Source organism: Miscanthus floridulus, chromosome 6, assembly GCF_019320115.1.
Source record: "Miscanthus floridulus cultivar M001 chromosome 6, ASM1932011v1, whole genome shotgun sequence".
NCBI lineage: Eukaryota > Viridiplantae > Streptophyta > Magnoliopsida > Poales > Poaceae > Miscanthus > Miscanthus floridulus.
In genome coordinates this window covers 122,440,983-122,512,682 of record NC_089585.1, presented here as the reverse complement: position 1 = coordinate 122,512,682, position 71,700 = coordinate 122,440,983, and the positions used below count along the sequence as shown (strand labels likewise).

General features: G+C 46.6%; 3 protein-coding genes and 2 pseudogenes across 6 annotated transcripts; 1 reads left to right on the top strand and 4 right to left on the bottom strand.

The window, feature by feature from the left end:
- The first annotated feature begins 23,910 nt into the window (after positions 1-23,910).
- LOC136456808 (probable protein S-acyltransferase 16) lies at positions 23,911-37,042 on the top strand. 4 transcript variants are annotated; one of them, XR_010759530.1, is made up of 9 exons: positions 23,915-25,058; positions 27,976-28,068; positions 28,151-28,252; positions 28,332-28,406; positions 28,511-28,609; positions 28,692-28,787; positions 29,177-29,350; positions 35,831-35,904; positions 36,912-37,042. XR_010759530.1 is itself a non-coding variant. In XM_066456793.1 (7 exons), exons 1-7 carry the CDS (start codon positions 24,786-24,788, stop codon positions 29,285-29,287), a joined length of 849 nt encoding a protein of 282 aa, XP_066312890.1. In that variant the 5' UTR covers positions 23,915-24,785; the 3' UTR covers positions 29,288-29,834. The 4 variants fall into 4 exon arrangements, 1 of the variants encoding a protein (XP_066312890.1); XR_010759531.1 differs by lacking the exon at positions 35,831-35,904 and having other exon boundaries at positions 36,912-36,983; XM_066456793.1 differs by lacking the exons at positions 35,831-35,904; positions 36,912-37,042 and having other exon boundaries at positions 29,177-29,834.
- Positions 37,043-47,240: 10,198 nt separating this feature from the next.
- Positions 47,241-47,862, bottom strand: LOC136459405 (small polypeptide DEVIL 4-like). The gene has a single exon (XM_066459266.1). The coding sequence runs from the start codon at positions 47,780-47,782 to the stop codon at positions 47,558-47,560; it is 225 nt and encodes a 74-aa protein (XP_066315363.1). The 5' UTR covers positions 47,783-47,862; the 3' UTR covers positions 47,241-47,557.
- Positions 47,863-54,684: 6,822 nt separating this feature from the next.
- Positions 54,685-55,995, bottom strand: LOC136461147 (uncharacterized; annotated as a pseudogene).
- Positions 55,996-60,023: 4,028 nt separating this feature from the next.
- Positions 60,024-62,809, bottom strand: LOC136459404 (putative laccase-5; annotated as a pseudogene).
- A 7,594-nt stretch (positions 62,810-70,403) lies between these two features.
- On the bottom strand, positions 70,404-71,048 carry LOC136461146 (predicted GPI-anchored protein 23). The gene has a single exon (XM_066460571.1). The coding sequence runs from the start codon at positions 71,046-71,048 to the stop codon at positions 70,404-70,406; it is 645 nt and encodes a 214-aa protein (XP_066316668.1).
- Positions 71,049-71,700: the final 652 nt, after the last annotated feature.

Here is a 71,700-nt window from a genome sequence, read left to right as displayed (position 1 = left end):
AAGGAATCAAGAGGAGCTTGAGGAAATGGCAAATGCAAGAGTTCCCGATGAGGAAATATTCTACAGGGATCCTAATATACGCCGTGTAGAGTCAACTAGGACCTGTTATCAGCCGGTTTGGAAAACCAAGTTTCCTTGATGGTGCCCGGAGGGTCTGACAAAGACGCAGAGAAGGAGGATGCAACGTGAGCGTCAGGAGGATTTATACCAAGAGGAAAATTCCTCCAATGAGAGGTCCGGTCATCAGCAGTGGCAGGTAAAACACAAAAATAAGGGTCCATCAGCAGATGTTAATATGGTATTCATGTTGCCAATGGAGTTTTTGGCACTATCTGATAATAAGGAAGAAGTTGTTCTCTCTGATCAAGTAGCTCAGTTGACACTAGATCCAATGATGGCTGTTTTTGAAAAACCTACCGATGACGAGAGACAGCATCTTAAGGCTTTGTTTGTGAAAGGCAGAGTTGATGGGCAGCCTGTATCCAAGATACTTATCGATGAAGGGGCTGCGATTAATATTATGCCTTATGTGATGTATCGGAAACTTGGTAAGGGAGATCAAGACTTGACCAAAACCGATATGATGCTGAAGGATTTTGAAGGCAATGTGTCATCGGCTAAAGGGGCAGTATGCGTTGAATTGACCATCGGCAGTAAAACCTTGCCGACGACGTTCTTTGTCATTAATGGCAAGGGCGCATATAATTTGCTTCTAGGGAGGGATTGGATTCATGCTAATTGTTGTGTTCCTTCTACAATGCATCAATGCCTCGTATAGTGGATTGGGGATAAGATTGAGGTTGTCCTTAGTGATTCTTCTTATATCATCGCATCGGCAGAATCAGATACTTATGAGCGAACTAGATGCATATCAGGAGAAGTTTGGGAAAAAGAGTTCCTTAGAGTTGCTGATTATGAAATTCCACCGATCCAAGCAGTCGGTTCTGAAGAAGAGTTTTAATGGATAGGTTTGCTGATGATGGAAAATTAGGTCAAGGGTTTACGTCGGTAGATGATTTAGTAGAAGTAGATATTGGTGATGGCGATAGGCCAAGACCTACTTTTATTAGTGCTAAGTTAGATTCCAAGTGTAAGCAGCAAATAATTGATTTGTTAAAAGAGTATAAAGATTGTTTTGCTTGGGATTATACTAAGATGCCTGGATTAGACCGATCGGTAGTTGAACATCGGTTACCTATCAAATCTAGATTTCGGCCACATCAGCAGCCAGCGCGCCGATGCAACCCTAATATACTTCCTGATATTAAGGCCGAAATAACTAAATTAATTGAGGCAAAGTTTATTCGGCAGTGTCGATATGCAGAGTGGATCTCTAATGTGGTTCCTATTTATAAGAAAAATGGAAAACTTCGTGTCTGTATTGATTTCAGGAATCTCAACAAAGCCACACCGATGGATGGCTATCCAATGCCGATTGCTGATTTGTTGATTGATGCTGCAGCCGGACATCAAATTATCAGCTTCATGGATGGTAATGCAGGTTACAATCAAATATTCATGGCTGAAGAAGATATTCCCAAGACTGCTTTCAGATGTCCAGGTCATGTGGGGTTGTTTGAGTGGATAGTCATGACGTTTGGTTTGAAAAATGCCGGTGCTACTTATCAAAGAGCTATGAACTTTATTTTTCATGAATACATCGGCACATTAGTGGAGATCTACATTGATGATGTAGTGATTAAGTCTGGAGATGTCACAAAACATTTAGCCGATCTACGAAAGATACTGGAGTGCACAAGGAAGCATGGATTGAAGATGAATCCTAATAAATGTGCATTTGGTGTATCGACAGGTCAATTCTTGGGTTTTATGGTGCATCAGCGGGGCATCGAAATCAGTAGGAAGTCTATTGATGCAATTAACAAGGTGGTTGCTCCTGCCAATAAGACTGAATTGCAATCTTTGATCGGTAAGATTAATTTCATTAGAAGATTCATATCTAATCTGTCGGGTAAGATCAAGGCTTTTAGTCCATTACTTAAATTGAAAGCCGATCAGGAATTTGTATGGGGAGCTGAGCAGCAGTTAGCCTTCGATGAAATTAAGAAATATTTAACAAATCCTCCAGTACTAGTTCTACCTCAATACGGGAAGCCTTTTAGGTTGTATTTGTCAACTGATGATATCGTTATTGGTTCAGCTCTTATTCAAGAATTTGAGGGGAAAGAACGTGTTATTTATTATTTGAGCAGAAGATTGGTGGATGCTGAGACAAGGTATTCGGCCATCGAAAAATTATGTCTGTGCTTATACTTTTCTTGTGTCAAATTAAGACATTATTTGTTATCTGCCAAATGTACGGTCATATGCAAAGACGACGTAGTCAAGTATATGCTGTCGATGCCGATATTAAGTGGTAGAATCGGCAAGTGGATTTTAGCATTATCAGAATTTGAACTACGTTATGAATCGACTAAGGCAGTTAAGGGGGAAGTTATGGCTGATTTTGTCACTCAGCATTGTAATACAGTGGACTCTCTGGAGGTTGCTCCTTGGACACTTTTTTTCGATGGGTCCACATGTGGTGAAGGAGCAGGGATCGGCATTGTGTTGATTTCACCTCAAGGAAGGAAGTATGAGTTTTCATTGCCGATTGTTGCTACATCAACAAACAATCAGGCTGAATACCAAGCCTTGATAAAAGGGTTAGAATTGCTGAAGGAGATACGTGCCGATGCTGTTGAAATCTTTGGTGATTCTATGCTAGTTATAAATCAATTGGCTGGGATTTATGAATGCCGAAGTGAAGTTTTAATTTCGTATTACAAAAGATGTTTGCAATTGTTGAAAGGGTTTAGAGATTTTTGTCTTGAACATATTTCTCGACTGCATAATGAGGAGGCTAATCGACTAGCTCAGCATGCTTCAGGGTATCAGCCTATTCAGGAAGTGCTAACATCGGCAGTCGATACCGATGACTGGAGAAAGGAGATTGTCGATTATTTAAAGGATCCATATAAAAAGGTTGAAAGACGTATAAGGTTCCAAGCTACCAAGTATGTGCTCCTCGATGATGAATTATATTATCGAACTATAGATGGAGTTTTACTCAGATGTGTTAGCAGTGATGAATCGAAAAGTTTGATGGGTGAAATTCATGAAGGGGTGTGTGGAGCGCATCAATCGGCTTTCAAGATGAAGTGGATGATCAGAAGGAATGGATACTATTGGCCGACTATTCTTGAAGATTGTTTTAGATATTTTAAAGGATGTCAGGGGTGTCAAAAGTTTGGTAATATTCAAAGAGTGCCTGCATCGGCTATGAACCCTATAATTAAACCTTGGCCGTTTTGGGGATGGGCTATCGATCTCATCGGTCAGATTTATCCGCCATCGAGCAAAGGACATAAATTTATTCTGGTTGCTACCGATTATTTCACAAAATGGGTTGAGGCAATTCCTTTAAAAAAGGTGACATCGGCTAATATGATCGATTTTGTGAAAGAGCATATTGTTTACCGATTTGGTATTCCTCAAACTATCACTACCGATCATGGTACTATGTTTACATCGGGAGAATTTGATGAGTTTGCTGTAGGTATGGGAATTAAAGTTTTAAATTCTTTTCCATATTATGCTCAAGCTAATGGTCAGGCTGAGGCTTCTAACAAAGGGATCATCAAACTCATTAAGCGCAAAATTAGAGAAAATCCTAAGAGGTGGCATACAGTATTAACTGAAGCCTTGTGGTCATATCGGATGTCATGTCATGGCGCAACCAAAGTAACGCCTTATCAGTTAGTATATGGACACGACGCAGTATTGCCTTGGGAGATTAAAACTGGCTCTAGGCGAATACGTTCTCAAAATCAGCTAACAGCCGATGATTATGATACTCTTATGAAGGATGAGTTGGAAGATGTGGCGGGTCATCGGTTAAGGGCTTTAGTTAGCATCGAAGAAAATAAGAAAAGAGTAGCCAGATGGTATGACAAGAAGGTGAAGGTAAAGGAGTTTGCCGATGGAGATCTGGTCTGGAAATTGATTTTACCGATTGGGACTAAAAGTTAAAAGTTTGGAAAGTGGTCTCCTAATTGGGAAGGTCCATATCGGATAAATCAGTCTGTTCCTGGTAACGCATATATTCTAGAAACCCTCGAAGGGGTTGCGTTTCCTAGAGCATTAAATGGAAAATATTTAAAGAAATATTACCCTAGTATCTGGATGGATGCATAAAAGTATAAGTGCCGATAACAGTCCTATCGGCTAGAATTATGCAAGGATGTCAATGTCTCATAAAGTGCCGATATTATAAGTTTAACAAGGATTGGATAGCTAATATCGCACGCAGGCGAATCTGGTCGGCTTCCTCCATTTCTTTGATGTCGTCATCGGCAGCACCCTCCACAGGCTTGAGTTTTTTCTTCATGGCCAAAGCTTTGCGAGCCTGGATGTCTCTTTCTTGTTGAAGGGCCTTGATGGCATTGGGTAGCTGGCTTTCTTCTTGTTGAGCATGGGTTAAGGCTGCATCGACTTCTTTCAATTCAGCCAATAGAGACATCTTCTTTGCCGATAAATCTAAGATTTTCTGCTTAAGTTCAGCGCCCGAAGTCTGCAAGTTGCCGATGCCCTTGTGCTTCTCATCGGCAATTTGTTTCAGTTGTAGCATCTCTTCTTTGAGTTGAGCTTGAGCTGCTCTATCGGCAATACGTTGAGCAGCCCGTTGATATTGCAGTTGGCGGCTTTCTAAATGGGCTGCTGGGAAGAGTACTTCTTCAACATCGGCAGGGACCTAGCCACGGATTGTTTTGAAAATTGCCTTTGTGGGGTCCGAGTCATCTACCAGTTGGGCGGTATCCTGCTGTAGCAAGTTCAGGAGAGCTTCCAACTTGGACTTAATTTCTGCCGATATTGTTCCCAGTGCAAGGGAAGAACTTGTTTCCTCTCCATCGTCGTCAGAAACGTCAATGGCAAAGGAAAATAGGCTGTTTGGGGAGTCTTGTTCCTAAGGAAAAGAAAAAGAGGTCAGTTAAGGATAAGTATGAATATTATAAATCGACTAGGTCAATTGGCTTACCTGTTTCAAAGCAATTTCCTGTGCTTGGCTGGAGGAAGCAGCCTGGAGTATGCCGTGTGGAGGATCGGCTGAGCTTGCCGATGGGATATCCTCTGTGGCCTCATCAGTGGTTGGCTCTTGGGGTATGATGACCGATGGTATGTTCTGTATAGGAGGATTAACTGCTTGCTCAGTTGCATCGACTGATTCTGGCCGATTTGCAGTCATTGGGGCAGATGTGGGGATCAGCATGGACTTCTGTCGTTTTGGCTGTGCCTCGACATCTGTTAAAGCTTTGCGCTTTGCTTGGGCCTCAGCAACGTTTGGCTGGGGGGCATCGGCACTTGTTGGTTGTGGAGCTTGGACATCTGGTACGCTTGCCGATGTACCCGTTTGTTGCTGCAAAACAAGTGTAAGGTATGATATTTAACAGATAAAATGTAAAATCGAAGGAATACCTCTGATGGTTTGTTAGAAGTAGTGGTGCTTGATGTCGGAGGAATTGCCGATGACGATCCAGCAGCGGCTCTTACACCCTGATGATTAATGTTAATACAGTTTGTGATCGGCATGAGTAGAAATAAGCGGGGTTGTTACCTTGAATGCCTTGATCAGGGTTGTAGCAGCAGCCGATGGAGTGGCCCTAGCTATAGCCAATTTGGACTTTGAGGTGATGGTCTTGGCACGGGTCTTCTGGTGAGTCAAAGCAGCTAAGGTGGGGGCGTTGTAGCCGATCGGTGATATCGGGGAAACAGGCTGAAGATTGAAAGGTTTCCCACTTTTGCTCATAGGTGGTGCTGGGATGTTAACCTGTCACGAGAAAGTTAGTTACCGATATATGAAAGGAAAAAGCAGAAGGGAGTTAAAAGAAACTTACTGCATCATCAGGAATGGCGTATTCAGGGTCGATCATGTGCCGATATGAGTGAGCAGATGATGCAAACAATTGTTCCTTCCACTCTCGCCACCATTGCTTATATGATTCGGTGATGAAAGATACTGGTGTCCAGTTGGATATATCGACATCTGTAGTATCGGCATCGGGAGAAAGTCGCACTACCCTACTCCAATCTGTTCCGCAGGTGATTGTTTCTCTGGGTTTGATCACATCGGCAAAACAAAGTTTGATTGGCAGTTGCCCAAAAGCCAATTGACGGGATACTGCCGATGGATTGTAAAATTCATACGTGATATTGGTGTTTTTCCCGCTGCCGAATGTGTTTACAGGGATTGCCCTAGGAGTAATGATAGCCATCATGAGTTCATTATCCTGATTCAGAGTGTCATCGGCAAAGCTAAAAAGAAGGGGGAATCTGTTTTCTTTGTCGATATAAGGTACCCAGGCCCTATGGTCACGAGAAAGACCATTGTAGAAGCTTTGGAAGAATCTGCCGATCTGGTCTTCATTGGCCTCTGTTCCAGGGAGGACAATTATGGCTTCACCAAAATTGAGGGGTGAGCGTGTTGCCGATTCCTCATCCCCAAGCACGTGGTCTTCAGCAATTTCTCATGGGAATTGTTGGGCAAAGAAGTCCCATTGCAAACGTTTGTGCATATGGGCATTCAGCCACATGTTGATAAACCACCACGGGCCTCCTAAGTTGCCGATGGGTTCGCCAAGCAAAAGTTTCTGAGACACTTGATGAAGAAGATGATAAGTGGAGCTCAAAAGGTATCGGCCAAGTGGGAACCTTACACCATTAGCCAAGAGTTCAGCTGCGGGGAGGAAGGCATTGGTTGGTCCTACTGATCGACCACAGAAGATAAATTTTTCTAACCACATATTCAAGAATGTGGCATGTTCCCTCTGGTTAACTGTCCCGGTCTTCTGGCATTCTTGAATGTATCCCATCCAACCGCCGATGTTGCGGGTATTCACCCTATGTTCAGATTTTCTACCATAGATGGAGCCTTCATCGGCAGTTGAAATATCCAAGCCAGTGAGCATGTGGACATCGGCAAGTGTGGGAGTAGCTGGGCCATGTCCAAACATAAAAGTGTTTGTTGTGTCTGACCAGAAGTAAGCAGCTGCAATCATCATTGACTCATTCTTTTGCATATCGGCAATAGATAGCCTAATGCATTGGTCTATCTTCCGTTCTGCCCAGTATACTTGCATCGACCTATTGACCCTTAAGTACCAATCTTTCCACCCTTTGGTGGTTTTGGGCCAAGATCGGAATGTATCTTTCCATAAATTCAGAGAGAAATTTTGGGCTCTAAAGGGGATTCTATTGACTTCTGCATTAATCAGATCGGTTGGATCTGGGTTACCCATTGGTCCTAGGCATTGGACATGTGGCTGATCGGTTGGAATAACTAATTTGTTGCGTAGTTCCTAAGTTTAAAGAATCCAAAGAACAAAAAAAAGAAAAATTACCGACTGTATGAACTCGCAAAGACCAGAGGAATCGAGGTAAAAGGTAACAGAAGAGGAACGAACCGCAGGGACGTCGAAGTTGATTGCCATTATCTTGAGGTAGGTGGGGGCACGAGCCAGAGACTCGAGGTTGACACTGGAGAAAAGTTCTTGTTGGTTAAGGTCGCGCAGTTGTTCGTCGAAGCCGCCGCCGGAAAGAGAGAATGTCAAAGATTAGGGTCTGAGGGTAGAAGACGAGCGTTCCGGAGAAATCTATTTATAAGCCGCTTGGAGTAGGGGTATTTTGGACTTATCTCTATACCGCGCGCATGTAGGTCGAGGTGGTTTAGATGGATATGGTAACTGTTCGCACGATAATCAAGGGATTGTACAGATGACTTGATGGCAAGTAATCATGACTTGGAAGAGATATCGGTACAGGATATTTTAATTCTGAAAGTGGCGGCATTGTTATGTTAGGATCTTGCCGATGGATTATTGTTTCGGTATCTTAACCCTAATCAAGGCAAGAGTGGTTGGCAATTGTGTGATATTTACTGAGGTGCGTGAATCAGGATTAGATTTGATTAGATTTGATAACAGATCAAGTTTTGGCTTGAAGGATGAGTTATGGTAATTGGGCGAAGGCAAACGTTATCTGGAGTAAATTTCGGAGCATTAATGGTTTTATACTCCGAAATTGGGGGGCATGTGTTGACACCGTTTTTTGCATGTGTCAAAATGATCAGAGTGAGCTAATCGGCAGAGGAAAGTTACTGTGTATGCTGATAGCCGATGAAAATCAGCTTGTAAAGATGGTTGCCGATGAATGGTGGTGGTCGATGGAAAGGTTGATTTAGACTCGGGCGTTGCCGATAAGGTTGGAGATGTTATTGTCGATGCCGATGAAGGAAGGCTTGAAGACCACTGCCGATGAAACAGGGAGTATGCCGATGGAAAGGAGGACGGTGAGATTTCCATCGTAATTGAGGCGGACAGGGAAATAGATAGGAGTTGATTTCCTTTTCTATAGTTGTTAGAGTATGATTCATGTAAGAGTCACGTGTTTCCCTAGATATGGGCTTGGTGTCCTAGTTGTGTTTGGTTGTGTCTCTTTAGATCAGGGTATAAATATGGAGTGAGGGGCAATGTAATAAAGATATATCAATCAATATCAAAACCAATTTTTACTCCTATTTGCATCTACTTACTTTTCGGCGACTTCGTCAATTTGCATATTTTTTCTTTTTACGAGTTCTCATTGATTCGGCGAGTTGCATTGCTTCAGTGCGACCTTCGGCGATTCTCGAGTTCCGCGTGAGTACCTCTTGGCCATGACTTCTGAGCGTATCGCTGTTGTCAGGACCAAAGTGCTCGTATCTTCATCCTTGTCGATTAACAGGTCAAATCGACTGGCACGCTTTGGATATCGATTCGGGTATTAGCCCTTTGTGTTTGCAGATCCACTTTTACATCAACAGATAGGTAAGAGTGAATATGCTCTCCAGCTACTGCTACAATGGACTCAATGTTGCACACCCTCTGTGATCTGAATGTAGCTGCACTGTTAAGATATGCATGATAAAAATCCTCCTACAGTGGTGTGTAGAATCCCTCTGATACACGCTCATCCCGCCTCAGCGGAAACCACTCCTCGAACTTAATGAACCTGAGCTGTGGCACCTGCTTGGTCGTGGCGGCCCTCAAGTCCAGATGAGTCACTAGAGGTGGACCCTATGGTCTCAGAGGTGGACGAGAACCCCTTCGCTCTGTCTCTGCCCTCGATGTCACCTGGGTATGGGTATGACTAGAGCGGCGAAGTTATGGTGTTGGCACTGTCTCCTCTACCTGCTCTGCTAGCTGTGGCTCCTGCTGTGACTCCCCATGAGGCTAACTCTCATCAATAGCGACATGGCGTCCTCCAACCATGGTTGTCCTAGCTAGACCACCATGATGACGCTCAACCTCCTAGACAGCGGCCCTCTGAGCTAGAGAAAGCTAATCTATAATCTGTACTCCACTCCTAGCACCTACTACCTCCGCACGCTCTATGGCGGCTGCAACTGCGGCTGCTCTCGCTGTGTTAGCATCTGGATACTTGCACTTCTTCATTGCAAGCTTCTTCATCGCCTTGCCTTTTATCTCAGAAGGCAAGCGAGGTGGGGGCCTTAGATCCTCATCACCAGGACCACCTCCGACATTCTTAACACGAGCCATCTGATGGAGCTAAAAAGAACAACTACACTAACAAGAATCAACTGCCAACTGTCACTTTCGAGGCTTGGCCTCGATCCGTACTCGCTAGCTTGGCCCCGAGTTAACTGACAACTACCAATGAGACCTCAGAAACACCAAATTGCTGCACGTTAGAATAGATCGGATATGAATAATTTCAATATACATCTAGAGATACGAAACCCTAAGAAGCAAGCATTAGATAAAAAATTGGAAACGAGGGCTTGCTACCTAACGAACTAGCGAACCGAAGAACAGAGGAACGAGTCACGGGGAACCATCGGGTCAGCTAGGGTTGGGATTCCAGCGAGGCAATGTAGCACTAGATTGGTCGTGGAGAGGCCATATGGGCACTGGCGCGTGAAGCAAAGTGGCAGGGGAGGCACTAGCACGAGCTAGGGCAAGAGCGTGGCGGTGCTATTGCTATAGGTGAGGCGTAGGTGCAGGGCACGGGCACGGCGGCGGCGTGGAGAAGGCACGGGCATGGATGGCACGGGCATGGCAATGTAGCATGGCGGTGCGGGATGACGCGCAGCGGGCGGTTCTGGCGTAGCTAGGGCACGAGCACACGGTGGATGTGCGGCGGAGCAGAGCCATGGGCAGAGATGGTGGCGATGATGTCGGTGGGATAGGTCAAAATGTGCGTGGGCACGGGCGCAGCGCTGCAGTTATATGGTGGCCCCTGGCCGAGTTGGATAAGGAAAGAAGAAAAGAGTCCGTGATCCAAATGTTTTCTAATGACTAGACGCTCCGGTGGCAATGACCAGACGCTGCCACCCAGAGTCTGGTCAATTCCAGAGAGGTCCAAAACCCCTAGAATCATGACCAGACATGTCCGGTCACCACTGACCAGATGTAGCCAGAGTCCGGTCCAACTTGTCTCTTTCGTCTTCGCTCGACCGGACGCAGGAACGCCTTCTGACCGGACGCTAGACAGCAGAGTCCGATCACTCCTTCACAGCAAGGTTCAGCTCCTGTGAACTGACCGGACGCTGGACTTTAGAGTCTGGTGCAGCGTCCGGTCACTCTTTTCCACCAAATCTTCAAAATTCCTTCACGCTGCCTGTTCCCAATCAAATCCCAAATAAACACAAATTAGGACTGATGTGAGTGACCTCTCTCAAACCCTAAAAAATTTCAAAATATTTTGCCTTAGGCTATAATTCTTTTTAAGAAAATAGGCAATAAAAGGGTGATTGAAGAGAAACGACAAAACAACATTCATGCATATGCACTGTAATACTTGAAAGTAAATCTAGTTGCTTGTCAAGTTTGATCCAAGGTTAAGCTTCTTCACATGCTTTTGGGCAGTTATCTTAACCATGTTAGACAAGTCCTAAGTGCATTACCATAAAGTAAACATGTTGTATTTTACAATGCAATGCAAGAGACAACACAAGCTCATTTTCTAGTAAAGTTACTAAAATCAAGCACATTGAACTCATTCCGCAATCGACAAAAAGTCACCTCATCTAATGGTTTAGTAAAGATATCCACCAATTGATCCTCGGTCCTTACACCTTCTAATGAAATATCATTCTTTGCAACATGATCTCTAAGAAAGTGATGGCGGATATCTATGTGCTTGGTGCGAGAGTGTTGAACCAGATTATTTGCAAGTTTTACTGCACTTTCATTGTCGCACAAAAGTGATACTTTTTCTAAAACTACACCATAGTCTAGCAAAGTTTGTTTCATATAAAGAATTTGTGCACAACAAGCACCCGCGGCAATGTATTCCGCTTCGGCGGTGGACAAAGCCACACTATTTTTTTTCTTGGAAGACCAAGACACAAGTGACCTACCAAGCAAATGGCATCCTCCGGATGTGTTTTTTCTATCAACTTTGCAACCGGCAGAATCTGAATTGGAATAGCCCACTAATTCAAATAAAGCTCCTTTGGGTTACCAAAGGCCAATGCTTGGTGTGTGCTTAAGATACCTAAGGATTCTTTTAACGGCAAGCAAATGAGTTTCCTTAGGATTAGCTTAAATCTAGCACACATACACACACAAAACATGATGTTGGGCCTAGATGTGGTTAAATATAACAAGCTACCAATCATAGAGCGGTAGAGAGTTTGATCAACCGTGTTACCTCCCTCATCTAGGTCGAGATGTCCATTAGTTGGCATTGGTGTCTTGATTGGCTTACATTCATCCATCTTGAATCTCTTGAGAAGATCATTTGTATATATTCTCTTGAGAGATGAATATCCCTTATCTAATTTGCTTGACTTGAAAACCAAGAAAGAATATAAGCTCTCCAATCATTGACATCTCGAACTCCTTCGACATCAATTCACCAAACTCTTTGTAAGAATCTTCATTTGATGATCTAAAGATGATATCATCAACATATACTTGACAAATGAAGATATGTCCATCAAGCTTCTTGGTGAATAGTGTGGTGTTGACCTTCCTAATAGTGAAGCCCTTCTCAATGAGAAAGTCCCGAAGGCGCTCATACCAAGCTCTTGGGGCTTGCTTAAGCCCATATAACGCCTTAGACAACCTATAAACATGATTAGGATATCTAGGGTCTTCAAACCCGGGAGATTGATCAACATAGACTAGTTCATTAATAAAGCTATTTAAAAATACACTTTTCATATCCATTTGATATAGTTTCATTTCATGATGTGATGCATATGCAAGGAGGATATAGATGGCTTCTAGTCTTGCAACCGGTGCAAAGGTCTCTCCAAAATCCAAATGTTCAACTTGAGAGAACCCCTTTGCAACTAGTCTTGCCTTGCTCCTCACAACAACGCCTTGATCATCTTGCTTGTTATGGAACACCCACTTTGTTCTAATAACTCTTGCACCTTGTGGTCGTTCTTCAAGAGTTCACACATCATTGCAGGTGAAGTTGTTCAACTCTTCATGCATGGTGTTTATCCAATCCAGATCTTGAAGAGCTTCTTCTACCTTAGTAGGCTCAAAGCAAGAGACAAAAGAGTGATGTTCAATAAACAAAGCAAGCTTTTGAGAGCGAGTCATTACTCCCTTTGATGGACTCCCTATGATGAGATCTTGTGGATGAGCTTGTAGTAGAGGTGAATTTCTTCTATCAACCACTTGAGGGGGAGGTTGTGGAGCATCAACATCATGTGCTTATGTCACCATTTGCTCATGGGAGACATGAGTGTCTTCATTTTTTACTCTCTTATCTTTTTCACCATCTTGTGGCACACTTAATGAAGAAGAAGGATTGATCACTTGTACATCATCTTCATCATCATTAGGCTTGATGTCTCTAACCGGAATGTTCTTCATAGCCTCCTACAATACCCTGGTGTTACGAGCTCGTTTAGCACCATGATTTAGGCCTAAGTCAAATTTTCAAAACGAGTTTCTCAGAGTTTTTAATCTAAACGTACTTGAGATGATAAGCGAATCCTGTGTGACTTAGTTTCGTGGATTAAATAAATGGTCAAGTTAATTTACGCAGTGCATAGAAATATTTTAGGAGTGACCGATAATGATTCTAGCAAGTAAATGGTGAAACACATGCACACCACGCTACGTACTGCGCTGGCCACGTTTTGCATTGCTCCGTCTGTCGTCTTGCTGCTGCTGTGATTGACGTGTTGTCCACTGTACAAAAGCACAGTGGCTCATGTGAAGTTTTCAGTGCATGCATGCAGTGCTTACCACTCATCAGGCTTAGCTGTATGGACATCCAACCTTTAGCTACTATAATGCCCAGTCTCTATCTAGGCACATGATCGAGTTGAACCACGTTATGAGGCTGGTGGTGAACTGCACAGCTCCTCGTGCTTGCTTGGTACTGTCTTTGTCCGCTCTAGTCCTTCCGGTCGTGGCCGCAAGTGTTGTTGCCCCTTGCCTCTGCTGTCTCTGTGGCCGGTGAGCAAAGCTCCAACTTATGAATTTCCATGACTCTGCCTCGGCCTACCTTGCGTGTCCCTGATCTGATCTTGCTTGTCTTCTACCGCTGCTTGTCCTTGCTCCATTGTTTTCTCTACCAGACAAGCCGGCCGGTCACCTCCGTGCCGCTACTACTGCCTACCTTGCTTATCTCCGTTGTTGTCTATCTCTGTGTCGAGGTTAGCTGCTGCTGCTGCCCTCATGCGCCTAAAGACAAAAGCCATGCTGCCACTGCCATTTTGCCTCCTCCCCACACGTGAGCCCCTGGTCCACTCTGGGCCGCTGCCCCGCATCACACGTCGTCTCCGCAGCGTCGCCCCAACGCGAACACCAGCGCCCCTCCTCGCTTCTATCTCGAGCTGCTCGCGCACGCTCCATTACCGTACCGCCCCTTCCCTTCCCCGCTACCAACCGTGCATGCGCGCCTGCCGTCACGCCAAGCTCCGCGACCGCCTACGCCTATGGCCGTGACGGCACAGCACCACCATCGCCGCCCCACCGTCTTCCACATCGGCCCGCCTATCGCCGGAGCCGGTGATGCACCCACTGCATCCTTTTTCCATGCCTTGTCCGCATTAGGCCACCGTGCTCGCCGTAGCCACGTCATCGGAAGCTGCCGCGGTTCTTGCTCGGGCCACCGCCACGCTGCGCGCCTACGGTTAGGCCACTATGTCCTGCCTCGGCACGTGAGGGGCCTAGCTAGGGGTGCGCCTTGCCCGCCCAGTGCTAGGAGCCGCTAATTGCGCCATTGTCGTTGTGCAGTCACCCGCCGCTGCCACCGCGCGTGTGGCCGAACCACTACCACCTGCGTCTGGCCAAACCACCACCACGGACTGCCTCCAGTCGAGTCACGCCTTGCCTGGGGCGCGTGCGAGGCTGCTGTAGCCCCACATCTTCACCGTCATCGGCGTGCCGCCGCCATCGGCCGATGCTCTGTTTTCCTGGACCATGCTCTGCTCTAAGGATGAGGAAAAGGTAGAAAGGACTTGAACGCAAATATAGATGTTTACTATGTCCATTTTGCATAAAGCGCTAGGCTCGTAGATTCGCAAAAAGGGGCTTACTTGATTTGAGGATAACTCAGGGGTCGCTTCATAAATATGACATTGCCGGACCGCGTGGCCCGGTTTGATGGGCTGTGGTCTGCCTGGAGTTGGGCTGTCCGTGCCATTGTTGCTGGCCGCCTGGGTCGCCGGTCGTGCGCGCCTGTGGGATCGCCCGAGCTGGGCCGGCCTACCTATTGCCTGGGCCGCCGTGCCCCGCCCCCGCTTGGGCCAGCCTGGTGCCACACCGTCTGGGCTACGTGTCCATGTTGGGTCAGCTAGGCCGATTAGCCGCCGTCGACCTTTTTGTTCTAAGAAAAACATTTAGCTCATTTGGTTTCGGAAATAAACTTGTAAAATCAATATAAAATTGTGTAGGTGTCCAAAAATGGTGAAACTAGTTTTGTTGAGTCTCTAAAATCATGATCTACCTGTTAGTATATTTTATTCACATAGTTTAATAATATTATTGGGAGCTATATAATTAATTTAAGGTACTTAATATTGTGAAAAGATAAACTAGTAGGAATTGTTATGGTAAATTGGTAGTATTGTTGAATCTAAAATTTGTACGGTAGGCTCCTAGCAATATTAGGTACTCACTGTAATTTTTATAGCTCTAGAATAATTAGTTTGCTAAATAGATAATGAGGCCATATAACGAATAAAGATTAAATGGATAGAATGAAATAAAGAAATAACTTGGGTTTATATAACTAAAATAATTGTTGGAAAGTAACGCCTGATTCGACAACATGGATACGTAGACTAGCGCGTTAGAATTATCTCGTTAGCTTGTGAGACGTAATCAGATTTCTAAGCGTTTCGGCTGTCGTTGATTATTTACATCTATGCAATTGCATCAATGCATATCATATAGGTATGATGATGGATCAACGAATCAATTGAAGGATGATTGTGAATCCGAAGATGGTGTAATGGTATTCTCCCTAGGAGATGATGCAATAGGCTTTCTATCCAGTTGATGGTGGATGATCTGAAGATGCAGATACTAACTTTTAATATATATCTTACCCAAGCAAGCCCCAGTGCATAACCCCTACTTTTCTACAGTTTAAATTATATTTGTGAATTAAGTTTTAAGGAGTTGAATGAAACCCACTTGCATATATATCTTTATCCTATGAGTCTTACTAGTATGAGAGGATCATGTAGAATGCTATGCTACAGGACTCCGGTAGAAGTCGAGTGATGGCTGTCACTCGCGAGAGATAGGAAATATATTATTGGATTATTATCACTTGGAATATATAAATGGTGGAAAGGAAAATAGTGACCGGGCAGGGATATGATTTGGGTATTGGTGGGTGTAAGAGGTTGTGTCGTCGTGGACGCGGGGCATAGCTTGATTATACTGCTTTCCCTGTCTGTGTCGGTTAAGGACCAATCGTTGCATAAGCCATCGAGGCAAGTCACAGACTTATTATCCCGAGCACATACTTGGGTATGGGTGCTTGGAAGACTTGTTACTCTCTTATCGTGGGTTCTGGCTCTTTCCAGACCGACTGTCAGGATTTTATTTTGGTGGAGAAGGTCCTTGTACCGCACTGAGTCCGGGACTCAGGGGTGGGAGCTTGGAGTCCCAGTTTGGACGGGGACCTAGGACCCCAGGATAGAAGGGTGATGGGTTGGTCCTGCTTGTGCCTTGGGCACAAGCTGGACATGTGTTTTCGGGGTACCCAGCTGGGGGCATTGATTCGTGAATCACTGGGAAATCTGGTATGACTTGTTTTGTGTCTAGCACCGTAGTAAGAACTGAAAGATGAAAGATGGAAAGAAAGGGAAATCTGATTGCTTACCACCTGCTTAAAAGTAGTACATGTGCTTACATAGAATGGTTAGTTAATGAACCAATATAGCTATTAATAAAAAGCGAATATAAGGACGCACGCTTAGTAATGCTTCCTGCAAATGCAATAAACCCACAAGCCAGATAGCCTTGCACATCCTTGGAGTCTTTTCTTTCCTCCTGTCGGGTAAGTCTTGCTGAGTATAATTGAGTACTCAGGGTTTTATGCTCCCTATTGTAGGTGACAGGGTGGATGAAGTGGCGGCAAGCGTCTGGTGTCCTATGTGACAAAAGGGTACCACAGAAGCTAAAAGGCAAGTTTTATAGGACGGCGATTAGACCTGCTATGTTGTATGGTGCAGAATGTTGGCCTATGAAAAGACGACATATTCAACAGCTAAGTGTCGCGGAAATGCGTATGTTGCGTTGGATTTGCGGTCATACAAGAAGGGATCGAGTTCGGAACGATGATATACGTGAGAGATTAGGGGTAGCGCCAATTGAAGAAAAGCTTGTCCAACACCGGTTGAGATGGTTTGGACATGTGCAACGGAGACCTCCAGATGCACCGGTGCGTAGTGGAATCCTAAGTCAGGATAGTAACGTGAAGAGAGGCAGAGGAAGACCGAAGTTGACTTGGGTAGAGGCAATAAAAGGAGACTTGAAAGGATGGAATATATCCAAAGACTTAGCCTTAGATAGGAGTGCTTGGAAGACAGCTATTCACGTGCCTGAACCTTGATTGCTTCTGTTGGGTTTCAACTCTAGCCTACCCCAACTTGTTTGGGACTTAAAGGCTTTGTTGTTGTTGTTGTTGTTGTTGATTGTAGGTGACAGGTGGAGGCTAAAGCTGACCTTTGTGTGTGGATTCCTCCTGGTGGGCTCAGCGAGAATTTCTTTACGTTGTGATCGTAGTTGTTATTTATATCTCTCACCAAATGCTTTTATAAATGAAAGTTTCATAATCTATTGTCTTAGTTTATATATCAATACTTCATCATGTCCTGATTAGATATTTATTTTCACTGTAATTCTGATATGTTTATATTCTGCTGTTCAATTAAATTGTTCATAACTCTGATAATATGATTTCATTCCGCTGTTATATTAATAAATATTATACTCTGATGTTGTATTAAAAGTGATGTAAGAAATGGTTCAGAATGATGTAAGCTTTATTCTCTCATTTGTGATCCTAATGGCAAAAATGTGGATCTTCGGGTTCTCCCCTAGGGTGTGCCCGACGGAACCGAGTAATTTAGTGTTCTCCTTTGGGTGCTTAGGGTCTAATGGAAGACAAGCACTCTTGGGAGGCATTAGATTAGGCGGTTCTACCACACCTCCCTCAATGGTTCATCACCTACATCATCAAGATTCTCTTGTGCTCCTTGGGAGCTGTTAGATTCATCAAACTCCACATCATATGTTTCTTCAACCAAGCCGATGGCATAATTAAATACTCTATATGATTTGGACTTCGATGAGTAACCAACAAGAAAACCAATATCACGTCTTTGAAACTTCCCTAGGTGTTGCCACTTCTTGTAGATATAGTATTTGCAACCAAACACCCTAAAGAAGGAGACGTCCGACTTCTTCCCATTGAGCAACTCATAAGGTGTCTTGCCAAGAAAGTTTTGAAGGAATAGGCGGTTGGACGCATAGCAAGCGGTGTTGATAGCTTCCGCCCATAGAGCTTCAGGAGTATTGTACTCATCAAGCATTGTTCTTGCTAATGTGATCAATGTTCGATTCTTTCTCTCAACTACACCATTTTGTTGAGGAGTATATGTTGCGGAGACCTCATACTTGATTCCAACTTCATCACAATAGACTTCTATGTTTGTGTTGTCAAATTCTTTATCATTGTCACTTCTAATCTTCTTGAGCTTCACTTCAAACTCATTTTGTGCTCTCTTGGCAAACTTCTTGAAGCATGATGCAACTTCGGATTTATCATGAAGGAAGAGCACCCATGTGTATCTTGAGTGGTCATCAACAATCATAAGGCAATAAAGATTTCCTCCCAAACTCTTGTATGTTGTTGGTCCAAATAAGTCCATGTGAAGGAGCTCTAGCACTCTTGTGGTTGACATGAAAGCTTTTGTAGGATGAGTATTTGCAACTTGCTTTTCGGCTTGACATGCACTACAAAGCTTGTCCTTCTCAAACTTCACATCCTTCAACCCTCTCACCAAATCATTCTTCATTAGCTTCTTGAGTGAGCTCATCCCAACATGAGCAAGTCTTCTATGCCATAGCCACCTAAGTGTTGTTTTTATGAATAGGCAAGTCTTCAAATTAGCATCTTCGGAGGTGAAGTCCACTAAATATAGGTTGTTGTATCTAAATCCTTTGAATATCACTTGATCATCATCCTTCTTAGATACAACAATTTTCTTCTCGGTAAACAAATATTGAAAGCCAAGATCACATAATTGTCCAACGGATAGCAAGTTGAAGCTCAATGAAGCAACATATAGCACATTCGAGATTGAATGATCATTTAATATTGCCACTTTGTCCAATCCTTTGACTTTTCCCTTTGAATTATCTCCAAATGTGACTCTTTCTTGTTCATCTACTTCTTCATCTAGTGAGGTGAACATACGAGGATCACCGGTCATATGTTGTGTGCAACCACTATCAATTACCCAATGACTTCCACCGGTCTTGTAGTTCACCTACACACAAGAGATCAAGCTTTAGGAACCCAAACTTGTTGAGGGCCCTTCACCTTCTCAACAAGTGACTTTGCTACCTAAATTTTCTTAAGCCTATTCTTGTTGGGAGGTCCTAAGAACATGACTTTCATTTTTTCACTAGAATCATTTCTAAGCATGTAATGAGCATTGAAAGCAAAAGGTGTAGCATGCTTGGGCAAGGGTTGTGGTGGTGGAGTTTGGCACTCATGGGCAAAGTGGTCTTCTAGTCCACACTCAAAACACTTCTTTGGCTTTGGCTTTTGTTGTTGTTGTTGAGCTTAAGCCTTCTTCTCTTTATTTGCCATGTACCCAATACCACTTCTATCCATCTTCATGACGGTGTTCATTAGTATCTCACTTTGAAGATGCTTGCCTCTTGTGAACTTGCTCAATCCAATCTTGAGATGCTCTTTCTCCAACTTGAGCTTCTTATTCTCTTCCTTGAGTGCATCATTATTTTTCTCTTCCTTGAGCTTCTTGTTATCTTCTTTGAGCTTCTCATTCTTTAGAATCAAATCACCATCATGATTAAGAGTTTTTAGCACTATAGTATTGGTGGTTTTGAGCTCTTTAAAATCTTTCTTGAGCTTTTCATTGTCATTCTTGAGCTTAACAAACTCATCATAATTATCGGTCTCAACCACTTGCTTGCCCTTGCTACTAGAACTTTGCTCAATGCTTTCAATGATCAAATCATCACATGATGTAGCTACATCAATCTTAACAACATCGTTAGTAGCATCATGTGGCTCATTGGATAAAAATTCTCGAGCAATGACAAGATTATCATGATTAATCTTAAGAGTGGTATATTCTTCTTTTAGCATATTATGGCTAGTGATGAGCTCATTGTGTATCCTCTCAAGTTTATCATGTTTATCTTTAAGCTCTTTCTTAGAAGATTTGAGCTCCTAGAGTTTGGATGACATAGCATCATTTGCATCTCTAAGCTCAACACTAGCCTTTTTGGCTATATCACATTTAGTTAAAAGAGAATCATTCTTAGCTTCTAGCTTATCATTCTTAGCTCTAGTCTTTCTAATGATCTTAGCATATTGATTTAGCAATTTACCAAGATCATCGTAGGAAGGTGTTTCATATTCATCATCATCACTATCATTATCATCATTATTAGCATGACCATCATCACTACTATCATCATCATTTGATACCTTGCATTCACCTTTGGCCATAAGGCATAGGTGTGTAGAGGATGATGGGCATGGTGTCGGTGAAGATGATGAAGAGTCCATCACAATGATGGCCACCTTCTCATTATCACTATCATCATCGGATGAGCAATTTGATGAATCAATGTCCGTGAGCCAATCACCGACGATGTATGCCTTCCCATTCTTCTTCTTGTGGAAGTCCTTCTTCTTACCATCTTTCTTCTTATATGGCTTATTCTTCTTCTTCTCATCTTCATCTTCATTGCTTGAGTCATCTTTCTTGCCCTTGTACTTGTTCTTGTACTTGTCTTTCTTGGGCTTAGTGCATTGATGTGCTAGATGACCAAGTTCTCCACAATTGTAGCAATCCATCTCCAAGATTGGCTTCCTTCTTGTGCTAGTGAAGAACTTCTTTTTCTTGCCATCAAACTTGATGCCACTCTTGTTAAGCTTCTTTAGCATCTTGGCTGTTCTTCTCACCATGAGAGCAAGACTTGCATCATCAATTTCATCATCACTTGAGCTCTCATACTAAGCCTTGCTTTGCCCTTCTCTTGGCTAGCTTTGAATGCTAAGTCCTTGTCTTTCTTCTTAGTAGAGGATGAGCCATCTTGTGGTGTGATATGCATGTACATCTCATGAGCATTGATCTTTCCTAAGATTTATGTTGGTGTAGCGGTGGAAAGATCACCTTGATGAAGCACGGTCACAATATGTCCATATTTATCAATGGGGAGAACACTCAGGATTTTTCTTACAACGTCGGATGGTTGCATCTGAGTAAGTCTAAGCCCATTGACTTCCTCTACAAGAATATTTAAGAGTGAGTACATTTCATTAGCACTCTATAGGTTGATTCTTTGACACTCCGTCGCGGTGAATCACCCACAACCGCTCACAACTTGAGTTGGGTCATCCACAAGCTCCATCGGATGATCACTAAGCTCCCAATCACCACCAAGTCATCTAGGTGATGGCGATCACCAAGAGTAACAAGCACGAACTCTCACTTGACCACGACAAGCCTAATAAGAAGGGTGGATGCACACTTTGCTACTCTTGCTTTCACTAATGTGGTCTCTCTTCTGGATTCTCAAATCTCAATCACATCACTAGGACCTTGCTCTTCTTGGCACTCTCAAGGGTGTTTCTTAGCTGTTGGAATGAGCAAAAGTACCCCCTCACACAAATGGAGAAAGTATTTATACACCCATGTTCAAAACGAACCGTTATGTGCCTCTATGGGGTGACCGGACGCTTCGGTCTGTTCACCCCAAAACCCAGTGTTTAAGTTGTGACTGAATGATGGACAGCGTCCGGTCAACACTGACCGGACGCGTCTGGTCATGATTTTCCCTCTCTGGAACCTTACTGGAGTCGACCGGACGCTGGCACCCAACGTTCGGTCGCTCACCTCTCAGCGTCCGATCACGTCAGACGATTTCACCTTGATCAAATGAACTGACCGGACTCTGCGCCAGCGTTCGGTCACACCGAAACCAGCGTTCGGTCAGCATTTGACCCTCCATTTATTTTCATCTTGCAATCATATGAGAATGAAGTTTGCTCCAATTGATCTAAGGGTTTTTAGGAGCTACCTCGTGTTAGATTTTACAAGTGTGCACCACACCTAACCCACTAGACTCACCTAGGTCAAGCTACCCGTCTATACCCCCCCTTAATAGTACGGCCAAAGGAAAAACAAAGTCCTAAACTACTATAAGTGTCTTTTCAACTCCAAACGACACTTAGAACTAGTCCATCCTTAACCTTGTCGTCCATCCTTTGAAAACCAAAATGATTTTCATCGTAGGAGCATGACAACCATGATTGCCCAATTAATTGTCATTACCATGACCTAACTTAATTGCATTTGCAAAACACACGTTAGTCATAATAATCACATATTATCATTAATCACCAAAACCCAACTAGGGGCCTAGATGCTTTCACACGGATCTTAAAGCGTAAAAATTAACTGATTAGAGCTTGGTTGAGATTAAAACAAAAGCTCAAGACTCTAGTAGACCCTAAGGGCTTCGTATCCAGGCAACAAGCACGGCCAGAGGGTGACCAGCGGGGGAGATAGAGAGGTGCCAACGTGGGTTCGTCACGCTAAGCGCTGGCCCATAAACAGAGCGCTAACAGCATGGACACAACACGTCCTAAGAAAGTTCGAGCCAATTTAAAACGAGCAAAGTGACAATCATCACCACTTCGACCTACACCCTGATCAAGTGCTCACTTAGAGGCAACTAACAACACCAAATCATGAAACTAGTGTTTAAGTATTTTAGTTAGAACTCAAATACCAAAATAGCATTGTCCAACACTCTTTTTCGACTTAGAAAAGACAAGGGTTCAATTGGACTTAACATCCATGAACACTTGTTGCCACAATTTTTAAGAAGTCTATACCTTATTAACTTCAACCAAGAATTACTACATGCGATAGCCCATGCTTTACACTAAACCATAGGAGCAAAATACTTAAGCACTATTTAACTATTTTGCTCAATATAATTCACCAAAAATAACATTTTAAACATAAGTTCAAATTCTTGCCGATTCAACGAAAATACTGATTTTTAGTTTCAGATTCGATTTTTGAGCTCTCAAGAACGCTAGTTAACAACATTTGTTTTCAAAAATTAAAATTGCATTTGCTCATCATCTTTACTTAAGTACTACACACAAGTTATATTTTATTTTTGTTTATATAAATTGTTTTTCGTGCTAAACAATTAAAACGACTTATCCTATTTTTCCCGTTAGGATTTTCATTAGCACTTTTACGCACCAAGTAAGTTAACTTGGATATTTAGTTGAGTCTACAAAAGTGTGTCACATATGATTCGCTTATCATTTCATGTGCGTTTTAAAATATTTAAAACCCGAAAACTTGTTTGGCTAATCTCTCTCGGACATCAATCTCGGTGCTAAATAAGCTCGTAACACCAAGGGTGTTACAACCTAGTGTCGACTCCATCGTGGTCCACATGAGGCCACAATTCTAAATCCCCATCGTGAACCACAGCCAACAGGATTGCAAGTAATCCGTATGTTTCTTATCCAATCTCCCACAAACTTCTTTTTCCCCAATCTGAGATTGGATACTACGGGCCTCTTTGGCATGGATTCGACCGACTCCAGTTTTCACATGCAAATCCACTGTTGAGCACTGTTTACTAGAGCCAGATTTCTCTCTCCTTCCTCTCCCTCTCACAGAGCCAGTAGGAGCTGGTGAAGCAAAAAATTTTAGCTTCACCGGCTCCTACTGGCTCTGTGAGAGGGAGAGGGAGGAGAAAAATCTGGCTTCAGTGAACAGTGCCCAACATTATATTTGCATGTGAGAGCCGGAGCCGGAGCCGGTAGGATCCATGCCAAAGAGGTCCTATATTTTAAAGAGGTCCTATATTTTACTTTGGGCAGATTCGTGCTGCCCTCCGTCAACCACGGCTATATTGCAGTTGAGGTTTCCTGCTAAATGACTTCTCTCAAGCGTGTTGTTGGTCTCACGTGGCGGTGCCTTTCATCTGTGTAGCGATGGGCTTCACACGATCTCTGGCAGAGCGATGAGCACGTGGACGAAATAGTTATGAATGTTTTAGTTGTAGAGATAAGTAATTTTGCCTCAATTATTCTTATAACACCGAGCATTTGGATCTGAAATCTATTTCTGCAACTATTTTTCTACAGACTCCCTTCCCCTCCCCAGCGCAGCTTCCTGGCCTGACCTCGACGCCCTTCCCCTGCCCCGCGGACCTTTCTGGAAGCGCGGGCTGGAGACCCGGCGGCACTGCGCGGCGGTGAGCCAGGCGCAAGCCAAGGTCCGGGGGCCGCGACTAGGATGGCGAGGAGGCGGTGGCGCAGGCGAGGCCTGGAACCCGAGCGGCGGTGCTCCAGTGGCATCGGTGCCGGCGGCTCGGATAGTCTGTGGCACAACTCTGGACCGCAAAACAGTGAGCATGGGATTGCTGCTGAGCCTAGCGGTTTAGTTCAAATTGAGAGCAACAAGTGCTGTACGAATTCCTTTGTTTTCCTGAGGTGTTCCAAAGGGCTTCCGAGTCATATTCCTATTCAATTCCTGTAGGATTGGAGAAGCGGTGTAGTTGAATTCCTCTGTTTTTCCTGTTCCAATCCTTTTCCTACCTGTGTTTCAAAGGGTCCTATGTGGATAATGAATAGTGCCTGATGGGGAAAACTAGATTTCATATGATTATATCCCATAAAAATAAATAATTATATCCAAATATTACTCCTTAGGTTTATACTGCAATAGTCCAATCATCATCATGTATATGACGATATATCATCTCCCATTCTCCTCTCTCGCTGCCCGCAAGGCCGCAGCCGTCGCGTCGACGCAAGTTCAGACGTCCCTGCCGCAACCGCATCAACGACGCACGGACGAGCTCCTGTGGCTGTGCCGCTGCGTACCGTCGCGCGAGACGGACGAGCTCCTCTCCCGGCCGACGCCGCCGGGATTCCTTTTCCCCGGAATGATCTACCGCCCCGTCCGGGCGGAAGAGGAGCACTAGGCGGCGGCTCGGATGGGGCGCCCGGGGTACATCACGGTGCCGATACTCTCCGTGCTCGCCGCGATCGGCTATGTCTACTACACCACGGTGTTCCTGGCGATCCCCGCGTGGCTGGGGCTCTCCACGGCGGCTGGGCTCGCCAACGCCGCGGTCTTCACCGCGCTCGCCGCTGCCTGCGTCGCAACCTACGCCGTCGCCCTATCGCGCGACCCGGGCCGCGTGCCGGCGTCCTTCGTGCCCGACGTCGAGGACGCCGGGAGCCCCGTCCACGAGATCAAGCGCAAGGTACTCTACTCGCGGCCCATGCCTCCCTCCGTCTGGTCCAAGGACCACACCAGATCTCGCGGGCGCCCCCGCCGAGTGCTGCGAAGTTTAGATCTACGTAGTGCGATGGTAGTCACATGTGTAGAATCAGAAACTTCGTTACGAGTTCAGATCTTGGGATTAGATTTCGAGCAGGCATTGCCTTCAAGCAAGGTCCGGCGAGTTCTTAGTTCCGCGCGTGAGATTTGGATTCTTAGTCGGGATCACGGGAATGGTCCTATACCTATTGGAGCGCCGAGCGCCTCGGTGTTGCTATCTTTTGGTGAGCGAGGAACTGTGTATAGGTGTGCGTTAACATATTTGCTCTGAATCCTTGCACTATCCGCCGAGATTTTGTTCTCTTCTTTCCATATTATTAAGTCCCCTTGGCGCTGCCACCTTGCTAAGCAACATTGATCAAACTGATGCTACAGCTTTCTGGCTGCACAAGCTTGCTCACTGGGCCTCCATCTCCGCTGCATCATATTCGTCAACCATCACCGCTAAGGCCTTCGCCAGCTCCTTGTTGTCCAGGCGTGTTGCTGCCCTGATTGCCTTGATGGCCTGCTCTGGAAGATCAGCACCATACAAGTCAATGTATCCAGGCGCAAGCTCGAGCGCGTCGCTTGCAATGTCTTCTTCTTCCTCGGCTTGCGTGTGCGGGGGAGGGTCGCTCGGGGTGGAGGAGAATCTGGTGTCGGCAGCGAGGGTGCCAGGAGCTCCTTGAACAATCTGTTGCAAAACTCAACATTAGTCTGGACATCATCATCAGCAGGCAGTCCACCATCCGGTTGTGCGCTTCCCTCCTCATAGAGGTCCTGCCCCAGCCGTAGATCCTCAAAACTTGCTTGGGGGGCAGGAGCATGCCCCATACGGGCCTCCTCCGATGTTTTGGTCAATCCCTCCTGGGACTCCCTTGACGACTGAGTCTGGACACCTGGCCCAAGGAGACGGGATCGTCACCGCCGGAGTCTAGGGAGTAGCGAGGACCGACCGCTGGCTCCGCGAGGAGGGAGGCCTCCAGGAACATCGGGTCGTACCTGAGAGGAGGGCTCCTTGGGGATGAAGCCCAGAAGCCGTGGTCTATCAGCGGGTCTGGACTTACCGGGAAATGAGGGGTGCTGTCACCCGTGCCCGTCTTATCGCGACGCAATGGTGACCGCGAACGGCGTCGTTCGTTGCGTCGTCGCGGTCCCTCGAAGTCGTCATCCTGGCCACGCTCGCAATGCAGCCAGGGTGCCGCTGGCGCCTGTCAATGGCTGCACCACGGAACGATGGCGACACGGCCCAGCGTTGGGCGGTTGGCAGTCTGGCCAGACACGTCCTCCATCTCCCCGGCCTTTGGTAGTGGGTGTATTGAGTTGTTTGGAGTGTTCTGAGATGGTGGCGTTTTGGGATGGCTGGCAGAGCAGAGTGGTGGAAAGCTAGGTGGCTGTGGATGCTACTGGTCGGGAAGGTGAGCTGGGTGCGGAGCTTGGCTGAGCTGGGTTGTCGCCGACCGGAGCTGCAGTGGCGTGAGATGTGGCCGAAGCCCTTGCACCTTAGGCAGCGAACAGGGTCCCTGCACTGTGCAACTTGGTGGTCGACGCCGAGACACCGGAAGCAGCGCCCGACAAGGCGCCTTTTAAAAAACTCCCGGCCGTCTATGGTGTGTCCCGGGGCGGCGTCCTGCACTGCTCACCTAGTCTTGCCAGAGCCATTCTCCTGTAGAGTTTCGCCCTTGCACCACCAGTACTTCTTCCTTCCCGTTTGCCTCGGCGAAGGCGGAAGCTCTAGCCGAGCATTAGCTCCCGAAGACTCCCCGAGCTCCCAGCAGCTGGTAGGCTGAGAGCTGGCAAGCTGGTTGAAACCTTGAGCCTTCTGCTCTGGTAGCCACACAGTGGAATCTTCCCACCTTCAGCCTCCACACCATCTTGTGACGGCCAGCGGCCGCGGCAGAGGGCGTCGGCACGCTTGTTGGCCTGAACGGGCTCAGCCATGGCAGCGGCTTCAGCACGGATGGTACGGCCGACACCCTTGAGCTGCTCGCCCCAGCCGCGTCAGGACTCAGGACCAATGACAGGATGAAGCTGTTGCGGGGGAGGCGATGGCTGCACCAGCACCCGACTTCAGTCTGGCCGGCGTCTTGGATCCAACTGTTACCGGGTCGACTGAATCGACACCGGAAGGCAGGACGCTGACGGCGTTGGTGGCCGGGCCTGCAGCTATAGGCACACCGAGAACAGGGCGGCTGCAGATCTTGGCCGCTGAAGCTTCAGAGCTGGTTTCTTCAGCTGGGTCCTCCTCACTATCAGAGTTGCCCCAATCGAGGAGCTCCACTTCCTCAGTGGCGCCTTCACTGCTTGCAAGTGCGGCGGGGGTGGCAGGGGTTGTGGTGGTGGCCGCCACTGCCACCCCGGCAGGGGCGCTGGAGGTGGCCGCCGGAGCTGGGCTGGCTGGCGGCGTGGGGAGGGCTTGGGACACCAAACCTGCGCTTAGTGCGGCGGGGGTGTCAGCGGTTGTGGTGGTGGTCGCCGCTGCCGTAGTGGCAGGGGCGCTGGAGGTGTCTGCCGGCGCTGGGCTGGCTGGCGGTGCGGGAAGGGATTGGGGCGGCGCCGAACCTGTGCTTCTGGGCTCCGATGCTTCCTCAAACTGCTGCAGGATACCCGGAACCTTCACATGTCGCGATAGATCTGGCTCCGGGGATTTTGGATCTGAGGTCAGATGGGTAGGGTGGGGGCTGGGTGGCTGGATCAGCTCCGGCGACGGGGGAGCGCCGTTGCCGTCGCCAGGGGTAGCGGACGGGTTAGGAGCCATCGTGTAATGGTACTTGCACCAGCGGACGGGTCAGGAGCCATCTTTGTTACTAAATCAGACTAGTACAGGGGACTGTTTGCTAACTTACTCCAGAACATTGCAGGGTGGTGATTTGAGATACTGCCAGAAATGTTCCCATTATAAACCTCCTCGAGCGCACCATTGTCGTGTCTGCAAAAGATGTGTTATAAGAATGGTACTGACTAGTGCTATGCGCAACACCTCTTTTTTTTTGTATTCTTAATTCTAATCTTCATCTAACAACTTTTCCTGTGCAGGACCACCACTGTATATGGATTAATAATTGTGTTGGGCATGAGAACTACAAGATATTCCTAGTTTTTGTTCTGTATGCTGTAATTGCAAGCTTCTATTCTATGGTACTGTGTTATCCTTGATATTCTTGAGCAACCAAAGCTTCTCAAAGATTGAGCATAAAGTTATTGATGTTTACATCAGGTTCTCATTATAGGGGGTGCTGTGCATTTACCTAAAGATGAACAACCAGGCAGTGATTCTTCTAGAACATCTATTGTAAGTACCCCTGGAAGGATGTTTCAGCTATGAACAAATCAATCACCATCTGAATTTTCGTCTGAAGTTATGTTTGAATAACACAGATGTTATATATTGCACAGATTGTTTGTGGGATCCTTCTGTGCCCTCTAGCGTTGGCACTGACGGTCCTATTGGGTTGGCATGTTTACCTCATCTTACATAATAAGACTACTATTGAGGTTTGAGAAATATGATCTCTGTCTTCGATGATATCATTGTTTGTAGATTTTCTGTGTTGGTAGTTACATCGGTGGTTTGCAGTATCATGAAGGAGTTAGGGCTACGTGGTTAGCTGAAAAGGCTGGAAATATTTATCATCATCCTTATAACCTTGGAGTCTATGAGAACCTAGTTTCGGTGAGAACACTTCTTTACTTCTATTATTAAGATTTTTGCCCCAAAAATCAAAATCAGAGAGATTAGCCTAAGTGCATTGGTATGTAAATAACTAAACATAAATATCCTTTCCCATATTGAAATAACACTAGCGTGTCTTCTCCATTCCCATGGACTGGGCTTTATATTTGACTATTCAAAGGACTAACTGAAATCCAGGTCTTATCTAGTTATCTGGTGTGGTTTATGTTGTTTTTCACATATCCATTTCTTTACTGGGATTTCCATATTAAGTTTATGTTACAGATATATTCTCTTGAAATTGTTGTTTCTTGGTTCATTGCTTAAATACAGGAGGTGAACAATTATTACCACAAACCTTCCAACATTTTGTTATTTTTCTTATACAGGTGCTAGGTCCTAACATGTTGTGCTGGCTCTGCCCAATATCAAGGAACATAGGAAATGGTGTTCGTTTCCGGACATCATATGACATTCCGCTATCAACTTCACCAATGTGATGCACACCATATAAGGGTACACTCATGTTGGATAGTATCTGCTAATTTGCAAAAGAAACTCAGGTGCCCACACAAGTGTTAGATGTGCTATTCTTCACAGTTTTGATTTTTAGCATTTAACCAGAGTGTTTGTCTATCCTTAAAAGGAGAGTGTTTCCCAATGCTTGAACTTTTGTGGTAAGGGTGTGCTACATCAAATCCAGTGTGTTTAGGATACTGCTAGATACATGAAGAGGAGCTTTAGGATTATTTCCTAAAGCCTCATAGGATCTGTCATTAGGATTTTTAGAGATGCTGACATACTTAGGATTTCCTCCCTTTTTTTTTTTTTGGACATTCTTGATCGAAGAAGGAATTATTGTTTGTGTTGTAGGCTAGAGACTTGAAAGGATAGAATATATCCAAAGACTTAGTCTTAGATAGGAGTGCTTGGAAAACAGCTATTTACGTGCCTGAACATTGATTGCTTCTGTTGGGTTTCAACTCTAGCATGCCCCAACTTGTTTGGGACGGACTTTGTTGTTGTTGTTGTTGTTGTAGGCTAGAGTGGGCTGTATTAAAACACACCCAAAAAAACAAGAAAAAAAGAAAAGGAAAGGAAAACTAACTGTACTTAAGGTTGTTCTGTTGTAGAGTGTCGGTGTTTTTGGACTACCTACGAGCAAATTTGTATTTGCGCGTCTGGCTCGGATGGTGTGCTCGTAGGACACAAGGATCTATACTGGTTCGGGCGGAACGTCCCTACGTCCAGTCCGCTGTTGCTCGTGTTACTGCACTTGGTTTGCAGTAGGGGTTACAAACAGGAGAGAGAGAGGATCCTAAGTCTCTGGTGGAAGGAGTGAACGGGTGCTAAGAGCTCGCTTGCCGCTCAGCCGTGTGCTCGTGTCGTGCGCTTGTGTTCAAATCCCGGTAGGGGCGTCCTGCTTCTCCTTTTATAGACGAAGGGAAAGCGCGGGTTACAGAGGAGGAAAAGAAGAACGAGAGAGAAGAAGGCTTTCAGGATTGTCGGTTCCTTCTTCTCCTTCATGCGGGTCACAAACTGTTTTTTTTTTGTCCTGATGAAGAATGTGTTCGTTGGTTGGTTTCTGGGATGGTTTAGGCTGGCCAGTGCTGGTTTGTTGTGAGAGAAAAACATTGTTGGCTGGTTAAATAAGCCTGGCTGAAACCAACAAGCGAACAAGGGGGAAAGCTCATGTATTGCTTTGTCAGATAGTACATAATGTTAAGGACCAATCAACTAAGATTGTTTGTATACAGTTGTTGAGAAATGCACGTCCATATAGCTGTTTGCGCATATAGGTGTACCATATACCGTGCACCTATTTGTTTCCAACAAGTGTTGAATTTCTATTTTTCGCCTGAAGCTGTTATCTTAGCAGAATAGCAGTACAAGCACGCGTTACTTGTTAGCTGTGCCGCCTTGCATGGAATCTGGATTCCTGCATGTGCCTGGTTACACAGGTCCACGGGTCGTCGTGCTAGGAGCCTTGGGAATGACCCTGCAGAGTAATAGTCTGGCACAGTATTAGGGCGTCCGCAATGGCTAGCTATTTGGCTAGCTAGATGTGACGTGTCAAGGAAAAAGTAGGAGAGAGAGTTGTCACTAGCGACGAGCAAATAGTCTATCTATTTCACGTAGCCCAAGAATATATGAGAGGAGCATGTGGGTCCACTAGAATAAAAAGGTATAAAATAGTTATTTCTCTTGTCTCTCACCTCCACGTCAGCTAGCTACGTAGCTAACACCATTGCGGACGCCCTTATAGCCAAAGCCAATGCAAGACTGGACTAGCCAACACTTCCTGCATTGGCTGAACCCTGAGCGAGAGCCAGAATAGTCTGCAGACTCGGTGGGCTCGGCGCAGACCGTAAAGCAGTAGTACCTCTGTTGACCAGAGTTGCATATATGCCGTTCAGTATTTCGAAATTCGAACAGATAAAAATGCTAGAGAAAACAGGTATAAGCTGATAAGCAGAGTAGTTTTGAAAGATTCGTCTACTGCGTGTTCTTGTTCTGCTCTTTGCGTTACATTCGAAGACTTCAGTCCATACTCGCATTGGTCAGGGACAAACAGCAGGCGGCTACTCCACCCTTTTCCCCCTTGCCCTTCTTTGCCTCTAACCTTGCTTGCACGCGGGCACCCGCGGCTGTTTTTGCCTCCTCCCTGGTAACAACCCAACCCAGATTTTTCATTAACCAAAAATCTAAACTTAAAATTTTTTTCTAAAAAAACCCATGCATGGTGAGTGTGCATACTAGGAAACCACCCTTATAGTTGCACAAGTAGATCTTAAGTTAGTATGGTTGAGCATTTGCATAATAAACAACATGTGAGTTGCATCTTCTTGATTTTATACGACGTAATAAAATCAACTAAACCTTTTTAATAAACATGTTGCATGTGCGTTGCCAACCCTTGCTTGGACCCTAATACCCTAGTTGACCTCTAGTGGACCCCATAGGGATGTGTACATGCTTGGCAACACATGTATACATGCATAGGTGCCCAAGGTGTAAATAGAAATAGAAAAGGGATTAAAAAAGGGAGAAAAAGGAAAGGCCAAAGCAGCCCAAGTCGCCCGAGCCAGCCCAGCTCGTGGCCCAGCCACCCGCGCCCGTAGCTCGCCGCTGCCGGCCCAGCTCCGTGCTCACCCGCACCCGCGCCTGTAACACCCTAAAATTTGCTTCTTTTTGAAATAAAGATGAAATGATTTAATTATGTATTTTGTGCTCATGAAAACATGGGGAAATAATAAATTTTCATTAAATTAAAATTTATCATAAGGTAGCAACATGTTTGAGCATACATCCCATTGCATTTGATTTATTGAGTTGAGTGGATGTGTTCAAAATTTAAAATGTTTCAAACTGAGTTTGAAAATGGTTTTGAAAACTGTGAAAAATTGTTTTAAAAAAAGGAAAGATTCCCTCTCTCCCTCCTTCTCTTCCTTTCGGCCCGTTGGCCAAGCCCGCAGCAGGTCGGCCCGCTCCCGCTTTCCCCTGTCCCCATCAAAGCCGCAACCTAGCTTCCTCTCCTTTCCCCACCGCGAGGCCCATTCCAGGCTGGCCCAGTTGCCATGCCGCGTAGCCCTTGCCCCTCTCTCCCTCTCTCTCGCGCGCAAGCCCACCACCGTAGTAGGCCAGCCCAGCATGCGCACCGACCCGCTCCGCCCCCTCTCTCTGTCCGACTGACCAGCCGCCCCTGCACCTTGAGTCACCGACACAACCTGGACCCACGCGTCAGCGCCATCCTCTTCCTCAGGCCGACCAGAGCCAGACTCTGTCCGGGGAGTCCCGCCACCGCATGCCCCGTCCCGGGATTTGGCGTGCTCTCCACGCCCATCCGCCCCATAAGAAGCGCGAGGACCCCCTGCCATGGCCCTGCTCTCATCTATGAGCCGCTACCCGCGCCCCAGTCTAGCCGCCCTAGTTTTGGATCTTGCCGACGCGAGGTCGAAGCCACCGTCGTCGCACCCGCCGATGGAAGCCATTGCGCCGTCCCCAAGCTCTTGTTGCCCTTCGTTACAAGGTGACGAAGCTTTCTAGCCTAGCCTCTTGCTCTCTCTTGCTCTCTATGCCCTGTTAACCGCCGCCGAACCTTGCAGGACGTCGTTCTCCGCCTCATCGAGCCGCTCGCCCTCTCCGTCTTGTCTCCGGTGAAAGCTCTAGTTTGTTTTTGGTTAATTGACGAAACCCTAAGTGCTAACCTAGTTTATCAAGATGATTATGAGATAGGTAGCACTACTCCAAGTGATGAAGCAATGGCGAAGATCATGACAATGGTGATGGTCAAATGCTTAAACTTGGAAAAGAAGAAAGAGAAAAACAAAAGGCTCAAGGCAAAGGTATAAAATGTAGTAGCCATTTTATTTTAGTGATCAAGACACTTAGTGAGTGTGATCACATTTAGGATAGATAGCCGTACTATTAAGAGGAGTGAAACTCGTATCGAAATGCGGTTATCAAAGTGCCACTAGATGCTCTAATTCATTACATATGCATTTAGGATCTAGTGGAGTGCTAACACCCTTGAAAATGTTTGTGAAAATATGCTAACACATGTGTACAAGGTGATACACTTGGTGGTTGGCACATTTGAGCAATGGTGAAGGTGATAGAGTCGAAAAGAAGTTAGTCGCGCTGGTTACAGAGTGACCGGACGCGTCCGGTATGTGACCGGACACGTCCGGTATTTTGGCGGTAGACTCAGCGACCGGACACGTCCGGTCGCCACACCGGACGCGTCCGGTGTGAATCAGAAAAGGCAGCAAACGGCAGAGCAGCCGATCGGACACTGGCAGCATCCGGTCTAGTACCACCGGACATGTTCGGTCGGGCGTGGTTGCTTACTGTACTCCATCGGACGCTGCGGCTCAGCGTCCGGTCATTTGTGACTCTGCGTCCGGTGTGAGCGTCCGGTTGTCAGCAGAAGGGGCAGCAACGGCTAAGTTTGATTTGAATTGGACACGTGGCAGTCTGGGGCTATCGGACACGTCCGGTATGCCGACCGGACGCGTTCGGTATTCACGACCGGAGCGTCCGGTGCTGCGTCCGGTGCAGTGTGACCGGAGCGTCCAGTCGACGCGCAGTCAGCCCGTTTTTTGAGCCAACGGCTCTATTTGATGGGGGCTTCTATTTAAAGCCCCTTGGCCGGCTCAAGCCACAACTTTTGCACATTTTCATTGACATAGCAACCTTGTGAGCTTAGCCAAAGCCCTCCCACTCATCTCCATCATTGATCAATCATCATTGTGAGATTGGGAGAGAATCCAAGTGCATTGCTTGAGTGATTGCATCTAGAGGCACTTGGTATTCGTGTTGCGCTGTGGATTTCGCTTGTTACTCTTGGTGGTTGCCACCACCTAGACGGTTGGAGCAGCGGTGGAGGATTGGCACGAGTTGGTGATTGTTCGTGGCCATCGTCGGTGATTGTGAGGAGACTTGTACCTTCCCCGGCAGAGTGCCGAAAGGTAACTCTAGTAAATTGCTCGTGTCATTGAGTTACCTCACTTGTGGGTAGGTTCTTGCGGTGTCCAATTGTGTGGACGAGGTTTGTGAAACACCTCTTAGCCGCCAAACCACCAAGTGTTAGTCGACACAACGGGGACTAGCGTGTTGGCAAGCACGTGAACCTCGGGAGAAAAATCGGTTGTCTCTTGTCATTTGCATTCTCCCGGTGATTGGCTTAATCTTCATCTTGTGATTGGTTCATCCCCTACACGACGGTATAATCACCCCACTCACCTATTTACATTCTTGCAAACTAGTTGATACAAGCTCTTTAGTGTAATTAGAATTGAGCTTGCTTTATTATTTACATTCATCTAGTTGAGCTCTTTAGAGTAGCAAGTTTGAGAGCTCTTAGTGAGGAGTTACATAGCAAGTTTGGGTGCCTTAGTAATCATTGCAACTAGAATTGTTGGATAGGTGGCTTGCAACCCTTATAGAGCTAGAGCAAGTTTGCATTACGCTATTTATCATACTAATCAAATTGCTCTAGTTGATTTATAGATTTTTAAATAGGCTATTCACCCCCCCTCTAGCCATATTAGGACCTTTCATCCGGCCGCGATAAGACCATAGGTGAGCTCGCCTTGATCCCTAATTCTACCCCATGTTTTCCCCGCGTTGAATCGTGGACTCTAGGGCCCTCTCCGCGCTCGCCAACGAGCTCCTTGCCACCGGCAATGGTGAACCACCGCTCAGTCACTGTTCCGGCGGTCGGTCTCTCTCTCTCTCTCCCCAGCTTCTAATCTGAGCTGCCCATCGCAAGATCAACAGCTCAGATCGGCCAATACCCTTTCAACGACCATCTTGCTAAAGAACCCCGGTCTTTTCCAAATTATGAACCCGCCGTCCCTGCAATTTTTCTAAAGAGCCCCTGTACTTCTTTATCATGCCCGCAGTCCCTGGCCTGAATTCAAAATATGATTTTATTTATTTGAAATCAAAATTGAGTTCCGTTTATTTACAAAATTGCCACTATCTTCATTAGGCCTTATCTTCTCTGTTTCAATTCCGATTTGACCCGTTCAAGTTGCGTTAGATTCGTAACGACATAATCTACGCATTGGTATCAATGTTTTCCATGTCAAGAGCTCTAGAATTTCATGGTTTAAATCCTAATTTGAATAATGATTATGCAATTAGATTTTTATAATTAAAAGTAACTTAGGGTTTTTCACCTCTGTCTTTTGTAAATAAAATAAGGTTAATCTTATATTGGTTTTCTAATACAAATATAATTTGGCTTAAAACAATTTAGATATTTCTCTGAACTATCTTATATATGTTTTATAATTAAAATAAATAAAGCCTATAGTTTCTTTTCGAAGCAAATCTATCGGTAGATGTATCTTTTTCACCGTAGCTCCGATTAGAGTGTTTTTCGTATCTGTGTGTTCGTAGTAACGTGTAGAACATCTTTAAACCCTTTTTACTTACTATTTCATATGTTTGGTGTACTGTTCTAATTTAGTTCTATTGTTTGCTTCGTGTATAATTGCATGGATGCTTGTGTGGTGTTCTATGATCATGTCCAGTCGGTGAGCTATACGTGGTGAATCAAGAAGCAGATCTTTGAAGGTTTGGACTAGAAGAAGGATCTAAGTTTAAGGCAAGTATAGCATGGGATCATCCTTGTTGTCCTATTCACCTTAATATCATTTTAATCATATGCATGTGTTTACCTTGACAACCGTAGTAATTTTCTAGCTATTTGATATCCTGGATTCCTTGACATCTTGGGGTTATTGCATTGGGTAGTATAATGCTAGTGCTCAATTAAAGATCATGATCTTGTAACTTGACTAATGGTATATGCAATAAACATTAAAATATGACTTCTTAGCAACTTGGAAACAGGGGGTTGGAGTGTTTAGCTACTTTTTAAATGCTTCAGATTCCTCTCCCTAATGACTTATCTGTAAGTGATCAATCGGGACTTACAGTACAGCTATGAGGGCTACATGGCTCTGGCTTTAGCTCAGTATGAGGACATTTTCGAGCTTGTTAGTGGTTACCTTTATTGGCATAAGAATGGCTTAATGAATCGGGTATAGTGGGGCCTCTGTCCCCTTGAGTATAGGCTGCGCGTCATTATGCCATCGGGAACGGGTTCTATATCTGTTTGCCGAGTGAATCTAATGGCCCTAACTTGTTAGACAAACCTTTAAAAGGCTTCATAGTGAACCCTGCCGACCTTCCTTGGTAGTAGGTTAAGAGGCCCGCGACCTCAGGCAAAAGGATAAATCACGACTCATAGTGAAAGTGTACAACTTCTACAGAGTGTAAAACTGTTATAACAGCCGTGCTCACGGTCATGAGCGGCCTTGGAACATTTACGGAAAAGATGATGGACACTGATGATACGGATGATAAAGATGCTCATTAATGGTTAATTGTTTATGCTATTCATTATTCATGTTTACCTGATCATGTGTTTACATGGGCTTGTGAATAAACTTGTTGCCACCCAATTGCTAAAAGATGACTCATTAAAAGCTAATCACAGTTAAACCAGTGTCAGCATTTTGAGCCTCATGAACTCCATGTTATATTTGTTGAGTACGACATATACTTACGATTGCTTTATTTTTTCAATTATTTGGATAAAAATCCCAGATAGGTACCAGATTGCTACAGTGGAAGGAGTTAGACTTGTGATCAACCAGTCAGTTGTCCCTGTGGAATTGGAGTCTTCACCCGAAGATCGGAGTTGTCTTTTCCATTATTTGTTGTCTAAGGTTATACCTTTCATACTAAGTACGTTATATATTGAGCATTCGTCTTTTGATATTACCCTTATTTGTAGCTATATGTGAGATTTGACTTCCTGGGCTCACATATGGTGTGTATCTGGTTTTGTTCTTAAAACTAGGTGCTACAGCGCCCACGCCAGCCCCGCTTGTCATCCCCTTCCCCTTGCCTCTACTTTGGCGCCGAGCAAAGCACGACATCGGAGGGAGGGAATCTCCCCTACCTAGCCACGCCAGCCGTCCGTGCCTCTGGCCGTTGGGCACCGACGCACGGATGGGCACCACAACCATAATTTGCAGCGTCCGAGCCTTCCCCAGCCGTGTGTGCGCGCCGTGCTGACATCGCCGCCATGGCCCCACACTGCTGACGCTGCCCCGCTCACTTTTTGACCGTCGAGGATTCGAATTGGAGGCACCTGCGCCCGCGCAACCACCTCGCGCTTCCAAAACCCTAAGCCAGAGCCCTTGATCACCCTCCACGTACCCCATTCCCCTCCATCCACTGTTCACCGGTCGCCCTATAAAAGGGCACACCCGGTGCCCTAACCCTCTCCCGTCCACCCCGCCACCACTGGTGGCTTCACCAACCGCACGCCAAGCCAGAGAAGAGAAGGAGAAGGGAGTAGGAGGAAGGAGAGGGAGGGAGGAAGGAGCCCGAGCTCGCTGAAGTCGCCCGAGCTTGCCAGAAAAGAAGACGGCACCTCGATCGTCTTCCTCATCGTAGCGGTTCGGCACTGCATTGCTACCTCTCGCCATGGCCTCAACTCACCATCACACCACCATCCTACCTACCCCACCACCACGGTGAGCCCCCGACGCCACTCTCTGGTGCTCGCCGTCGTGGACACGCCATGACGTGTCGCCGAGTTCTCCCCCATGGGAGGGCCAAAGGCCAGTCTTTCACTGTTGAGATGCACTACACACACGCACACACGCACAAGAGCCAAGGCTTGGCCTTGTAGAGCCACTGGTGCTCAGGAACGCCAGCGCCTACATGTCGCACCCGCCGCGGTCGCCATGGTCGGCGTCCACTGCGTCGCCACCCTATTCTGGCCACCTCAGACCGATAGAAGTAGAACAAGCGCCTCTGCAAGCTTTGCCTTACCGAGGGACACGTCATGCGCTAGATGGGAGGAGAACATAAGCCCCGAGGGTTGCTGGTCGCGACCGCCTCATCGAACCATGGCGCCCATGTCGTCGTCGTGCCGGGGACGATCCGGCCAACCCTGGCCACCTCACGTGACGAGATTTGGCCGTCGAGCTTCGCCATGACCCCGCGCATCTCGCTGTGTAGCTAGTTGAACGAAAAGCCCCCGCCTTGCCTTGTTTCGCCGTAGCCACAAGCTCGCTGAAGCTCTGCCACGCACCTCGCCACGGTGCGGACTCCGCCGCGCCTTTCGATCACCGTCGTAGACCGATTAGCCTCCCCACGACCCTAATTGAAGGAAAAGAGCCACTTTTGGCTCCGATCATGGCCATAGCCACCTCGCCATAGCCCGTCATCATCGCCGAGCCGCTGCCACCTTGGCCAACCTCATCGGAGCCCCTAGAGCTTCACCCGGTACCCTAGCCACGCTCGCTGGAGCGCTAGGAAGCTAAAGGACCCCCGTCAGAGCCCTGCCAAGGCCCCGAGCGCCTTCGCTGCTGATCCTGCACCGCCGTTCACTGCCACTGCATCCTTGTCGGTCACTTAGGACCCCAAGCCACCGCCTTTAGCCCCTTGGCAAGTTCGTAGTGAGCCCGCGAAGCTATAGAGCCTTCTAGTAGCCCCACGCGAGTCACCCTAGCGCGAGAACGCATGAGCTCACAGCCGGCGAGGAGCACCGCCGTGAGACAGAGAGAGGGAGCCGATGCGCCGTTGCCGCCCCATGCACCCGGTGCACCATGAGCCAGAGAGAGGAGAGGGAGAGATGGATGCGGTCCACCGCGGACCGTGCCTACGGTCCAAGGACTCGCACCGCGCTGTCCACCGTGAGCCACGCCCGTGGACCCGAGCCTGTTTGGAGCCTAGCCAGGCCACATGGCCAGTCCCACGTCTAACACGTGTCCATGCCTAGGCCAGCCTAGACCGGCCCAACCGGGCCCGTTATCTAGCCCGTTAAGCCCAGTCTGAGCACAGTCAACGTTGGTCGTTGACCCGGTGAAAGGTCCTAATATGGCTAGAGGGGGGTGAATAGCCTATTTAAAAATCTACAAACGAACTAGAGCAATTTGATTAATATGACAAATAGCGAAATGCAAACTTGCTCTAGCTCTACAAGGGTAGCAAGCCACCTATCCAACAATTCTAGTTGGAATGATAGCTAGACACACAACTTGCTATGATACTACTCACTAAGAGCCCTCAAACTTTCTACTCTAAAAAGCTCCACTAAGCAAACTTAAATAGCAAAGCAAGCTCTCAAATCTAATTACACTAAAGAGCTTGCTACAACTAGTTTGCAAGAATATAAATGAGTGAGTAGGATGGTTATACTGCCGTGTAGAGAAATGAACCAATCACAAGATGAATATGAAACCAATCACCGGGAGAAGATCAAATGGCAAGAGACAACCGATTTTTCTCCCGAGGTTCACGTGCTTGCCAACACGCTAGTCCCCGTTGTGTCGACCAACACTTGGTGGTTCGGCGGCTAAGAGGTGTTTCACAAACCTCGTCCACACGAGTGGACACCGCAAGAACCTACCCACAAGTGAGGTAACTCAATGACACGAGCAATTTACTAGAGTTACCTTTCGGCACTCCGCCGAGGAAGGTACAACTCCCCTCACAATCACCGAAGGCGGCCACGAACAATCACCAACTCGTGCCAATCCTCCACCGCTGCACCAAGCCGTCTAGGTGGTGGCAACCACCAAGAGTAACAAGCGAAATTCATAGCGCAACACGAATACCAAGTGCCTCTAGATGCAATCACTCAAGCAATGCACTTGGATTCTCTCTCAATCTCACAAAGATGATGGATCAATGATGGAGATGAGTGGGAGGGCTTTGGCTAAGCTCACAAGGTTGTTATGTTAATGAAAATGTGCAAGAGAGTGAGCTTGAGCCGGCCATGGGGCTTAAATAGAAGCCCCCATGAAATAGAACCGTTGGCTCAAATATTTGGCTGACTGCGCATCGATCGGACGCTTCGGTCACAATGCACCGGACGCAGCACCGGACGCTCCGGTCGTGAATACCGGACGTGTCCGGTCAGCCTACCGGACGTGTCCGGTAGCTCCCAGACTGCCACGTGTCCAGTTCAAACCAACCTAACCGTTGCTGCCCATTTTGCCGACGACCGGACGCTCATACTGGACGCACAAACTCAATTGACCGAACGCTGAGCCGCCGAGTCCGGTCGAGTCCAGTAAGCCACCAGGGCCGACCGGACGCGTCTGTTAGAAACTGACCGGACGCTGAGCCTCAGCGTCCGGTGGAGTACAGTAAGCATTCACGCTCGACCGGACGCGTCCGGTCACACCGGACCGGACGCTGCCAGCGTCCGATCGACTGCTCTACCGAACACTACTTTTTCTGATTCGCACCGGACGTGTCCGGTGTAGCGACCGGACGCGTCCGGTCGCTAAGTTTGTCGTCAAATACCGGACGTGTCCGGTCATCATACCGGATGTGTCCGGTCACTCTGTAAACAGCGCGACTAACTCTTTTTTAACTCTATCTTCTTCACCCTTGCTTAAATGTGCCAACCACCAAGTGTATCACCTTGTGCACATGTGTTAGCATATTTTCACAAATGTTGTCAAGGGTGTTAGCACTCCACTAGATCCTAAATGCATATGCAATGAGTTAGAGCATCTAGTGGCACTTTGATAACCGCATTTCGATACGAGTTCCACCCCTCTTAATAGTACGTCTATCGATCCTAAATGTGATCACACTCGCTAAGTGTCTTGATCACCAAAACAAAATGGCTCTTACAATTTTACCTTTGCCTTGAGCCTTTTGTTTTTCTCTTTCTTCTTTTCTAAGTTTAAGCATTTGATCATCACCATGCCATCACCATCGTCATGATCTTTGCTATTGCTTTATCACTTGGAGTAGTGCTACCTATCTTATAATCACTTTGATAAACTAGGTTAGCACTTAGGGTTTCATCAATTAACCAAAACCAAACTAGATCTTTCAATCTTCCCCTTTTTGGTAATTGATGATAACCCTTTCACAAAGATATGAATTGAGATTTAATTGAATTCATATTGCTTACCCAAGCATATCTACCATGTGTAAAAGAGTATGGACAAGTTTCATGAATTCCAAATGGTAGTAATTGCTCCCCCTACATATGTGCTAAGAGTTTGGATTGTAGCTTGTATATATGCTTAGATAGGAAATATAGGAGTCAATTTCTACCAAATGATGCTAAGGTATAAGAGATGGACCTTTGAAGCGTGATACCAATCGGAGTGCACCAATATACCATCCTTAGTATCATTAGTAAATAGACATACACAAAAACTAGAGTACCCCGTGAGATCAATATTACATGCAAGGGTCTAGTTTCTATAGAATGAACATAAGTCTAGTTACTTTAGCCTATGCATGCTAGTTTTTCATTTCATCATTCAAACCTATAACTAGCATACACCACACAAGTATGGATATTGAAATTTAGAACTTGTACCATGCAAGCAAATGTATGAAATGTTCATTCAAATGCATCATACAAGTTTATGAGCTTGCTCCCCCTACTTGTGTGATCAAAATTTTAATGGATCCCTTTCCTTTATCATATCTCTCCTCTTATGTCAAATACTCTCCTATCACTCATATCTTTATTTCTCTCTCCCTTTGTCACCAATTAGCACAAAATGTGAGCTCAAATTATAGATAGGTTGGAGTGAAACCATGTGAAATGAGGATCATTTTCCCAATTTGGTTCAATCCAGATTACTTGCAAAAGATATTTAACTCGATTTGATCCAAGGACAAGCTTCTTCACACCTCCAAATAAGTGTTATCTTGTACCATGTTGAGTTAAACACTTATAGCTCATTTTCTAAATCAAACACTAGGTTTACAAGCCCAGAAACATGTCATATGCTACCACTAGATCATTTCAAACATACAAGCAATAGTGGTACCATACAAGCATCAAATTCATTTGATTTTCATGAATGAGCCTAGGACATGATAGGAATGACTAGATGCACTAATCAAGTCCTTAGCAATGGATGGATGACATGTCAATCAACTTTACCTTGCTTTGCTCGAAGGAGAGGCATGTCATATAGTGGGGGTGCATCAACACATATTGGAGAAGTCAAGTATGTTCAATTCATTCCTTAGCTTGTAAAACCTCTTCTCATCAAGTGGCTTGGTGAATATGTCGGCAAGTTGATCTTCGGTGCCCACACTCTCTATGCAAATGTCCCCTTTTTGTTGGTGATCTCTTATGAAGTGATGACGGACATCTATATGCTTTGTTTTTTAGTGTTGAACCGGGTTGTTGGTGAGCTTTACGACACTTTCATTGTCACATAGCAATGGCACTTGCTTGAACTTGATTCTAAAGTCACTCAAGGTAGCCTTTATCCAAAGTAATTGAGCACAACAACTACCGGTCGAAATATACTCCGCTTCGGCGGTTGAAAGTGCTACACTATTTTGCTTCTTTGATGACCAAGACACAAGTGATCTTCTCAATAGTTGACATGTGCCCGATGTGCTCTTTCTCTCAACTTTGCATCCCGCATAATCGGAATCCGAATATCCAATCAACTCAAATCTTGCTCCTTTGGGATACCATAATCCAACATGTTGTGTATGCTTCAAGTACCACAATATTCTCTTAGTTGCCTTCAAATGACTTTCTCTTGGTGAGGCTTGAAATCTAGCACACATGTACACACTAAACATCACATCCGGTCTTGATGCGGTCACATAGAGTAGGCTTCCAATCATAGACCGATATATCTTTTGATCCATCATGTTGCCACTAGCATCACTATCTAGGCTTCCACTTGTCTCCATTGGTGTACTAATAGCTTTACTCTCATCCATTTTAAAACTTGACCATTGCAATATCCCATTGGTGTACTAGGCTTCCACTATTTGTGAATTTTACTCCGGTGCAATTCAGAACTTGACCATATCATGAAAAGGAAAAAGATGTTTAGAATTTCCTCAGCATGGATGCCACTATCTCCATCTCAAGAATGTGAGTTGCACTGCAGGAAATATGATGTTACTATTGCCTTTGGACTAGCAATTTCAGAACGGCAACGGCACTGCTAGCGTCCGGTCGCTCGGACGCCCGCGGCTGCAATCCGTTTTTCTGCGTCCACGCATGGGCCCGTGCCGGATGCACGTTGCTCGCCCGCGCCTGCGTCTCCCGGCCACGCGGGGCCACGGCACCGAACATCGCCCGCGTTGCGCGCCCGCAAGGACCGTTCACGCCCTCCAACTTCACACGCGTATCCCATGTGCAACACCCGTTCTAGTTTTAAAACATTCGGATGCAACACTTACAGCATACAAAAAAAAGACAGATGAAATATTTGAAACATACGTCTGAAACACTTGCAAAAAATACTTGAAAACCATTGCAAACATGCACAACATCCAGATAAAACACTTGCAACGTATGTGTAAAAACATGTCACATCCAAATAAACACGCTTGCAACATACGTCTGAAAAATAAATAAACATTGGAGACAAACTCTTGCAACATACGTGTACAACTATTGCAACATATGTAACATCCCGATCTACTTTTGCAATATCCGTATGAAACGCTTGCAACATACCTCTAAAACATCTGAAACATTTGAAATGTGAGTTTGCCACACGCATCATATCCAGGTGTGGCCTCCTACACTGTCTGCATCGGGGCGCCGCAACCGTAGCAGCAGACGAGGCCGGAGGGCTTCTGCGCCCTGACGCTTCTCCTTGCGCTGGCGGCTGTCGGCGTCCTCGGGCCGGGCGGGTGGCAAAGCAGGAACAGCTGGCGCGGGCGGCGGACCAGGGCAGGAGCAGTGAGACGGACACGCGGAGCAGGAACAGGAGCAGCGCCAAGAGCAGCGGGCCGGGGTGCGTGGAGTAGCGGCAGTAGCAGCAGGGCAGGCGGCGGAGGAGCAGGAGCAGCGCGTGGCGAGCGGCAAGGGGGCTGGCGACGGAGGAGAAGCAGGAGCAGTGGGGCAGGAGCAACCGGAGGGGACGGACGCGAGCTTTATTGCCCCAGACGCTTTCCGAAACTGTGATTCTAATGCCTGTGAAGTTAAAACGAAAAGCACTGTAAGGTGGTGTCCCTGGAAGTGACCCCGCAGCTCCATATACACACTGTGGCTTATGCATCTGACGTCTCCAATCTTCAACAAATCGGTGCAATAATGTATTTAACAGAACGAGAGATGGCCATGCTTTATTAGGAACGAGAGATCAGAACATGCACTCACTTTCGTAGTTCTGACAGCTATATCGCATGCCATGATGGCAGCCCCCCTCTGTGATTTCAAATGCGAAAAACAGAGTTGTCATCTTGAGGCCTTGTTTGGATAATCTCGTAGCTACCTTAATCCATGTGTTGAAATATATTAGGTGAAGATGAATACGAGTATCCAAACCATAGTTACGAATCGATGGTCTGACCGGTAAAAGATCGAATGAGACTGAAGCGGTTCATTTCATTTTAAAGACCGTTGTGCAATTGGACCGATAAAAACCGGCAGAACAGGCTGGTTTTTGTGAACCGATAAACCGGCAGGTTTCATGTGAACCGTCCCAGTCGGAACTGGTAGCACGCTTGCTCCCGTGCCGTTCCAGGTCTGAGTAGTGTCGAAAACCTCACCATTCTCAGAAAGCGTACCTTCATAATGAACTGCACACAAGGTACAAGTATAAATTGCTAGTCTTGTGCAGTGCAGCTAACGATAAACCTATACAAAGGAACTGCTGATTTGACTGTAATTCAGTATTATGTATTCATTCATGGCTGATTGACTATCGTTTATCTGTGTGTTTTTAATCAAAAGGCAACAGTCCTTTGGAACTGCGTAAATCTATGATCGCTAAGCATTTCAGTCTGGCATCAGGGAACAGCGCTTGGCCGCACAGGTTACTGCTGGCTGCAGCAGGATGCAGAGAGATACCCTCGACAAGGGGAAGGATGTCTGAACTCTGAAGGCGCAACAGCGTCCGCCTTTGCTTTCCTGATCACCGTCTTAACAGCACATCCATCCACGGTTAAGGCCCTGTTTGGCATGGCTCCAACTCTAGGTGGAGCTGCTCCACTCCAGAACTCCAGGTGGAGCCAGTTCTAGTTGGAGTCGGAGCTCTAGGTGGAGCCAGCTCTAGGTGGAGTCGGAGCTGCAAAAGAGGTGCTCCAAAACTCCACCTCCATTTGCACTACAGCTCCATGGAGTTGGCAGCTCCATGGAGTTTTGGAGTTGGGGTGTTTGGCTGGAAAATTGGCTGGAGTTGCTGGAGTTCAGCTCCAGAGCCATGCCAAACACCCCCTAAATCCGTAGCGCCAGCATCGGCTAGCTCTGCATCAAGAAGGGCCGTGCGTGCTGAAGGCGAACAAACCAAGCATTAGGCTACCCTGCAATGACTATAACTTCTACAAAACCACAACCATTTTTGTCGGTCAGGAGTGAAACACTGACGTTTACTTCTTCAGTTTGCCTCAGTAAGCCATATAAGATTCAAGTATGCCTGAGTAAGCCTAGGATTTTTATGCACATAAACTGAAATAGCACTAATGACGACGATGAAAACCAGAATATTTATTTGTTTACGTAGTACACGAATGATGTGGTCTGCAATTGATGTCCTCCTCGAAATTCTTTGTTAAAAATATATATTTAGCATCCCAACAGTACATGTCGGATATGGATGAAGTCTCCGGAAGGACCGGCTTTGCGGTACAAAGCACAGAGGCATCCATCCAGAAGCCGTATGCAGGCGGCCGTGCTGGGCCTCTGCGGGCTTTTGCATCGAGACAGTGCGCGAGGTGGGGATCCTGCGTCGTGCATCCTCTGTTGGCTTACACCGGGGGTTTACCTGCAAAGGCCTAGGGAGGGAGCGAGGACTCCCTTCACCCTCCATAGGCGGATCGCAGGACCACTGCCAGCGGCCAGCCACTGCGCGCGCGCCGGTGCAGCTGATGATCCTGCGCCGCATGCAATGCAATGCAATGCAAGGGTTTAGTAGCTTGGCAGGGCAGCGAGAGAGCATGGGTCCGTCCCTGACATCTTCAGCATCGATGGATCGCTGAAACAAACCCGCTCCGACGTAAGAGGAAGGAGCAGCGTGTTATGTTAGTTTAAGGGCGAGAAGCAGAGCAAGAGGAAGCATGGGCAGGGGAATATGCGTGGCAGCAATGCAAAAACTGGTGCCGTAATCTATAGCCATACTAGGTCAGAGCTAGGCCTCCCAAAAAATTGCATCTCTCCTGTCAATTGACAGAGGCTGTCATTGCAGCAGATACAAGGATGGACGATGACGCTTACTACTCCGGTTAATACTGGTGCCCCTGCCCCCTGGATGAACATTGAACAGTGGGTTCTGGGTTGGGATGCTCGTCGTAAGTAGTAGATGACTGTAGAGTAGCGGTCGTCGTAGTCTGCTTGCTAGTATATGTATCGTAGCTAGACGCGGCAGATGAATGAGAGGGATTGCATTGCAAGTACGGTGCGCTCCCAATTGCAATTGGACCAAAGTGGGAGGAGGCGGTGGCGTGCAGGCTACAGCCTACAGCCGGCACAAGAGCGCTCAGATACGGAGGCGTCGTTTTGGGAGTAAATTATGCAGCGCGTCAGCACACCCCCGGCCTCGGGAGTCCGCCAGCAGCAACGTCTTCCCGGCGCGGAATAATGGTCGTGTTGCAGCGTCTCTCGCCCCATGTCCCTCCTCTTTTGGCTCCTACAACCTTCGGCCTTGACTACTGTTACATTATGCCATCATGGTAACTCCAGATAATTACGGTCAGCACAGGTTCAAAACTCAAGTAACTGTAACATGGTGATCTTTGATCCGACGCGTGCATTTGGCAGTGAGAAGCGGTAGCAACTGGTGATAATTTTTTGGCCGCTTTTCAGGATTACGGATTACGTACAGGGGAAAAACTGTAAAGAAATAGCAGAGCAACAGTGGAATCGCACTCCGATGAGGAATCACCGCACGCCATCGAGGAGGGAGGCCAGACAAGGGGCTCAGATGCGCAGTTACCAACAAGAAGCTAAACGGCTCAAGTTCCTGTATACTAGATGCTCACATAGTCACATTACATTGGAACAGCAGAAAAGCGCAGCACTTGCCGTGATCATCTAGCCAGCATAGCTCTGCGCCTCTGCCCCAAATGGAGCATACAGGTGCAAGGGCTGATAGAACAAGACTACAAGAGCATAAAGCTTGAGAAAAAAAAAATCTTCTCTTTACACAAGGTTCTTGGTTCCTAATTAAACGAGGAGACGGATCGAGCATCTTGACTTTGCTCGGCTTCTCCTGCTCCTCAGCTTGCTTGCATCTGCATGCGGCGGCGCAGCCTCTGGCCCCCATCAGGACTCAGGCGTACTCGCGCCAGCACACCAGCATCGTGACGCACCGGCGCATGATGTAGAACCGCGCGCGCTGCTCCTTGACGAGCCGCGCGCACCGCCCGGAGAAGGATCGGCCCTTGCCGCCGCTGCCGTCGCCGCGCATGGCGCCCATGCCCGCCTTGCCGCCGCCGCTCCTCTTCCTGAACAGCCTGCTGCACGGCTTCTCCTCGGCTGCTGCAAAGAGCTCCATGGATGGATGGTGAACGTCCCTTCTCGCCGGACGAAGAGGATGGTTATCAGTAGAGTGAGATGAGCGAGTGAGCTGTGTGATCTGAGGTGGTTCTGTATGCGGAGGAATCGCATAGCCGGTTATATAGTGGAAGCCTTGGTGCCGCCCACCCCCGAAGTGAAAGGACCCACTTGATGTTTTTCTATGTGTATATGCAGGGTTTTTGCTGTTCGGAGTTCACGCTCGTTTTTTCATTTTCTAATTCTGCAGCCTTTCTGACCTGACCTCGGCGGTGCGCTGCTGCTACATCTTTTGCTCTGCCTCGTCCCCATGGGGACAATTTTTCTCATCTCGCTTGTCTTCTCTCTTTTTTTTCGCGAATACGTGGACTTGGGGGAGCAAACAAACTGTCAGAGAAATGACAAGTCTGCGAATTTAGGTCACTGTCACTTCACTTCCATTATATTTGGTCACGCTCGTTTCGCTGAAAAAATAAATCGAAATACTGTTCCGACTAATTTGTTGGGAGAAAAAATTACTATTTTGGTTAAAAAAAACTAAAAAGTACGGATTAGAAAATAAGCAAACAGGGCCATTGTATGCTACTCCCCTCGTCCAAAAAAACATATGATCATGTGGCTTAAATCTTGTCCCAAAAGCGTATAAATCTAGGTTGGAGATAAGCTTTACGATAGGACCCACTAATAAAAAAAATACACATATAATTGAAAAATCATGTTAACTCTACACTTCCAGTGAAGATTCTAGATGGTTCTTTTGAGTTCCGGGTGTGTGTTGATAAGGAGATAGTATGGGCACATGCATAATTTTACATCTTCACTAATGTAGCCTTGAAAAGCGAGATTTGCATGTTTTGTGAGAGGGAGGGAGTAACAAAGAACCACTTAATAGAGGGTTTATTTTTTTCTTTAAAAAAACAGGGATTGAACAGTAACTTGACTAGTGAAGCCGCGGAAGCCACAGAAGCATGGCAAGCTCATGCATGCAAATATTCAAAGTTTCAGACACGAAGCAGCCAGCCACACCTCAGGCGGCCAGGGCGCCAGGCCCCCACACGCACACGGAGACGCACGGGCAGTGCAGAACCGCAGAGCAGCTGATGTCTCTGTGTCCGTCGCCGTCCGTCCGCGCCCCCGTGGGCCGCCGTGGCCCGTGCGGGAGGTCAAAAGCTAGCTCCCGGAGCCCCAAACCTTTGGCTCGAAATGGGTAAAGGCAAAGCCGCGCAGGTTGGTCAGGTCGCTCGCACGGACGCGCCGCCCGTGCACACCGCACACCATCCATAGCGCGATCGCTTCTCCCTTGAGCGCCGGCGGCGGCACCCTTGGTGTTGGTGGTGTGGGCGTGCGGCGTGCATTCAAAGAGCCGCCCCGCCCGTCCGTCTCCTTGCAGGTCGCAAAGCCTGCATCACGATCACGAGCGACCGGCCGGCCCGTGCGTCGCGACGGAGCTCGCGGCCGTACGTGGGGCGGGGTGGGGTTCGCAGCGCAATGCGTGGGCCGTGGAGGTGGGGCGCTCAGCAGCGGAGCCGAGTGGCGTCAGCTTTACTCTGTAGCGCGCGAACCGAGCTGGCACGGCAGCGAGGCGGGCAGACTGACGCGGTGGTGGACCGGGCGGGCGGTTGTGGGGGGCTCCCATCCCAGCGGCAGCAGAGCTGCTGCTGCAGCGCTCGCTCGGCTCGGCTCGGCCTCGGCTACAGGCGCGCAGTCCTCATCGTCCTTCGCCTCGGGAAGGCGGCGATGGACGGGCGGTCGGCCACCCTGGCCACAGCGCAGCCCGAGCGGCCGAGACGGGGGCGGGCCCTCGCGCGCTCGCGCTACATGACGACGTCGTCGTCCGAGTCAAAAACAACAGCGCCGTGTCCTATGCGCCCTCCACTGCACGCCCATGCGCGCTGAGGGTTTCGGCACGGAACGGCAGCTCCACGCCCCACATCTAGCAGCCGTTTTCTCACCGGCCCAAGAAGAAGAAAGAGAGCTGCTGCATGGGGCGCAGCTTCTGTCTGCCATGTGGGATCCATCTAGAGGCGCTTGCCGAGAGATGATCATGATTGATTAAAGCAAGCCCCGATTGGGCCAAACGGGTATGATTGTTTGCTGAGTGGACCGGTCAAAGATAGAACATGCATGGCCCGGGACGCCGGATTTTCTCCCCCTCCCTTTTCTTTTCTTTTTCAGTGGAAGCAAGGACAAATACTGTCTGATATACATATAATACATTTGATTCGCCAAAAAAAAAAATCGTTAGTTGCTTCCGATTCCGATCGTGCAGCCATGGAGACCGAGAGCATGCATGCATCCTTTAAGCTTTCGAGTTCTCTCGCACTCGAGACTCGGGATGGTTGGCTTCCTGACGTGGTGTCTGCCTCCATCCCTGGCGTGTTTGTCTTTCGTCCCTGCCGATCAGCGCCATTTGCGGAGGTGGCTGCCTCTCTGACCACCTGCCCTCCGTACGGACGCACTGTGCGGCGCATCACTCACTCACACTCACACCTCTCGTCTATGGCCTTTTTTTTATTCCTTCCAAAAGATTAAGTTCTATACCACCAAATGTTTAACACGTGTATTGAAGTATTAAATATAGATTAAAAAATAATTAATCATATAGTTTGCGACTAATTTACCCGACGAATTTTTTAAATCTAATTAGTCCATGATTTGATAAAGTGATGCTACCGTAATACATATGTTAATGATAAATTAATTAGGTTTAATAAATTCATCCTCTAATTTAATGGATTCTGTAATTTATTTTTTTATTAATATCTAAACATACTGTATAACGCCGGATCGACACCTCGAAACTTTACGTCCTCGATTTTAACGAGGCCTAATCTAACCCCGTCTTTTCGCGCCTCACGTCATCATACCGATCAGGAACTCAGGTCTCCGATATGGGAAAAATACCAGGAAGATACGCGCGCGTACGTGCGCCGGTGCACGCGATAAAAGGCCGGGCATGGGGCCCCGCATGCATGGCGATGGCACAGTGCTGTTTACTGTGCGAGTGAGGTACAGTACCAGACAGGTCTACACCTACACGTTTCTGGGTCAGAGTATACAGTGCGCGCGTGCGTGAGATGGTGAGAGGCCGAGGAACAAGGATACTGGTGGCACGTACGCGCGTAGTATACGTACATATCTGCTGGAGCGAGCATGCAACAGTGCCGCCTGTACAGACTCTACAGACTACAGTGCCAGTGTCACTGTGCATCGGCACAGAAGAATCGCTTGCGCTCCAGCTGCGATCGAATCGACGACAGGGCCGTCTGGTGACCGGGTGGTGTTTCTCGGCAGTGTCTGGCGTTCTGAGTCCCCTCGCTTTGACTCTTTCGCAGGCGAGAAGCAAGCAATGCGCCGCGCGACACCAACAGTTACACTTACACGTGTGCGATCACGCGACGCCGGTGCCTTAGAATATTGGCGAAAAGAAACGAGCAACAAAATCTGTCTGCCACATCATGTTGCTTCCACCCCCATGCCTGAGAGAGTCTGAAAGACTGACAGGAGCTCATAGTCACTCATACGCACCATGGGTCTCCCGGAGAATACAAGTCAAGAACAAGAATTCGCAGAAGGTTGTTGGGTGTAGTTTTATGCTAATTAATTACTTTGACCTGTATTACAGTCGTTCCCTTAGGTGAAACCGTCCGATCGAATCGTCGCTTCATTCGATCACGCCTGCACGTATCAAATTTGCTTTGTGTTGCCTTGGACCTCAAGTGTTTGCATCATCATTTGTAGGAGTGGTGTATTACGTGTTCCTCTGGATTCCTATATATGCCTCCGACTTGGTCACAATCTCGAGTAAAGCAGGGCAAGACAGGTTTAGGTATTCAAAACTTCTATATACAGAATAAATGTCCCTTAAACAAACGACTTTTAAGCTAGAGTCTACTTTGTGGCCGGGTGTTTCACGAGGTGCTGACACCCGAGTGTCCCATCTCTTTGGTCTGTTCGCTGGTTGATTTCTGGGCTGGTTTGGGCTGGCTGGTGCTGGTTTTATGTGAGAGAAAAACACTGTTGGTTGGCTGGTTTGGGTTGATTGAAACCAACAAGCGAATGAGGAGCACTTGATTCTACCAAACAAAGAGATCGAGGCCTTGTTTAGATTGAGATTAGGAATCAGTATTTGGCACTGTGGCACTTTCGTTTGTATTTGATAATTATTGTCCAATCATGGTCTAACTAGGCTCAAAAGATTCGTCTCGTAATTTACAATCAAACTGTGTAATTAGTTATTTTTTTTATCTACATTTAATACTCTATGCATTTGTCAAAGATTTGATGTGATGGAAAGAGAGTAAAAAAACTTACAATCTAAACAAGGCCCGAGTGTTTCAGGCTAGGAATCACTCGATTGCCATAAGCACACGATCCACGTGAAGGCTATCACCCCGACCACAACAGTCAAAATATAACACACATTCGTGTATCGCTACAGGCAAATAGTTCAATATATATTGGATGTATTTTTCAACAACAGGACCTAAAAGATAATTCTTTCTGCAAATGAGTTTATAGGATAGAGGATGCTCATATTTGAGTTGTGTCTCTCAGGCAACCCAAAATAGATCTTACGTATAGGTACTCTGCTGGAGGCTGATTTTAGACCTCTTACTACCTATTTTAGGCTTACGTGCCTATGTGGGTTAGTTGTTGGAGATAGTCTAAAAGACCAAATATAAAAGATCAAATAAATGAAAAAATCAAAATAAAAAGTAGAAAAATAAAAAAAATGAGATTAACAAAACAAATTAACTGATTATTTCTATGAAAGGAAAATTGGAAGAGTTTCAAAGAAAAAACAAAGAAAACATACAAATTTAAAATAAATAGGTCAAAACAAACTAACAGATTATTTCTATGAAAGGTAAATTGGAAGAATTTCAAATAAAAATCAATAAAACATACAAATTTCATAATAAAAGGGAAAAGTGTTATGATCATTGAGAAGGCAAACAAAAATTCGGCGTTTTTGATACATGCAACACTTGATTGTTAAGACCATTGGATCCAAATCAAATGAACAAAAAAAATCCAAATAATACAAAAATATTAAATAAAAATAAAAAATAGTCAGATTATTTCTATGAAAGTCAAATTGGAAAATTTCAAAGAGGAACCCAATAAAACATACAGAAATTAAAATAAGCAAAAAAAAAGATTAGATAAATGTTCAAGTGATTTTGATCATTCTTATTTACAAATAATCAATTTACACCGATTAAACACAGGAACTTATACCAAAATATAAATAGTAAAATATACTATAATAAGATATGATCTATCCGCAGGAATAAATGTGCATGCATACATACATTTATGTTAATAAGGACTAGCGGCAGAGGAGCCAAGGTGGGCAGGTGTGGCCGGACAGCAGTCTGCTGCACTGTGCTGTTGGCTGGTTCGGTCGGCGAGTTCGTGAAGAAGTACTGCTGGCTGATTTGTGTGAGAGAAAAATACTATTCTGAACTAAAAATTTACGATCATTTACGATAAGCCACAGCCAAACAAACAGGCTGGTCGCACGGCTTGCATCCAACGATGTGCCTCTCAGCGTCTGGCCAGTCAGAGTGGGCCCCACACGCACAGCCCTCCTTAACCTCATCCGATTAAAAAAAACCATCCGCAGCTCGCACCTGTGTCCCGCACACCTTCGAATCGAGTGAGCAGGTCGAGAGAAACACTCGAGCGAACCCGTAGAATTACCGTTAAGCTATATAATGAATATGGAGTTCGGCAAAAGCTTTTGAGAAATAAATATATTAAAGGTAATAAAAACTTTACGAAGTTTGTAAAAAGACATGCAACTTACATTTTTTACGAGTCTTAACTGTGTTAAGAAGACCCTTGATTAATGTTCCTTTTAGAAGTGTTAGTGGGTAGCAAACTAAGGTCATCCGCAACAGTCCTAGCTAATTGCTAGCTAGGAGCCATCCACCTCAGCACTAAGGCCCCGTTTAGCAGAGCTTTACTTTCACTAGTGAAGCTATTTTTTTTTTGCTTCAGCTCCACGAACAGTTCCACCTGGTGGAGCTGAAGCGGTTTTGGTAAATCGTTTGACAAAATGACTTCCCTGTGAGAGCATGTTTTTAGGGGCCTGGAGGAGGAGCCTGGGAGAAGCCACTTTTTTTTACTCTATCCCATCCCAAATCACTGTGAGAGCATGTTTTTAGGGTGCTTCACAAGTGAAGCTATTTTACTTTACCCCATTTAGTAGAAAACGGCTCCTAACATGGCTCATGAAGTCGCTGGAGAAGCTCTGTCAAACGGGGTCTAAATAGCTAGCAGTCCATGCAACTATCTATATAGTGCTAGCTATTTGTTATTTTTAGTACTTTCATACACAAGAGAGAGAACGGATGTGTTGTGAAGATTATCTTTGTGTCTCTCTATATGAAGAATAACACTAAACATCTCATCTCAATATAACCAACTGGTAGCAACCATGAAAACATGAATAAGCTTTTGAACACAACAATAAAATAAAATGTCCATATGTTACTACATGATGAACTGATAAACATGACTCAAGCCATTTCATTACATGACCAACTAAAGATAAGCAACCAGGACAACCAAAGGTTTTAAACATGGAAATAAAATAGAATGTCCATACGTTACTACATAATGCACTAATTGATAACAATGACTCTAGCCATACATGTTTATTTTAGGCCACAAAAGTAAACTGAACAGCTAACTGCATCGTTGAGGAAGAAGCACCAAAATCTAAAAGTCAACCTCCATGATAGCCTGCTAGAAATGCCAATCAACCTCATACCAACGATTCTGGAAAAAGAAAACAAGCAGTAAGTCAGCTTACTCAATATAATTAACAGTGCCAATAAGAAAAAGAAATTCATGACAGATCTTACATGAGGTTATTAGCAAAAAAAAATACTAGTGGGGAGCCCTATGGCCAAAACGCTGCCAAATGTGCTCAATTAAATCATCTTTAAGTTGAGTAGTGGACAGAGTGAGCACGGATAGCAGAATTTCTACGTCGAACATCATTGAAGCATGAGTTACTGTTTGTGGCCTTTTGCACTTCAGGAGGAAGAACAATTGATTCTCCAGGAATTGCATTCTGATCAATAGACTCCTTAGCCATTTCTCCCTCATCTTCCACTATCATGTTGTGGAGAATAACACAAGCTTTCATGATCAGTCCAATAATCCTTGTGCTCCAAGATCGTGCTGGACGACGCACGATGTTGAAGCGAGCTTGCAGAACGCCAAAAGCACGCTCCACATCTTTCCTTGCACCTTCTTGTTCTGCTGCATACACCTTGTGCTTGTCTAGTTGAGGTGAATTTATAGACTTCACAAAGGCTGCCCATTCTGGGTAAATTCCATCGGCTAGGTAATAACTAGTGTTGTATTGCCTACCATTGACAGAATACTGAACCCGAGGAGCTTCACCCTTTATCGCCTCAAGAAATAAAGGGGACTGATTAAGCACGTTGATGTCATTATTAGACCCAGCAACACCAAAGAATGCATGCCAAATATGGAGGTCATGTGAAGCTACCGCTTCAAGGATCATGGTTGGGAATCCATAGCGACCAGTGGTATATTGCCCCTTCCATGCTGTTGGACAATTTTCCCATCGCCAATGCATGCAGTCAATACTACCCAACATTCCAAGGAATCCACGAGACTCTCCAACTTGGAGCAGACGCTCCATGTCTTCAGCTGTAGGACGTCGAAGGTACTTGGAGCCGAAAACTTCAACCACCCCTTGCACAAAATTTTTCCAAGCACTCAAGGGCAGTGCTCTCTGCAACCTTTAAGTACTCATCAAGCATGTCAGCTGCAGTCCCATATGCAAGCATACAGATTGCTGCTGTGCACTTTTGCAGTGGTGAAAGCCCTGGGCGATTAGTACAGTCTACCCTTTGAGTGAAATAGGGAGACCAACTGCCCAGGGCATCCATAATGCGTAGAAAAACATGCCTTCTTATCCGAAATCTTCTACGAAACATTGCATCAGAATATAGAGGCTCTTCTGCAAAGTAATCAACCACAAGTCATTGATGAGCACCTTCACGATCCCTGTTGATGTACTTTCTGGTTCGACGCCTAGATGAACTACCCACCATCTTTGCCTTAATCTTCATAAAAATCCAGGCTAGCAAGAGAGTCGAGGGCTTGTTGCTCAGCTGAGAACTCTTCTAAGGGGTCTACAGAATCATCGGATTGATCCGACATGTTTGGAGACAAGTTTAGAAAGAGGTATAGAGGTTGGAGAGTTTGGGCTGCTGTGCATATATGCAGCCATACTGGTCATGTAATTAGTGGTGCTGTATGATAATTCACAAAGCATTGGTAATAGATGTTGACTGACTAAATTTAGTGGTACTGCATGATAATTCACAAAGCATTGGTAATAGATGTTGACCGACTAAATTTAGTGGTACTGCATGATAATTAGCAATGCATTTATACATGTTGACTGGCTGTAAAAAAATAGCAGTAAATAAAGTACCTTAGTTACTGTTACCGGCCAATTTCTCCCTTAGCATCTTCAGGGCAAGGACATGCTCAGCTCTAATATCCTCTGTCATCTCCCTAGTGTCCATACACAAGAGTTTTTTATACGATTCCAGTAAAGCGGACCTCCCTGTTAAGCCTTGCTGTCTGAAACTTCTTTTCAGAAATGCGTTCTGTGCCTCTACGAAATCTTCCTGTCATTTTTTTGTTGCTGCTTGAATGTCAATGAATTTCTTCAAGTCTTCATCTAAACTAACATCATCATCGCTGACTCTACCTTTACCATTGCGTTTTTTTCTTAGCTTGTTGTGTCCCTATAGGACGTTCCAATTCTCCTACAGCTTCTGGTGTCCTTGAGGTGCCAATTGCCTCATCTTCACCATCCAAACTCCTTTTATTTGGGTTTTCAAGTTCTTCCAAAACTGCATGCCACTTGGGTTCATCACGAAGAATCTTCCAGCAGTGCTCAACTGTGAATGGTCCTTCCTTATAGTCATCCAAATAAAACTGCTTAGCCATGTCTTTTAGCTGCTCATCTGAATATCCACTAAGATAAATTGAGGTAGCCTTCTTCCAACTTCCACAGAAAAATGCCACCCATCTCTTAATTTTTGTCCAGCAATCTTTGAGATGTTTCACCTCTCTTTTTCGGTTTGTAGGTGTAGTCTTATTGTAGTGTCCATGTACATCACCCCAATACTTCTCATTTTTCTTGCAATTCCCATTGATTGGGTCATTTGAGTGGATCAGCCATGCACTGACCTGAATTTAGGATACATGATTAGTTGTGGGTTCATATATTTGTGTAGCTACAAAAAGAAAGTGAGTGATACAATTTTACTTACTAGCCTCACGTCCTCATCTGGATCAAATACAAGGCGCTTTGCAGTCCTACCATCGTTTCCATCATCTAAGTTGATGATGGTTTTGCCTTTCGATCTCTTTTAGAATTTTGGTTTCCTGAGTCATTTTTTGGTGGTGCTAATTGAGATTCCTTTCCCATAGGTGGCCATGGTGCCGAAACATGAGGAAAGAATGGTTGTCCAGATTGTAAAATGCTCATAAAACCACCAGGTGGATAGTAATCCATACCACTGAAAAATCAAGCAACCCATATTGTTAGTTCTAATGAAACTAATATAGCTAGTGAACTAACTGTTTCTGAACATTACTTCTAATAAAACTAATATAGCTAGTGAACTAACTGTTTCTGAACATAATAAAATGACAACCTAGTGCAGCAAGAAAATTACATAGAAAAAAATAAAACTTACCAATTTGTGGATGTGGCTGCTGAAGATGTGGCTTGTGGCAAAGGTCCAGGCCACCATGCTGCAGAGTCATGCCATTCGGCCATTAGTTTAGACAAACACTTTATCAAGAAATCAAGATAAACTTCCACTAAATATCTAAAAAATCAATAAGTAGCAGGAGTGACTTCATTGATTTTTTTTTCTAGCTTACTGCTATGCATCTAGGTAAATATAGAAACCAAGAGCGAACTCGATTACCTGATGGACCTCCTATATTTGGAATAGAAGAACCACCACCAAGAAGTGCAGGATCATGCGTAGGCACTTGAATAGCAGAAGCAGGGGCGGATCCTACGGATCCCATCTAAGCAGATCCAGTCTGGTGTGGTGGCAGGGCCATCTCTCGCTTCCGGCGGCTCATCACCAGCAGCGACAAGGATCTCGCGGGCCGGAACTGAATCGAAAGAGTCAAGCACAGGAGCTGGATTGTGGAATAAGATAGATGGGAAGATATGACGGAAAAGAAGAGGAACAAACCTTGCTTTTGACGCCTCCAGAACTAAATCGGAAGAGCAAGGGCGGGAGAAGGTGGATTGTGGAGGGATTTTCGTGCGCCGTGGACGGATTTTCGCACGCAGTGACGCGGGAGAGAAAATGGATTCGCACATAGCGGATGGGGGAGAAGGATTCCCGCGCAGGGGACGGGGGAGGAGAGGGTTGCGCGCAGCGGATCTGAAAACGCTGGAAGAATAGCTAGCAGATGGCGATGAAGCTGGCGATTTGGCGCATCGTCGCGCGTGCGAGCTGAGCGACTGAGCAAGTCGCCGGCTCGAATATTTTTGCATCTTCTCTTTCCTCCACATAGGATATATGCTGAGTTGTACACTCAAATAGCTAGCTGGCTCAGCACCATTGCGGACGCCCTAAAGGCGCTCCCATCGGGCTATCCAAATCGCTGGCTGACGCAAGGATATGTCTGACGTGGAGGAGTGAAGGCAAGAAAAATGAACTCCTTAGCGAGTCTCTCAGCTGATAGTCTCGCACACCTTCCAAGGAAGTATGTGTCTTTGCTGCGCATGTTATCATAGACAACAGATCAAGAGTGCGCTGGACTTCCCTTTTTCATTTTATTTCGAGTACACGTCAGCTAGCAATTTGGACCCTAATAGAGTATTAGAATGGAATGACTTTGTTGCGAGAGTGGCTAATGTAAGTTTGCAACAAGGATGTACTTGTTTGTCTCACTCATAATAATGGACTTTTCTTAGCTAATTTGATGTATAAATATGTAGTCAATAACGGAGTTAAGGTTTTACAAATAGTTTGGTGATTAAAGACACCTGTGAAGATAAAAAAATTTCTATAGTAAGCTAAAACAATCTAACACCTCCTCTTTGAGTTCATTTAAACTAGGTTCTTGCGGAGAGAGGTAATCATACGGTGCTAGGTCTTAGTCCACCCTATAATGTTGAAAACTTATTTAGTAGTTGGTATCTCGTAAGAGAAAAAAAAACTATATCTTTTTATTAATAGGTGCAACAGTAATCTTGTAAGGTGCAAAATTATTTTTTAACAAATGTCGACTTAAAGCTCTCTTGTATATCTTTGTTCATGGGACCATATTGGCTTTGGTTCTAGGTCTAGTTGCAACGGTGTAAGGTGCAAAAGGAGTTGTTGTTGAAGACATGCTGAAAACCGAAGAATGCTACAATGTGGTCTCTGCATCTTTTATTTCATAATTGAGTTATGGGTTGGTTTTGTAAACTTGATTCAGTCAAATTGGTCTGATAGCTCTCTGGAGGATGATGCCGGTTGTTATTCTATTAATAATAAAAATAATAGGGAGTGTCAAGAGGACTGGGGCAGGCAGACCGCCGCTTGTTGAGTTGCTTGACCCTGATTCCCCTATGGAAAGCGCATGTGATTCCTCTCTAAGCTATTTGGGCAATTGTACTGGTACTAATAGTACGCTTTCACTGTCACAGTTCTATTAGGTTTTGTCCCATGAGTATCCAACGAAATAGGCATCTAGGCTAATGTTTTTTTAAAAAAAATAATGAAGGCATGTGCAGATGACCAACTGACCCTAGTTTTATTGAGTTCGGAACTGCTAACATGTTGAGCCGTTTGCCGGAACATGAATGCGGCATAGGGGCTACAAGAGCGATTAACGGCAATCACAGTAGACGTTTTACTTTATATATAGATACTGTGACAATAGACTGATGGGGCTTTGTATATACAAGTTCAGTAGTTTCTGTACCGCCATGCGCAACAAGACAAGTTGTGTGTTAGTTAATGGTCCCATGCTACAGCTTGTCGAGCTAAGCTATGGTAGTAATAAAATGGTAGACTGGCATTGGCAAATTGCTAGTACATGCTATTTCAGCAGCATGATGTTCATGTACTACAAATGTTCAGTTAGTACCATTGTGGTTGGTGACCAATATAATACACGGCCCGGGTATACTGGCATCAAACTTTTTTTGGCCAGAGGGATTCAGACATTCAGTACTATACAGAGACAGAGAAAAACAACACAAGGATTAGTAACACAAGTCATGACATACCGACAGCAATTGTGAACACACCAAACCTTATTATATATCTAAAAAAAATGTGAACACACCACTACAGCAGTGCTGAATGTTCAGAAAGGGGTTAAGAAAAGATTAACAGTACAACAACACATTGTTGTGCATCTTATTTATGTTTCAAAAGAGGGATTAAGCGGATCGCAAAATCCCAGTCACTTGCCAAAAATCGGCACACAGCAATTAAATAGTTCAAACCAAATTGTTTCAAACTTCGTAAGAAAGTACGCCGACGTGCACCAAAACCTTCTTAAATGCCCATCTACCCCCTCGGATGATAAACGATCATATCAGTCATCAGCATTTTGGAAGATCGGATGGCGGAGGCAACATCTTCTGATTCGGCAGCGGGCCGTCGTTGACAAGCCACGCCATGGACAGGCCCCAGCTCAGATGCACGTCGAAGTGGCAATGCATCAGCCACACGCCTGCCAGACAAACGCAACCAAGTCAACTAAAGTCAACACAGGCAGAGCATGCATGTCGGATCGTCGACAGGCGTAAAGTAAAGATGATTACCCGGGTTATCGGCGAGGAAGCGGACGGCGACCCAGCCGGCGGTGGGCACGCTGATTGTGTTCCGCTCCACGGGGTCGGCGAGGTTGTACTTGGGCGGGTCGTTCACCGGGTCGAAGTTGCCGAACCCCTGGCCGACCACGAAGAAGTCGTAGCCGTGCAAGTGCAGCGGGTGGCTCTCGGCGCCCTGGATGCTGGTGCCCTGCAGCACCAGCTCCACGGAGGTGTTGAACCCGAGCGGCACCACCCGCGTGCCGTGCTGCACGAACGTGTTGTTGGGCGGGGTGCCCGTGTAGTTGAACGGGTGCGGCGGGGTGGTGGGGAAGTCGGCGAGGAGCACGCCGGCGTAGCGGCGCCTGTAGTGCGCCTCCAGGAGCGCGGTCCCGGGCCGGAAGAAGGAGTTGTTGTTGATGGACGCCGCGAACTTGGTGCCGTTGGGGCCCTGGCACGTCTGGTTGGACGGGCACGGGTCCGTGCCGAGCCCCACGGTGAAGAGCAGGTGCCGGTCCACCGCCGCCGGCACGCGCGCCGGGTACCGCGCGCTGTTCAGGCTGCGGAAGTTGCGCGAGAAGTTGGCCACCGCGCCGGTGTCAGTTGTACAGCGGCAGGGCCGGCAGGGGCAGGGGCGGCGAACGTCGTCGGGGCGGCGTACTCGAGGACGGCCGCGGCGGTGGTGTTGTCGAACGTGCCCTGCGTGTTGGTGTAGGGCGCGATCGCCATGGCGTAGGCCGGGGAGGCGGGGTTCGGGGGCGTCGTCAGGAGCACGTTCATGGTCTGCCCCGGCGAGATGACGAGCGTGTTCACGGTGAATGGCTTGACGTAGTTGGCGTCCGCCTCGACGACGGTGAGCGTGTGGTTGGCGATGCCGAAGAAGAGCTCGTCGTTGAGGGCGGAGTTGATGAGCCGGAGCATGTACGTCCTCCCGGGCTTTACCTTGAGCTTGTACGTGTCTGTTTTGATCCAAAAATCACAAATCCTAGGCTTCCTTGATCTTCGTCCCATTTTATTTTTGTAATAACAATTTGTGTAAATAAAGAATAAGCAATGGGCCTAATTTTAGTCCTTCCGAAGAAAGGAAATGTACCTTTAGACGAGCAGTTATATGTCGGGCCTGGAAGCCCATTGAAGGTGTAGGCATCGGAGACGTTTGGGCCGGCGCCAGTTTGCAGGGCCTGGTTGATGACGGCCTCCGTGTCCGCATTGAACCATTCACCTGCAAAGAATTCACAATTTCACACACATTACCAAAAGGTTCAGACTATATGCTACACTTCTTCTTCTTTTTTTTTTTTAAAAAAAAGGCATCTTGGAGCGATTGATGGAAGAGAGAGACGAGACTAGCCCAGCGGGCAGAGGCGTTACCGAAGAGGATGGGCACCTCTTGTAGGGGCGCGGGAACGGGTAGCCCTCGCCGCGCTTGGGGAGGATGACGAGCGGGCCGTAGAGGTGCACGCGCAGCCAGGAGAAGTGCGCGTGCCACCACAGCGTGCCGCGCTGCCCCGCGATGGTGAAGTCGTACACGTAGCTCTGCCCGCCCTGGATCGGGCACTGCGTGATGTACGCCGGCCCGTCCGCCCACCCGTTGCGCAGCTGCGTGACGCCGTGCCTGCATGAGACGCGGGTGATACGCCGGCCGGCAGAGTGCAGCTGGCCCGAATTGAACGCGCGAACGTAGCGTCCTGATATATATGATCTTACGGAGTACTTACCAGTGGAACGAGACATTGTAGTTGATGTGGTTGTGAACCTTGACCACGAGGCGGTCGCCTTCCCGCACGACCAGCTTCGGCCCCGGGAACTGCCCGTTCACCGTCGGGATGCTCTTGGTCACGCACAGTCGTGTCACATTCGTCATTTGCACCTGCAAAAATCAAATCCACGCATGAGAGTACATGGCACGCACCAATAATACTAGTGCGAACTTAGGTGCGAGCATTATATTATATTCGAGAAATGCTCGTGCGCGAAAGTTGTACATTGAACGTGTAGTAATGGGTGTCGGCGGCTGCGAGGCCCGGCAAGGCGAGGAGGACGGCGAAGGCGATGAGGAAGGGACATGCGGAGAAGGCGGCGGCGGCGGCTTGGCCGCCTCGCCGGAGGCCATGACGCGCGCCCATTGTCTGATGACAACCTCTCTGCCCTTGTTGTGTGTTTGCGCTTTGAAGCAAGTGAAGTGGTGCACTTTGCTATGGAATGAGTGCTGGGTTCTATATAGGCGCATGATGGCCGCCGACCGGGTTCGTGGCTTGCATGGTAAGAGGTCACAGCACGGTGGTGGTTGGCCTAGTTGGTGGAAGCAAATAGAAAAACTTGTCCTTGGGCCACTCGTTGCTCCTTTTTAGGCTTTAGCTCTCCCTCGTCCCACCGCAAGGCGCTCTATGTTATGCGAAAACCTATTGTAGCATGTACATGCTCAACTGAGCTGTTCGGCTGATGATTTTTGTGGCTGATACTGTTTTGTTGTGAGAGAAAACCACTGTACCATGACACGTTCTATCTTCACCGTTGAATACTGCTTTGAGATTCGTGCCGCTCACTCTCCCCAATGCGTCACACTACTCTCCCCAATGCTTCACACTACTGATTGAGAAGGCACATATCTCGATGAGGTGTTTGGATGGTGAGGATAGCACATACTCAACATGTATGCACCGGCATGTGGGTTTGGTTGAGTGAACCCTCTCCATATTCCCCATTTAGTTGTTACTATGAGCAGCAGCGGAAAATCAAGGAGGCAGATTGACTTGTCCATGTATACAAAGTTGTTGGGTAAAAACAAGTGATTTCAGTGAATTACTAGTTTAATACTATAGTTCCAAACAGTGGCAAAGCTAGGATTTAGAGCAAAGGTAATCCATCTAGATGTAATAGGGTGTTCGCAATGCCATCTTCATGATATTAGACAACACATCACTTAGGCTGTTCAGAGTGCTCCTAGCTCTAGAATCTCCGTGAGAATTGCTCCTAGAGATAGCCAAATGAGTAAGCGCAACTTGATTTTAGTGAGAATAAAACAAAAAATCGCTTCTCCATTTACATTGAGAACATAAAGTTTTGTAAGAATTCAAGTCTTGTTTTGCGTTATCTTTTGTAGCAAAAGTTCATTTTTCCTAGTAATAAACTAGCGTTATGTTATGTTTTCAATGATTATATGATGGCATCTCTACTACTCTCTTTGTTTTTTTACATGATGTGTTAGTTCAAACATTTCTATCTTTGATCATTATTTTTAAAAGATATATAAATTGACAATATAAGATTAATTCTTTTAGATTCACTATAAGTACTTTTATAATTATATAATTCACATGTCATGAAACTATATGCTTTTTTATTTAATTGACGGTCAAATTGAAACCTAATATGATATGAAAAAAATGGAAGGAGTGATCACTGGTAACAAATAATAAATGAACTCGTGAAGAGTTATGTTACTCCTGGTTCATTTTTCACCAATGAAGCTATAAAATTACTACTCCTTCTGTTACAAATTATAAGTTGCTTTGACTTTTTTTTTACCATTTTGCTATGAATCTAGATATAATATATGTCTAGATATATACGCCCTGTTCGCTTGGCTTATAAGCCGTACTTTTTCAATCAACGAACATTATTTTTCTCTCACAACAAATCAGTCAACAGTACTTTCAGCCATGGCTTATCAGCCAAACGAATAGGGCAATAGCCAAATGGATGAAAAAAAGTCAAAACGACTTATAATTTGGAACGGAGTGAGTATTTATGACGCTGCATGGAGGAAGCCTAACTATTTCAGACAAGAAATCATTCCAAGAAGGTGAAATATCAATTCTAATTGGAACATATGGAGCACTCGCTTTAAGTTGACCTTTCCAGTCAGCTTGCAATAAACTCCACATGACACATTTCTTATCAAAGATCGGCTCCCACTGTTTACCCTTCTGCGTGCACCTTTATTTCGTCGACTTTCTTTGTGTTTTGTGAGCCTTTGAAGCTAACCATGGCCCCTCTGCGTCAATCTTATATACGTGCATGCCTTTTTGCCTTTTCTTCGTTGTGATTTGGGGCCAAACAACGTAGCCAAACAGTGCCGTACGTTGCTTGGAACTGTATGTGTATGTTGAAGTGGAGCTGGCGGATGGATTTTATCCAATGATCTACCTGAAGCACAATCTGATTGGTTAAGCAATCTGCCGAGCCCCCTCTCTCTATCTCTCATGTATTTAGTTATAGTCCATGTATTTAGTCTAACTGAACTAGTTAGTTCCTCTCAATAGTATATGTATTCGAACAACACATGACTCAATGCAACTTTAATCGACTAAACTTGTTATCCTGATGATCCAAACAAACTCTAGATTTTGTGGTTACCTAACACAACCACCTAAAAATTAACAGATTGTGTTGGGCTTGGTCACCTAGGGAAGCCCTGATGGTCATGGACCAATAGAGAGCTGAGCGAGCGTGCAATACAGTTGATGAGTTGAATGAGCACAACATCCATGTTTGAGGTGTGCTAACCTGATGAAAAGTTAAGCTATAAGGTATTATAACTCTAAAAACAATAACTAATTCAAGTATCACTCTGGCCAGCCTGAGTTATGCAGTTAGGCATTGTACCTTATGCAGCACAACCCTAAACAATATAAACATATGCAATGTCTTAGTGTTTAGTTGTCGTACACAGATAGGCCCTGCTCGTTTCGCTGAAATTTGGTTTATGCTGATTTGTTGTGAGAGAAAAATACTGTTCGTTCGCTGAAAAATACTGCTGAAGTAGTACTGCATTGGTGACATTTAATTTGGTTGCTTACATCATGTTGCTTATAGTCAGCTACATGTTCGTAGAACGTCTAATGTTCTAGCAGAGAGAGGGGAGGTAAAAAGGATTTCATTTTGTGTGCCATCGGCGTATGCAAATATTTGCATAATAGGATCAAATCTATTGTATTAAGTAATATTGTATTATATCTTTTTTGAGCACTACGTAAGCTTTCTGTAAAAGTCTCTACAGACAACTAGACACTGGTAAACTGCGGTGTACAACAGTACAAGTCAAAATATAATCTAATGCAGGTGACTAGGCGGATCTATAATTCTATATACATACACTTGGTTGTTAGTTGTAAAAATGAGCATTCCTGTGCTTGGGTCCGGCAACAGAGCAGGCATTGTGGGACAGAGCCTCAGCCGGTTTGGCATTTGAGGCTTCCATCCAATCTAGCTACTTTGTTAACAGGCCGTGCTCGCCCTAATATATTTTTTCATATGGGGTCCCTCGAGTAGTCGAGTCTTGAACAATGTACTTTGGAATCAAAATTTTCCTAAATAGAACAACCATTAGGTGCTTGAGTTTTGTTGGGAGGTAAGTCAAATTTTGCCCATCAAATCAACAACTAGCAGCTCCATCACATGCAATTCCAACCACATATAATGTGCATAAGAATAAGTTGTCTGTGGATTCAAGGTATTGGCCACCTGATGATTAGCATTTAGCAAGACCAACAAGCCCTTTGCTGATTATTTTGATCTGTACTTTTGTGCAGGCTATATTACAGGCCGGCGTATATTGTCGGTGATTTGAGCCGCAGTTAGTACCTGGATGTTAAATAAAAGTATGTTTTTTAACTCAACAAAAAAATTTTGTTCTAACTGAAGGAGCTTGATTTCTTAAATGAAAATACTTCTTCCTCGGCGACAGCATAAAGCCAAGTTGTCTATAGTTATTTAGCTGATCACATGCAAATGGAAATGTGAGCATCAGCCTCTTAGAGGACGTACTGGAGGGTGTTTTGGCCGGAGGGAAAGCCGCCGCTCCTGCCGAATCCTCGGGCCGAGGTGCTGACGGCCTCTCCCCCGCCGCCGCCGCCGCCGCTTGAAGGGACCGTGACGCCTAAAGAAGGGGAGGTGAATTAGGACAACTTAAAAATTCTAACTTTAAACTATGGCCTCTTTTTCTAACCCTAGCAAAACATATGCAATAGATAAACTATCTAGATGTGCAACTATGGTTTTGCTAGTGTGTTGCTATCTCTACCGCAAACGTAGTAAAGTAATCAATGTAAATGCGGAAGCTAAAGAGCAAGGTAGAGATATGCAAACTCCCGTCGACGACTCCGGTATTTTTACCGAGGTATCGAGAAGCGCGCAAGCTTTCCCCTAGTCCTCGTTGGAGCCCCTCGCAAGGAATCCCTCGCAAGGGCCAAGCTCCCGGTCGGGTAACTCCGTGGATAGCCTCGGGCCTTCCCCACGCGCAAGTGGGTCTCCGACGTGCCTTCCGGCAAGCCTCTCCCAGATGCTCCCCGCCGTCTTCACTATCAAGCTTTCGGCCAAAACGCCACGGGCCTTGTTCCCTTCGGTACACGGTGGCGGCCACACCACAAAAACGGTTGGTGTGATCTCGTAAGACTTCAAGCCCCTCCGATGTACAACAATTGTGCTCGCAAGCACCGACTGGTAAGAGGTATGCAAACCTCACTAAACACTAGGCCAAAACCTAGAGCAAGCGCATAAGTGGTGGTCTAATCAACCTAAGCACTTCGCAAAGCACCTATGCTAATCACCTGATGAATTACTAAGCACTATGCAAGTGGAGATCACTAAAATGGTGTATCAACACCATTGGTATGTTTCCTCAGCTCCACTATACTCAAATGGCCGGTTGGAGGTTGTATTTATAAGCCCCACTGAGAAAGTAGCCGTTGGGGTCGAATTCCCGCGAAACTGCTACTGATCGGACGCTGAATCGTCCATGACCGGACGCGTCCGGTAGTCCCGACCGTTGAGCCGGCAATATACTGATCGGACGCTGACCAGCGTCCTGGTCGCCTGGCACCGGACGCGTCCGGTCGCAGATTTGCCGCTCTGGAACCTCTCTGTACTCGATCGAACGCTGCTGTCCTGCGTCCGATCGATTGCCGTCAGCGTCCGGTCCAGTGTCCGGTCGCCTGTCTGCCGAGCCACTTGCCCAGCGTCCGGTCGCAGCGTCCAGTTGCTTGTCTAGCATCCGGTCCAGCATCCGGTCACCACAATGAGCTCATTTCTTCGCGATCTTGCATACGACTTGGTTCCAATCTTCATGCTTGGACTTTGTTTGATCTCTTGGGTCTTCTCTTATGCTCCTAAGGTCTTGCTTGAGGTGTTGATTATTGGATCATCACACCGTCTTCGTCCAAGTTACGTCTTGCACCCTATTGAACTACAAAACAAAACACTTGCAAATTCGTTAGTCTAATTTGGTTGTGTTGGTCATTAAACACCAAAATCCAAAGTAAATGGGCCAAGGGTCCATTTTCCTTACAGCCGCCACCGCCGTCGGCCGCCAGCCAGGCGCCGGCGCCCCCAGCCCCCCACTCCCCCACCCCTTGGCCCTACACCTCCCCTCCCCTCCCCACCACAGACGAGGCCCCTGCAAGATCTAGAGGCGCCTCAGCCCCCTCCCAGTCGCGGACCACGTCGGCGCCAGAGCAGGCTGACAGCGGACGGCCCCGCCCGCCCTCCACCTCCCCCTCCCCCACCACACGTCACCCCTTCCGGTCCTCTCCCTCACACAGGCTGCGACACTCAGCTGACGTCGCCCGCGTCTCCACGATCCGTGCGCCACCAGGGGCAGATGTATGGCAGAACCGTCCGAAATAGTCTCCTTACGGATGCGCTCGTCTTCCACCAGACACTAAGCACCCCGAACGCGAGCTACATTAGGCGGATTCCGTCGAGCACACCCCAAGGGAGAACTCGAATAATCCACGTTTTTCCTCTAGGACCCAATAATGAGAATAAGTTTACAATACTTAATCAATTTCACACAATCAGAGTTCTTAGAAATAGATTTTTACAAAACTAGAGTTCAGAGTGCGGAATTAGAATAGCGGAATACAATAACATCTAGCGGTAGAATACAAGGATCCATCTGTGCCCACCAGAAGAATCCTCCACACAACAGCAAATTTTTAAACTATACCTGCAACAGGGATAAATAAACTCTGAGTACACAATATACTCGCAAGACTTACCCGACTAGTGGGAATAATTTTCCGACTCCAAAGAGTATGATAAGCTTTATGGTTTGCTGGGTTTTCTTTTGCGGAAAGCAATACTAGTAGTGAATCCTTATATATGTTTATTATTAGCAGTCTTGATTAGTTCATTAGCTAACTATTCTATGTAAGCACCTGTTTTTCTTTCAAGCAAGAGTTGGGCAAACAGATCCATTTCACCATCTTTCATCTTTCAGTTCTTACTACGGTGCTAGATTGTAGACAAGCCATACCGGATTGCCCAGCGATTCATGAATCTAATGTGTCCAGCTGGGTACCCCTGAAAACACACAGTGCCCGCTTGCACCCCAGGCATAAGCAGGACCTAACTCACCACTCTCCTGTCAAGGGGTCCAGGTCTCCAGTCTAAACTTGGACTCCAAGCCCCCTACACATGAGTCCCGGACTCAGTGTGGTGCTTAGACCTCCACCATCCCCTGCCTCCAATCAGTCGGTCCAGAAAGAGCCAGAACCCACGACAAGAGAGCAACAAGCCTTCCATACTTCCATAAATAAGTATGTGCTCGGATAATAAATCTGTGACTTGCCTCGAACACAATGCAACGGCCAGTCCTTAACCGACACAGACAGAGAACTTGACGTCGAGCCACGTGGCAGCTCTGGACGAGCTGTTCCCAGCGACCAACAGTAGGGCGGGTAGAAGAGCGCTCTTCTCGGATGGTGGAGGAGGGTCGCGCAACCAGCAGGGGCGACACCCAGCTCCTTAGATTGCAGCGGTGCTCTTAGTTCGGCTATATACCATTTATGTAATATAGAAGTTTATAACAGTCTGCGAGGTAGGTCCAGTAATAGTTATGAGACCACTTAGCGCGCACTTCAGAAGCATGTCGTTTGTACGGTTAAACTCTTCTTCTTAATTACAATGATACGCAAATCATTTTCGTATTTGAGAAAAAAAAAGCATCAGCCGCTTATCGCTTCTCCATTTGTTGTTGGTGGTCTGCCTTGTCTCTTCATATTGCGGTCAAGTTCAAAATCGTAGTTAGTACGTTTCCCTGAAGGTATGGAATTTAAATTCTAGATGACTGTTTTTTAGAAAAAGGTGAAAAAAAACACATAGACTGTTTGTTTGGCTGTGACTTGTTGTAATGGATCGTAAATTTCCAGCCGGAATAGTATTTTTCTCTTACACAAACCAGCCAACAGTACTTCTTCACGAACCAGCAACGATACGAACCAGCCAACCGAACAGGCTAAGGCCCCATTTAGATCCAAAATTTTTTGAATTTTGGCTACTGTAGCATTTTCGTTTGTATTTGGTAATTAGTGTCTAATTATGGACTAATTAGGTTCAAAAGTTTCGTCTCGCGATTTCTCACCCAACTGTGTAATTAATTTTTTTTTCATCTACATTTAGTACTCCATGCATGTACCGTAAAATTCGATGTGACGGGTACTACGCAAAATTTTCTAGAATCTAAACAGGCCCTAAATCGACTTGGTGCAAAAAAAAAACATTCCGACATTGCGAGGAGACAGAAGTACAGAACCATCCAGGACCAGGAACTTGTCAGGCATCGTTTGTTGTCCCTTGAATATAAAGCAAGTAAAAAAAGCATGATCCAATTAGACGAATAAGGCCGCGTTTAGATGATAAAAAGTTTTGGTTTTAGCTTGTATTTGGTAATTAGTGTCTAATTATAGACTAATTAGGTTCGAAAGTTTCGTCTCGCGATTTCTCACCCAACTGTGCAATTAGTTTTTTTTTCATCAAGGTTTCTTTTCTTTCAAACGAAATCCCGCACTGAGGACCCCGACCTGACGGCCTCCCGCACGCCGCCGCCGGCGGCGCCGGCCGCCTCCCATGCGCCGGCGCCCCCCACCCTCCCCTCCCCCTCCCCCTCCCCCTCCTCCTCCCCCTCCACCTCCCCTACCCTCCCCACCACAAAGGTCGCCGGATCTGGCGTTCTGGCGACTACGCGGGATCCATGGCCGCCCGCGCGGACGCTGGCGTCGGAGGCCGCCGCCGTCACGGCCTGCGGCGGACCCGTGGCCGTCCCCGATGGATCCGGCGTTTCCGTATCTCCGCGGCCCTCCACGCAACCGGTGTCGTCGAGGTCGGCCTCCGCCACTGCTCCGTGCACGCCGATGATGATGTCGGGCGCCACTGCAGCAGCCACCGCCGGCGTCGAGCGCGCCCATGCCGGATCCACGGGCTCAGCGCCCCCTCTGCGGCCGCCTGCGCCACCGCGGACACCGACGCCTAAAGAAGCAGCCGTCGCGACCGCCGCTGCCTCGGCCGCTCCACCGCCGCCTCCTCCCGCGAGGCCCGCGCGAACACCGCCCGGGGATGAGGACGCCGCCGCGGGCGCTTCCACGGCCGCGCCACCACGGCTGCGGGAGCCTGCACGAGCGCCGCCCGGGGACGCCATGGGCGCCACCACGACCGCGCCGCTGACGGCCGAGGGAGCAACCTCTGGCGCTTCGTCCCCTCCGCCGCTGGGGATGGATGCGGCCAACGCCGCGGCAAGGCCCTGGAGTACCGTCACAGCGTCGCTGGATGCCTCAACCTCCTCCCTCTTGCCGGCCGCGGCACCGTTCTTCCCCGGATGCTCCTCCGGTGGACGTTCGAAGAGCCGGCGGTGGGCGGACGACGATGACGAGGAGACCGATGACGACCACCCCGCGACATACCTAGAGGCCGCTCGTCGCCCGGCGAAGCTGGCCTCGACGTCCCCTGTGCGCCGCCAGATTTGTTCAGCCGTAGTTCTGGGGCGCCGTGGAGCAGGGCCTTTGCATGGCTGTGCTGGTGCTCAACGGGGCCGACAGGAACATAGCCGTAGGCGGAGGAAGCGCAGCCGGCCACGCCCGCAGCTGGTGAACGGCTTGCCTCGGCCGTCGTGGATAGGTCTCCGCCCCCAACACCGATGGGTGGCGTGAGATCCTCCCCCGGCAGGTCACTGGATCTGCTGCTGCTGCCTCGACAGAGCCTCGCCCCAGCTAGGGGCAACTTTCGCAGGTCAAGAAGACCCCGACAGATCTTCACGGCAGATGCTTCAACTGCCTCTCCTACTCGCACCGAGT

Coding starts and splice junctions, on each gene's coding strand:
- LOC136456808 (XM_066456793.1), top strand. CDS start 24,786: ATGGGGCGCCCGGGGTACATCACGGTGCCGATACTCTCCGTGCTCGCC. Junction 28,610..28,691: donor ATAATAAGACTACTATTGAG/GTTTGAGAAATA, acceptor GGTGGTTTGCAG/TATCATGAAGGAGTTAGGGC. Junction 28,788..29,176: donor TCTATGAGAACCTAGTTTCG/GTGAGAACACTT, acceptor TTTCTTATACAG/GTGCTAGGTCCTAACATGTT.
- LOC136459405 (XM_066459266.1), bottom strand. CDS start 47,782: ATGGAGCTCTTTGCAGCAGCCGAGGAGAAGCCGTGCAGCAGGCTGTTC.
- LOC136461146 (XM_066460571.1), bottom strand. CDS start 71,048: ATGGCGTCCCCGGGCGGCGCTCGTGCAGGCTCCCGCAGCCGTGGTGGC.